This window comes from Eleutherodactylus coqui, chromosome 13 (genome assembly GCF_035609145.1).
Source record: "Eleutherodactylus coqui strain aEleCoq1 chromosome 13, aEleCoq1.hap1, whole genome shotgun sequence".
NCBI classification, from domain to species: Eukaryota; Metazoa; Chordata; class Amphibia; order Anura; family Eleutherodactylidae; genus Eleutherodactylus; species Eleutherodactylus coqui.
Window position 1 is genome coordinate 66,721,975 of NC_089849.1, and position 61,945 is coordinate 66,783,919.

General features: G+C 45.7%; 1 protein-coding gene across 1 annotated transcript; it reads right to left on the reverse strand.

Moving 5' to 3' along the window:
• Positions 1 to 24,602: 24,602 nt before the first annotated feature.
• On the reverse strand, positions 24,603 to 58,191 carry MFSD11 (major facilitator superfamily domain containing 11). The gene is made up of 15 exons (XM_066588062.1): positions 58,017 to 58,191; positions 56,624 to 56,701; positions 51,852 to 52,013; positions 47,698 to 47,753; positions 46,569 to 46,676; positions 46,350 to 46,429; positions 42,077 to 42,173; positions 41,936 to 41,994; positions 41,261 to 41,408; positions 40,132 to 40,172; positions 39,983 to 40,048; positions 32,655 to 32,780; positions 32,387 to 32,561; positions 30,245 to 30,380; positions 24,603 to 28,116 (listed from the first exon to the last, which is right to left on the reverse strand). The coding sequence occupies exons 3-15, from the start codon at positions 51,945 to 51,947 to the stop codon at positions 27,952 to 27,954; spliced, it is 1,353 nt and encodes a 450-aa protein (XP_066444159.1). The 5' UTR covers positions 51,948 to 52,013; positions 56,624 to 56,701; positions 58,017 to 58,191; the 3' UTR covers positions 24,603 to 27,951.
• Positions 58,192 to 61,945: the final 3,754 nt, after the last annotated feature.

The following is a 61,945-nucleotide window of genomic DNA, read 5'->3' on the forward strand; positions in this document are numbered from 1 at the left end:
AATTCAGCTTCAATGTGCAAAGAAAAACCTGGAGAATCCATTAACAGATTGATAGGGAAATCAACAGATACTACCCTGTTTCCCCTAAAATAAGACCTACCCGAAAATAAGCCCTAGCATGATTTTTCAGAATAGCCTTATAATGGAACAAATAGTCCTGCTAATGCAATTGAATTGGGAAATTGACCCAATATATGCATACCGCCTGCTGTCCCTACCTTACCGAAAAAGGAGACAAATTCCCATATTACTTACTTATTTCTGCTCTCCTTTCACAACTGAACATAATATTTCCTTCAAAGTGGAACCTTTTCATATATCCTACAAGAAATGACAGCATATTTCCCACTGAACCCCTGACAACCAAATGAAAGCTTTTTGACAGGTAGTTTCTTTATTCCCCCACTTAATGAGCCAGTGCCACCTCCATGTGCAGTTCTACCACCTCACCCGCTCTCATAGGGTTACCCTTGAGCTGTAGTACCGTGGAGACGTTCACGGTATTAGCTCTAGAGTGTAGACTGGAGCTTTCATCTCTAACCCACAAGAGATTACTTTTTCTCTCCACACTTATAATTGTGAAACATTTCAAACTCTCATAAATCAACATGATTGCAGCCTCTAACCTCAAAGGGAAAATGAGAGCTCAAATGCCTGATACAGCTGGGGAAAAGGATTCACTTATCACAACTGCTGCTTGAAGAAACTCTAGCCCACTCTCGGAGATCAAAACAATTACATACAAAGATCACGTTATTTATTTCACCGAGCGGTGGCATGGATACAAATGAGTGTTTATACTGCATTATTAAAGAGTTTGCCACTTAAAAAATAGAACCCCATTAAATAAAGTTCAGTCGTCTTCTTATGCACTTTGTAAAAAAATTCTCAGCCATTTCTTGATGCATGACAACCAATAAGGATGCTACTACAGGGGTTGTCCAACCAGGTTTCCAAGACTTCTTCGGCCTTAATCAATTACTCAAATTACAGTGAAACCTCTCCAAAAGACCACATTTCTTAGAACTGACCCCCCACCCCTCCATCATCCAGACTTACTGCGGTGGATTTTTAGATTCCCTGATTTTATATATATATATATATATATATATATATATATATATATATTACATACACACATATACATATACACACACACACACACATATATATATATTGTGAGGGATTAGCGTTTAGGATCGGTAGCAACCTGGGCATAAGCAGTCAGAGACAGTGACACATAGGATAAAGTCTTTAGTCCAGGCTTTGCCTGGGTTTATTTCCAAGCAAACAAAGTAAAATACAGGCCTTTACATCAGGCAAACATAACGTAAATCCTGCTCGTCTGAGCACTTACTATACATGTAGCGTCCCTGTCTACGTACTGGTAAACAAATGGCTCCTGCACACAGCCAGCCAGGACTCTCAGACCTGCAAAGGTCTCAGCTCTCTCTTCCTAGGCCCTGTAGGCCCAGGCTTTATATGGCCTGGTACCAGCCCCACCTGGTACGTGGGAGTGACCATCCCACCCTTCACTTTGGTCACTCCAGGAAAAGCCAGCCCGGATTATGCGGCTTGGAGCCACTTACTTGCTACAACGTGTCAGTAACTTAATGTTACTGACACCATACTGCCGGCTTCCTCCACCGAGCCCAGGCTGCTCGGTGGCACGTATCTGGCCAAGTGCTCCCCAAAGCCGCATGGGAGAGCATCCTAGGTGAAATGTAACGGCCCTCCAGCTCTTTGCCGGTCACTGTCTCACATACCCTCCCCCTCTGTTCGAGCCTGTGGGGTCAGACACCTTTAGCCGCCATACAATGCGTCCTTGACAAAGCATCGGCATTGCCCTGTAGCTTTCCTGCTCTATGTTTTATGACACCAGTACGCCCTGGTATATCGGAGAACACATCTGAATAACGTCATATACATTCCCTAGACTCTTGCTGTCGGGATTTGGACAGGGACCCTGATACACGCACCTCTGGGACCTCACCATGGGGGGTGCTCACTGCAGTCAGGGCTTCTCTGTCCTTGCATGGCTTAATTAGATTTACATGGTACAACTGTTCTGGTTTCCGCCTACCTGGCTGGTATACCTTATAATTTACCTCTCAGACTTGCTCAATTATTTCATAGGGCCCTTGCCATTTTGCTAGTAATTTACTTTCTAGGGTGGGCACCAACACTAGTACCCGATCCCCAGGGTTGAAGGTTCTCACCTTGGCGGACCGGTTATATACCCGGCTTTGGGCTTCTTGAGCCTGCTGTAAATGTTCTCTAACAATGGGCATGACCGCCGCAACTCGATCTTGCATGAGGGAGATGTGTTCGATAACACTCCTATAGGGGGTGGACTCGTGCTCCCAGGTCTCCTTAGCTACATCAAGGAGCCCTCGGGGATGTCTACCATAAACTAATTCAAAGGGAGAGAACCCAGTGGAGGATTGTGGGACTTCACGGATTGAGAACATTAAATATGGCAGCAGACAGTCCCAGTCCTTCCCATCCTTATTGACTACCATTTTTAGCATGCTATTTAGGGTCTTATTAAATCTCTCAACCAGACCATCCGTCTGTGGGTGGTACACCGACGTCCGTAAGTGCTTAAAGGAGATGTCCCGCGCCGAAACGGGTTGTTTTTTTTTTTAAACCCCCCCCCCGTTCGGCGCGAGACAACCCCGATGCAGGGGTTAAAAAAACCACCCGCACAGCGCTTACCTGAATCCCGGCGGTCCGGCGTCTTCATACTCACCTGCTGAAGATGGCCGCCGGGATCCTCTGTCTTCATGGACCGCAGGGCTTCTGTGCGGTCCATTGCCGATTCCAGCCTCCTGATTGGCTGGAATCGGCACGTGACGGGGCGGAGCTACACGGAGCTACACGGAGCCCCATAGAGAAGAGGAGAAGACCCGGACTGCGCAAGCGCGGCTAATTTGGCCATCGGAGGGCGAAAATTAGTCGGCACCATGGAGACGAGGACGCCAGCAACGGAGCAGGTAAGTATAAAACTTTTTATAACTTCTGTATGGCTCATAATTAATGCACAATGTACATTACAAAGTGCATTATTATGGCCATACAGAAGTGTATAGACCCACTTGCTGCCTCGGGACATCTCCTTTAATATTCAGCAGCTTACACAATTCCTTCATGACCTTTGACATAAAGGGGGTTCCTTGGTCCGTCAGGATCTCTTTTGGTATGCCCGTGCGGGAGAACATGTGAAGTAGTTCCTTTGCAATACCCTTGGATGACGTATTGCGTAAAGGAACGGCTTCGGGGTAACGGGTGGCATAGTCTACAACCACTAATATATGTTGGTGACCCCGGGCAGACTTTACCAAGGGCCCAACTAGGTCCATAGCGATCCGCTCAAACGGCACCTCTATGATGGGCAAGGGCACTAAGGGGCTCCGGTAATGGGGCATAGGAGCTGTTATTTGACACTCCGGGCACGACTCACAGTAACATTTTACATCACCATGTACCCCCGGCCAGAAAAAACGCTGAAGGATGCGTTCCCTAGTCTTTTCGCTCCCGAGATGACCTCCCAGCACATGCTTGTGCGCCAGGTCTAAGACCATCCTACGATAAGACTGAGGTACCACCAGCTGTTCCACAACCTCCCCACGGACCATGTCAACCTGATACAACAATTCTTGGTTGACTGCAAGGTGTGGAAACACAGTATCAGCCCCTGGGAATTGAGGTTCCCCATTTATCACTTTAACATTTTCCCTGGCTTTTACTAAGGTAAGGTCTCGGAGCTGCTCAGTTCCGAAATTGGCACGTGAGACCTCTAAGTCAGGCATAGCAACTACTTAATCCTGCACCTCCGTCTCACCCGCCAATACTGTTAAGGGAAAGTTATCCCCATTCTCTTGGGTCACCCCTACTGCCGGAACCGTGCCCTCAGGGTCAAACGGTTCTGGACACACATCATACACATTTGCATTATCATGAACCTTATTTGCAGACGACCCTCGGTGTCGCCACAAGTCCCAAAATAGGGGAAAGTCTCTCCCGAGGATCACGGTGTGCATTAGGGATTTTACGACGCCCACCTCATGGGTGGCAAGTCCACACGGAGTCTCAAGTCTTACAAGGGCAATAGGATACTCCTTGGTGTCCCCATGCACACACACAACCCCCATGCGATGGCCGGTGAAGGTTGTGGGATCGACCAGGCTGGAGTGCACCAGCGTAACCAAGCTCCCTGAGTCCAGTAGAGCTGTCACCGCAAAGTCATTCACCTTTAGGTGACATAATGGTCGATCAGTCTCTGACACAGTCTCTGCAGAACATACTGGCCGTGCGAACATCGACCTCCGCCGGGCAGAGTCACAGTCCATGGGTTCCACAATGAGGGGACAGTTGGCAGCAAGATGCCCGGGCTCATGACAGCGCCAACATCGTATGGGGGCCCGGTCTCCTTGGGGTTCTACCCGGGACCCGAATGTCCATTTGGGGCTCCTCCTCTGCCCCAAACGATCCCCCTCTGAGCCGCCTCCCCTGGGGACACTTTTGACACCCCTTACATATGGAACAGTCTTACCAGGTGCTCCGGCCGACTTGCTGTTCCCGGGGTTGGAACGTCGAGGAGGCACGGCTTGCAGTAAGTCCTCCGTGGCTTTATACCTCTCGACGAGGCTCACGAGTTGGCCGACATCCTGGGGACCCCCTTGTCCCACCCAGCGCTGAATTGCGGGGGGCAACGAGCGGATGAACTTGTCCAGAACCACTTTTTGTACGATCTCCGCCTGGGACGCCTCCTCCGGCTGCAGACACTTTCTCACCAGGTGGAGCAGGTCGTACATCTGGGAGCGAGCTGGTAGGTCGTCTGCGAAAGTCCAGGCGTGTACTCGTCGGGCCCGCACATGGGTGTCCACGCCCAAGCGTGCCAGGATCTCACCTTTGAGCTTGATATAGTCCTTGGCATCCTGCTCACCGAGGTCAAAGTAGGCCTTTTGGGGTTCTCCTGTCAGGAAAGGCGCTACTACCTCCGCCCACTAAGGCGCTGGTAATTTCTCCCTCTCGGCCACTCTCTCAAAGACCGCGAGATAGGCCTCAATGTCATCGGTGGCCGTCATCTTTTGTAGGGCCGCCTGTACCGCGGTACGGGTGGTGGGGAGCGAACCAGACGACCTCTGCACACTTTGCGCCAGGAGAGCATTAGTCTCAACCTGAGCTCTCATGGCCTCCTCATGGATCTTTTGCTGGGTCGCCGCCACTTGTTGCTGCTGGGCCAACGCTTGCTGTTGCTGCACGTTCATTTGTACCAGCTGCTTTATCAGTTCCTCCATCTTGGCAGTATCTGATGGCTGTGCCACTGCAGCTTTCACCCAGGACCTGGGGGTTACAGCACTCTTCCGTCAATCTCAGTTGGGCGGTTGCCCTTAGCAACGGTTCTCCAGCTGCTGCAGCAAAATGTCCATTAATTGGTGTATGTCTCTTTAAGACAGCTGCCCGCATCCAAACACCATATGTGAGGGATTAGCGTTTACGATCGGTAGCAACCTGGGCATAAGCAGTCAGAGACAGTGACACATAGGATAAAGTCTTTAGTCCAGGCTTTGCCTGGGTTTATTTCCAAGCAAACAAAGTAAAATACAGGCCTTTACATCAGGCAAACATAACGTAAATCCTGCTCGTCTGAGCACTTACTATACATGTAGCGTCCCTGTCTACGTACTGGTAAACAAATGGCTCCTGCACACAGCCAGCCAGGACTCTCAGACCTGCAAAGGTCTCAGCTCTCTCTTCCTAGGCCCTGTAGGCCCAGGCTTTATATGGCCTGGTACCAGCCCCACCTGGTACGTGGGAGTGACCATCCCACCCTTCACTTTGGTCACTCCAGAAAAGCCGGCCCGGATTATGCGGCTTGGAGCCACTTACTTGCTACAACGTGTCAGTAACTTAATGTTACTGACACCATACTGCCGGCTTCCTCCACCGAGCCCAGGCTGCTCGGTGGCACGTATCTGGCCAAGTGCTCCCCAAAGCCGCATGGGAGAGCATCCTAGGTGAAATGTAACGGCCCTCCAGCACTTTGCCGGTCACTGTCTCACAATATATATATATATATATATATATATATACATATACACACACACACGTACATACATACAGCTCTGGCGATAAAGGAGTTGTGATGATGCTACCGTCATGCTCCGCCCCTGATCGCATCACAGTGACGCTCATGCCAAGTGAATAACTTACATGCCCCACCCCTGATCACATGACAGTGATACTTATCCCGAGTGAATGACTTTACATGCTCTGCCCCTGATCACATGACTGTGATGTCACCAAAGGTCCCACATCCTTGTGCAGATTATAGGCAGACTACAAACCCCCTGCAGTCTAATTTGCTATGGAATACTAATGAACACCTAGCAGGACAGCAGCAATGTGCACACAGGACCTGTGATGATGTCACCATCATGAGATCAAGGGCAGAGCATGTAACTCCCTCACTGGGGATGAACGACCTTTGATGACTTCCCCGTCATGTGATCAGGGCGCAAAGCATGCAAGTCGCTCACAAACCTACTCAATCGCTCAAATACGGACAGACAAGTCATCGTTAGTATTTTGATTATATATTGGCCTCTTCCTTGTGAGAACCCTCACACTCCAGAGGACCATTTTTACCATTTGGATGGTCATGAAGAAGCCTAAGGAAACTCTTGCATTGGACTTACAGTCGAGAAGACCACTGGGCACTCCAGCTCCTCCTTGCTTCTCTGGACTAGGATTTGGAAATGAGGAGAGAAGACTCAGTAATAGGCCTTCTTGGGATCCGGCAGCAGATTGGTACATCACCATGGATGGACCACGTTGTTCTTGCTTAATGAAACTTTGTTCTACTAACAAGCACTTGACGTAATTAGAATGGTGGTATTCCCTTTGCATCAGCAAAGATTTTTGGTACTGGGTTTTGTGGGTGGTTGGTGCAGACCCCTCAATGATACATAGTCTCTAGCTTGGATATGCTGCTCAGTGTATTGCTTAGTTTGATATTTCGTGTAGTAACACATTTGGTCCCTAATATTTAACCTTCGGTAGTATGCAGCTTTTCCTTCTACCTGGACCAATATCTGTTGCGTTGCTCGCTTACTTCCACTACTCTGTGAAACTTTATCAGTTCGATGGTTGCTTAATAACAGGAGGTGCTATCTCCCTACCTATTGCCCTTCACCATCGCGCCATTTCACCCAGTACTTTCAGGAATCAAAATTTTAAAGAAACAGTTACATAAACGTTTTCTTAGCAATAGCAGTCTTTTATTGACATATCAAAATCATGGTCTGCAATCCCATGGTTCAAGACCCCACTAAGGAACATGGCATAATACAATGACAATGTACCAAAACATCCGTAATACTACGGGGCCTAATAAAACTCTTACAGTCGTCTCAAAGACGTTTCACTGTGTCTAGTAGTAATTGGATCTCAAGTAGCCAGAAAGAGTCCACATTTTAGTATCCATGGTACGCTCACAATACTCGGACCATCCTCACTACTACTATGCCAAACACGGATCACCGTAGATCCCTATAGTGACCTAAGTCCATTTCAATAGAAACACCAAAGATCTGATTACCATGGCTGTAGTATGAACACTAAACTGCAGCCCCTTTATGGCTGTGTAAAATAGTTGTCATGCAAACATTTGGGCACACTTGTCAAATTACAAGTTCTATCGTTTTGTTAGAATTTCTGTACGTTCTGAAGTGTCGCACTGTACTTTCAATGCCAAAAACGACGTAGGCTAAGGAATTAAGGCCTATTTGCACGCAATGATTATCGCTCAAAATTCGTTCAAACGATGGCATATGAGTAGAGATGAGCGAGCACCAAAATGCTCGGGTGCTCGTTACTCGGGCCGAAATTTTCGCGATGCTCGAGGGTTCGTTTCGAGTAACGAACCCCATTGAAGTCAATGGGCGACCCGAGCATTTTTGTATGTCGCCGATGCTCGCTAAGGTTTCCATTTGTGAAAATCTGGGCAATTCAAGAAAGTGATGGGAACGACACAGCAACGGATAGGGCAGGCGAGGGGCTACATGTTGGGCTGCATCTCAAGTTCCCAGGTCCCACTATTAAGCCACAATAGCGGCAAGAGTGCCCCCCCCCCCCTCCTAACAATTTTTACTTCTGAAAAGCCCTCATTAGCTAAGCACCACACTATCTCCAACAAAGCACAATCACTGCCTGCATGACACTCAGCTGCCACTTCTCTTGGGTTACATGCTGCCCAACCCCCCCCCCCCCCCCCCCCCCGCACGACCCAGTGTCCACAGCGCACACCAAAGTGTCCCTGCGCAGCCTTCAGCTGCCCTCATGCCACACCACCCTCATGTCTATTTATAAGTGCGTCTGCCATGAGGAGGAACCGCAGGCACACACTGCAGAGGGTTGGCACGGCTAGGCAGCGACCCTCTTTAAAAGGGGCGGGGTGATAGCCCACAATGCTGTACAGAAGCATTGAGAAATATAATCCTGTGCTACCGCCATCAGGAGCTGCACACGTGGGCATAGCAATGGGGAACCTATGTGCCACACACTATTCATTCTGTCAAGGTGTCTGCATGCCCCAGTCAGACCGCGTTTTTTTATAAATAGTCACAGGCAGGTACAACTCCGCAATGGGAATTCCGTGTGCACCCACAGCATGGGTGGCTCTCTGGAACCCACCGGCTGTACATAAATGTATCCCATTGCAGTGCCCTGGACATCAGAGCTAACGTCAGATTAAATGCAGGTGGGCTTCGGCCCACACTGCATGCCACAACCTGACCAGGGTTTTTAATTCATAGACACAGGCAGGTACAACTCCCTATTGTGAAGTCCCTGTGAACCCACAGCATGGGTGGCTCCTTGAAACCCACCGGCGGTACATAAATATATCCCATTGCAGTGCCCAGCACAGCTGATGTAATGTCACGTTAAATGCAGGTGGGCTTCGGCCCACACTGCATGCCCCAGTCAGACTGGGGTTCTTTAAAAGTGGACACATGCAGTTACAACTCCGTGTGGACCGACAGCATGGGTGGGTGCCAGGAAGCCACCGGCGGTACATAAATATATCCCATTGCATTGCCCATCACAGCTGAGGTAATGTCATGTTTAATGCAGGTGGGCTTCGGCCCACACTGCATGCCCCAGTCAGACTGGGGTTCTTTAGAAGTGGACACATGCAGTTACAACTCCGTGTGCACCTACAGCATGGGTGGCTCCCTGGAACCCACCGGCGGTACATAAATATATCCCATTGCAGTGCCCAGCACAGCTGATGTAACGTCAGCTTTAATGCAGGTGGGCAAAAAATTTATTGGATTACACTGTAGGCGAGGGCCCCAAAAAATTGGTGTACCAACAGTACTAATGTACGTCAAAAAAATTGCCCATGCCCAACCAAGAGGGCAGGTGAAACCCATTAATCGCTTTGGTTAATGTGGCTTAATTTGTAACTAGGCCTGGAGGCAGCCCAGTTAAAATAAAAATTGGTTCAGGTGCAAGTTTCAACGCTTTAATGAGCATTGAAACGTATAAAAATTGTTTACAAAAATTATATGACTGAGCCTTGTGGGCCTAAGAAAAATTGCCCGTTCGGCGTGATTACATCAGGTTTCAGGAGGAGGAGCAGGAGGAGGAGGATGAATAGAATACACAGATTGATGAAGCTAAAAGGTCCACGTTTTTGATGGTGATAGAGAACAATGCTTCCATCCGCGGGTGCAGCCTACGTATTGTTTAGGTATTGCTGCTGTCCGCTGGTGGAGAAGAGAAGTCTGGGGAAAACCAGGCTTTGTTCATCTTGATGAGTGTAAGCCTGTCAGCACTGTCGGTTGACAGGCGGGTATGCTTATCTGTGATGATTCCCCCAGCCGCACTAAACACCCTCTCTGACAAGACGCTAGCCGCAGGACAAGCAAGCACCTCCAGGGCATACAGCGCGAGTTCAGGCCACGTGTCCAGCTTCGACACCCAGTAGTTGTAGGGGGCAGAGGCGTCACGGAGGACGGTCGTGCGATCGGCTACGTACTCCCTCACCATCCTTTTACAGTGCTCCTGCCGACTCAGCCTTGACTGGGGAGCGGTGACACAGTCTTCCTGGGGAGCCAGAAAGCTGCCAAAGGCCTTAGAGAGTGTTCCCCTGCCTGTGCTGTACATGCTGCCTGATCTCCGCGCCTCCCCCGCTACCTGGCCCTCAGAACTGCGCCTTCAGCCACTAGCGCTGTCGGATGGGAATTTTACCATCAGTTTGTCCGCCAGGGTCCTGTGGTATAGCATCACTCTCGAACCCCTTTCCTCTTCGGGTATGAGAGTGGAAAGGTTCTCCTTATACCGTGGGTTGAGCAGTGTGTACACCCAGTAATCCATAGTGGCCAGAATGCGTGTAACGCGAGGCTCACGAGAAAGGCATCCTAACATGAAGTCAGCCATGTGTGCCAGGATACCTGTACGCAACACATGGCTGTCCACACTAGGAAGATCACTTTCAGGATCCTCCTCCTCCTCCTCCTCCTCAGGCCATACACGCTGAAAGGATGACAGGCAAGCAGCATGGGTACCCTCAGCAGTGGGCCAAGCTGTCTCTTCCCCCTCCTCCTCATCCTCCTCCTCCTCAACGCGCTGAGATATAGACAGGAGGGTGCTCTGACTATCCAGCGACATACTGTCTTCCCCCACCTCTGTTTCCGAGCGCAAAGCGTCTGCCTTTATGCTTTGCAGGGAACTTCTCAAGAGGCATAGCAGAGGAATGGTGACGCTAATGATTGCAGCATCGCCGCTCACCATCTGGGTAGACTCCTCAAAGTTTCCAAGGACCTGGCAGATGTCTGCCAACCAGGCCCACTCTTCTGTAAAGAATTGAGGAGGCTGATTCCCACTGCACCGCCCATGTTGGAGTTGGTATTCCACTATAGCTCTACGCTGCTCATAGAGCCTGGCCAACATGTGGAGCGTAGAGTTCCACCGTGTGGGCACGTCGCACAGCAGTCGGTGCACTGGCAGATGAAACCGATGTTGCAGGGTGCGCAGGGTGGCAGCGTCCGTGTGGGACTTGCGGAAATGTGCGCAGAGCCGGCGCACCATTCCGAGCAGGTCTGACAAGCGTGGGTAGCTTTTCAGAAAGCGCTGAACCACCAAATTAAAGATGTGGGCCAGGCATGGCACGTGCGTGAGGCTGCCGAGCTGCAGAGCCGCCACCAGGTTACGGCCGTTGTCACACACGACCATGCCCGGTTGGAGGCTCAGCGGCGCAAGCCAGCGGTCGGTCTGCTCTGTCAGACCCTGCAGCAGTTCGTGGGCCTTGTTCCTCTTCTCTCCTAAGCTGAGTAGTTTCAGCTCGGCCTGCTGACGCTTGCCCACCGCTGTGCTGCCGTGCTGCGCGACACCGACTGCTGGCGACGTGCTGCTGCTGACACATCTTGATTGCGAGACAGAGGTTGCGTAGGAGGAGGAAGAGAAGGGTGGTTTAGTGGAGGAAGCATACACCACCGCAGATACCACCACCGAGCTGGGGCCCGCAATTCTGGGGGTGGGTAGGACGTGAGCAGTCCCAGGCTCTGACTCTGTCCCCCGCCTCCACTAAATTCACCCAATGTGCCGTCAGGGAGATATAGTGGCCCTGCCCGCCTGTGCTTGTCCACGTGTCCGTTGTTAAGTGGACCTTGGCAGTAACCGCGTTGGTGAGGGCGCGTACAATGTTGCGGGAGACGTGGTCGTGCAGGGCTGGGACGGCACATCGGGAAAAGTAGTGGCGACTGGGAACTGAGTAGCGCGGGGCCGTCGCCGCCATCATACCTTTGAAAGCCTCCGTTTCCACAACCCTATACGGCAGCATCTCCAGGCTGATAAATTTGGCTATGTGCACGTTTAACACTTGAGCGTGCGGGTGCGTGGCGGCGTACTTGCGTTTGCGCTCAAACACTTGCGCTAGCGACGGCTGGACGGTGCGCTGAGAGACATTGGTGGATGGGGCCGAGGTCAGCGGAGTTGAGGGTGTGGGTGCAGGCCAGGAGACGGTAGTGGCTGTGTCCTGAGAGGGGGGTTGGATCTCAGTGGCAGGTTGGGGCACAGGGGGAGAGGCAGCGGTGCAAACCGGAGGCAGTGAATGGCCTTCGTCCCACCTTGTGGGGTGCTTGGCCATCATATGTCTGCGCATGCTGGTGGTGGTGAGGCTGGCGGTGGTGGCTTCCCTGCTGATCTTGGCGCAACAAAGGTTGCACACCACTGTTCGTCGGTCGTCTGCACTCTCAGTGAAAAACTGCCAGACCTTTGAGCACCTCGGCGGCGCTTTGGGAAACAGTTGGTGGATTATTCGGCCTGGCCCTGCCTCTACCCCTGGCCACCGCACTGCCTCTTCCAACCTGCCCTGCTGCTGCACTTGCCTCCCCCTCTGAAGACCTGTCCTCAGTAGGCGTAGCAAACCAGGTGGGGTCAGTCACCTCATCGTCCAGCTGCTCTTCCTCAGAATCCTCTGTGCGCTCCTCCCTCAGACTTACTCCAATTACTACTACCTGAGTGATAGACAACTGTGTCTCATCGTCATTGTCCTCCTCACCCACCGAAAGCTCTTGAGACAGTTGCCGGAAGTCCCCAGCCTCATCCCCCGGACCCCGGGAACTTTCCAAAGGTTGGGCATCGGTCACGACAAACTCCTCCAGTGGGAGAGGATTCGGAACCATTGCTGGCCATTCTGGGCAGGGGCCCGAGAACAGTTCCTGGGAGTCTGCCTGCTCCTCAGAATGTGTCATTGTAATGGAGTGAGGAGGCTGGGAGGAAGGAGGAGCAGCAGCCAGAGGATTCAGAGTTGCAGCAGTGGACGGCGCAGAATTCTGGGTGGTCGATAGATTGCTGGATGCACTTTCTGCCATCCACGACAGGACCTGCTCACACTGCTCATTTTCTAATAAAGGTCTACCGCGTGGACCCATTAATTGTGAGATGAATGTGGGGACGCCAGAAACGTGCCTCTCTCCTAATCCCGCAGCAGTCGGCTGCGATACACCTGGATCAGGAGCTCGGCCTGTGCCCACACCCTGACTTGGGCCTCCGCGTCCTCGCCCGCGTCCACGTCCTCTAGGCCTACCCCTACCCCTCAGCATGCTGTATTACCAGTAGTGCAGAAACAGAATGCTGTAATTAAATGTGCCGCTTATTGGCCTGTGGTTGGAGGCTGACTTCGCTTACGGAATGCACAGCAGAGGCAGGAAAGTATTTTGCGCAAGCCTGCTGTAACACTTAGCTGGCTGCGTATAAATTAGGACAACTACCCCCAGCAGAGACGCAGTACAGTCAGGACGGTTACAGGCAGCTCAAATAGATTTTTTTTCCCAAATTTTTTTGGAAAAGCCCACTGCCTATATAGACTGGATATGTCTTTCACTGTCCCTGCCTCACCACCACTACTGGCCGTGGATTATGTAAAATTACTGCAGACTGTTTCACTCTGGACAGGATGACAGCGGTGATGTAATAGGCAATGCAGAGGCAGGAAAGAATTTTGCGCAAGCCTGCTGTAACACTTAGCTGGCTGCGTATGAATTAGGACAACTACCCCCAGCAGAGACGCAGTACAGTCAGGACGGTCACAGGCAGCCCAAATAGATTTTTTTTCCCAAATTTTTTTGGAAAAGCCCACTGCGTATATAGACTGGATATGTCTTTCACTGTCCCTGCCTCACCACCACTACTGGCCATGGACTATGTAAAATTACTGCAGGACGCAATGCTCTGCACGGCCGATATACAAAGGAAAAAAAAAAAAAGTGCAACACTGCAAAAAGCAGCCTCAACAGGACTGCACACGGTCAGATGTGGCCCTAAGAAGGACCGTTGGGGTTCTTGAAGCCTAAAATCACTCCTAACACTCTCCCTATAGCAGCTCCGGCATCAGCAGCACTTTCCCTGATCTCTGTCAGAATGCATCTGTGGCGAGCCGCGGGAGGGGCCGATTTATATACTCGGGTGACACCTGATCTCGCCAGCCACTCACAGCAGGGGGGTGGTATAGGGCTTGAACGTCGCAGGGGGAAGTTGTAATGCCTTCCCTGTCTTTCTATTGGCCAGAAAAGCACGCTAACGTCTCAGAGATGAAAGTGAAAGTAACTCGAACATCGCGTGGTGCTCGCCTCTAGTAACGAGCATCTCGAACACCCTAATACTTGAACGAGTATCAAGCTCGGACGAGTACGTTCGCTCATCTCTACATATGAGCGAAAATTGTTCACTCTTCGGCTAAGCAATGATTTTAAAGCGAGCTTAAAATCCATCATTTAGCCAGAGAGACATAACAGTGACCACATGCTGTGTTCAGCAGGGGAGTCGGAGATTACATTGTATTCTGCTGACAGCCCATGCGAGAACAATGGAGCTGTGTGCAGAACTCAGACCACATGCTGTGCTCTGCAAACAGCTCACATAGGCCCTTTTAAACGCAAATGAAGCTGATAAAGTGCTAATGGACATTAGTGTCCATTATCACTTTAGGCAAAACGATCACTAAAACTGTCAATCTTTCAATCGTTTGCAGGATTGCCTTTGCATGTAAATGGCCTATCTGCCAGAGGTTTCAAAAAGTTACAGGCAGGTATTGTGGGTCAAAAGTTTATTTTACTCACATAGATGAGCTGGTAACAAGGGTCGGTCACACTCTTGGCAATTACACAATTTAGGCACAGTGAGACAAGTTATCACCAGGGGAATTTTTATGAGGCCAGTTTACCAACACACATTATAAATTGGAGAAGTAGTAAAAAACTAGCAGATTTATAAAATGTGGCGTACTGTTGATAAATTAGTCATATCTTTAAATAGGGTAGACCTGTGGTATCACTTTGTATGCCACCCAGCTACTAGAGTGAAATTGTAACAAATTTAAAAAGGCGGTAGGGTTTGAGTTTTTAGACAGATTTAGGAACTTTGGCTTTTTAAACAAGCAAACTTTGTCGCACTTTCAGTCCACTAGCTGGGGCTGGGTGATGTATAATGTGACTCCATATCTTTAGACATAATTAAAGGGACCATGGAAGATCTATCAGTGATGGACATCAGACAGACAGGAATGCTTTCACTGCAAGGAGGGGGAAATGGTCAAGAGCTCCTCTGTGCCGTGGCGTAGGGTACAAAAAGAGCGCAGGGGGAAAAAAAAGCCGATCTCCACTAAAGGCTCATTTACACTGGCGGCTTTCCTATCTGTAGGCTGTATTTGTCTCTGATGGTCTGCACACGGACAGCTATATAGACATTATTTTTTCCTTACATGAACAGATGGTCCGATTAAAAGGAAAAAAAAAAAAATCACAGCATGCCCTATGCTATTCTTACTTTTTGGAGGGCATTCACCCACGCACATCCTTGTGCATTGTTTTTCATGGATCTTTGATAAGCAGTGCTAGAAAAAAAACTGGGACTCCTTCCCATTTTTGGCATGCAAGAAGAACAACTGATGCCACATGGAAGTAACGGCACATGTTACATATACGGAAGCAAAACGGACGTGCACGAGGATTATAATTGGTTTGTTTTCAACAGACAAAAATCTAACACACTTGTCTAAATAAACCCCAAGACCCGTCCTTGTGGAGCTCTCCAGATCAACAGGAAAGCAGCAGGGATGACAGCCGTCGAGCAAGTGGATCTGCAGCCTGCACCGCCGAATTGGAATTCTGATGACCAAATCAAATTTCCTGATAATTCAAATAATCTGTTTATATCCTCATTCAGCAGCAGGAAATGGGTGCGAAAACACCACCTGCGCAAAATCCACCTGTACAGGGAAGATGGCAGCCTGGCCCCAGCAGAAGATCACTACAAATTGAGAAATTCTTAACAAGGTATATCTCAGGAGAATAATCATGTGTCATCTACTGTAAACATTGCTTTCAATAAGGCACCAAAAAACATCTTAAAGCTTCACGATTGAAGGGAAGATACCATCTTGTATACCAGCCCATGTAATGTACCCGCAGTGAATGGTAAGTTACCCACTATATAAGATGTACATATACCGTAGAAATAATTTTTCTTCTTTTTCAGAAGGAAGTTCCAAGTTCGGAAAACATTGAGGAATGGGATCTGGACAAACTGTGCTTCATGTAAGATTTAGTATTTGATTGTTTGAGCCTCCAGTGGAATTGTATTTATCTTTTACCATGAACCTATAGATATGATATATACCATGTTAATTCTCCTGACGATGTGCAGTTTATTGATCTACATGAGGATTAGCCCTATTATCATAGAATGGTAGAGTTGGAAGGGACCTCCAGGGTCATCGGGTCCAACCCCCTGCTCAGTGCAGGATTCACTAAATCATCCCAGACAGATGTCCAGCCTTTGTTTGAACACTTCCATTGAAGGAAAACTCATCACCTCCCGTGGTAACCTGTTCCACTCATTGATCACCCTCACTGTCAGAAAGTTTTCTTCTAATGTAGTGGCCCCAAACATCTATTCCTGGCCCCTCCATAATTGTCATACATGTCGTGTTTTGTGTAGATTCACTGTGCAAATTATCTAGTCTCCTGTTGTGTATTGCACAGCTGCAGCAAGTGAGAGGTTAATGTTTGCATGAGACTGGGAGATGCCTGCCAATGTATCAATTCATGTCTTGTCATGTGGTATGTGAGAGATTATAAATATGAGTGAGTAGAGTGTTCCATCACAGAGTCTAGCACAGGGAGTCTTCAGCAGAGAGCCACATGGGAGTACCTTCAACCCTCATGTGGTGAAGTGATGGAGGAAGAGGAGCAGTTCCTGAGGGTCCCTATACCAGGAACTGTGGAGGAGAGAGAGCAAGAGAAGTAAGAGAGAGAGTTTGAGAGTGAGCATGTCCAGAAAAGGCCGAGATCAGTATTCAGAGGTACTGTACTGCAAGAGTGTCTGTGGAGTGACCCTTTCCTCCTCTGGATAGTTTCCCTGCCAGGAGCGGTTCCTGTGAGATAACTTAGACTGCAGGACTGGTGTCATTCTGTGTTTCCTCCCTGACCACAAATCTGCTGTTTTGCCTGCACAGCCATTTTTTGCATTTGTGCCTTGTATCAAGTTTTCTTCAAGGAAAGTTTTGTCAGGCCCTAACCGTTTTCAGGGCCTGAGGTACTTTAACACTGTGTGAAGCTTCTTTATTACCACTGAGGGTCATACCAGTGGGTAAAGGGAATGGTGGCATCACCCGTGATAAAAAAAGTGTTTCTGTTCCATCTATGTTGGCCATCCCCCTCCTAAGGGTCTCCGGAAGAGGCCCAACACTGCTCTGGCCGAGGCTACGTGTGTTTTACCGGGGAGGGAGCCTGATAAGTACCACCGTAACAAGTGACCACTCTACCCTCCCAGCTCCTCAGCGTATGCCCCGTCCGTGTCCTGAGTCACCCTACGGGACACTGCACTAATATCTAATCTGTGTCTCCTCCCTTTCAGTTTCATCTCATTGCTTCTAGTCTTTCCTTGTACAAATGAGAATAGGGCTGATCCCTCTGCACTGTGACAGCCCTTCAGATATTTGTAGACAGCTTTTAAGTCTCCTCTCAGCCTTCTTTTTTACAAGCTAAACATTCCCAGATCTTTTAACCGTTCCTCATAGGACATGATTTGCAGACCGCTCACCATCTTGGTAACTCTTCTCTGAACTTGCTTTAGTTTGTCTAGCTCTTTTTTAAAGTGGGGTGCCCAGAACTGGACACAGTATTCCAGATGAGGTCTGACTAAGGAAGAGTAGAGGGGAATAATTACCTCCCGTGATCTAGACTCTACGCTTCTCTTAATACATACCAGAATTGTGTTTCCCTTTTTGGCTGCTGCATCACATTGTTGAGTCATGTTCAGTCTATGATCTATTAGTATACCCACGTCTTTTTCACATGTGCTGTTGCTTAGCCCAATTCCTCCCATTTTGTATGGACTTTTTGGGAGGAATTGGGGATTAGCTCCATTGAATGAATATTGTCATTCAATGAAGCTAATCCTCAGATAATTCTATCATGCATGGAAATAAATAGCATGTTACTTAGTTCCATGGCAGCTTCTTTTTTTTTCCCCAAGCAAAAATTCATATTGATGAAGTGCCCACCCCCTTGCCATTGTCAACAGACTGTTAGGAGTTGTAGGGACTGGAGGATGCCTGAAGGCGCACACACAAAGTGACCGTACTCAGAACACTCTCGACAGAATCAGTAGAGATGATTGTCTGATCAGCATGAGCAGCTCCAACTGTTTCGTTGTCTGCCATCCAGAGGCAGGAGGCAGCATCGTTACACCGCTATAACTGTCGGTACCATTTCCAGGCACCTGGCTGAAGGACATTTGGTCTCACGGTGCCCATTAAGTGTACTGCCTGTGACCCTCAACCACCATCGCCTTCATTTGTAGTGGCATCGTGAATGACGAAACTGCACTGCTATGGAGTGGAATCGGGTTGTCTCCAGCAACTAATTCAGGTTCAGTTTGGGAACAGATGGCGGCTGTGTTCGTGTCTGGAGACCTGGTGAGCGTCTCAATCCTGTCTTTGCTGTCCCCTGCTGGTGGTGATGGTCTGGGGGGCGTCATCACATACAACAGTTGGTCACACCTAGGAGTGGTACGATGGACAATGACAGCTCAGCAATATGTTCAGGACGACCTGCAGCCACATGTAACAAAAAAACTATTGTGAGACGGCGCTCCACCCACTGTGATATGTTATTAATGTGGCAAATATACAAATGGGACTTACCCGGTATAGGTGGGTGGGCCTGGTATAAGACCCCCCTACCAAACACCTCCACGTCCTGGTAGGCGTTGTATATTTTACTGGAAATAACTTGATGCAGGTTTCCTGAAACTTCTCTTTCCAGTCCGGAAAATAAAATAAAGCACAAGGAGCAAGCAGGGATCTGTCGCACCACTGGGTGGTGATGCGACTGTGCATAAAAGAATATGAGAAAAACGAAAAAAAGATCCAGCGCTCCAGAGAGGGGCCTTGAAAAAGTCGCTGTTATGCGACGAAACGCGTCGGACATATTTGGAGATATTTTCAATAAAAGTTTTTATGGATATTCAAGGAACCTTTGATTGATTGAGTCAGAAAGGTCTCTCTGGAGCGCTGGATCTTTTTTTCGTTTTTCTCATATTCTTTTATGCAGCCACATGTGTTCCTCTCATGGCGGCTTCCAAGAGGCATTTTCCAGCAGAATAATGGTCAGCCGCACACACAAGGGGGTCACAGGAATGTCCGCACAACATTGTCACACTTCTGTGGCTGCCCAGTCGCCAGATTTATTGCCAATAGAACATGTATGGAACCATCTGGGAGGCCAACTTCGACAGCCTACAAGGTTGCACAATTTAGAGACACTGTTATAGCAAAAATGGACAGACATGTTGCAGGATACCATACAGAACCTGTATGCCTCCATGCCCGCTCATATCACATCTTGTATCCTAGCTAGAGACGGTGCAACAGTCTACTAGAGTCTCCGTGCCTGCCCATATCACATCTTGTATCCAAGCTAGAGGCGGTGCAACATGGTACTAGAGCTTCCATGCCCACCTGTATCACATCTTGCATCGAAGCTAGAGGTGGTACAACAGGCTACTAGAGCCTCCCTTAAAGAGTTCAGTTTTCCGCAATAAGACAATGAGCGTATTCACAATATTTGCCAAGTTACAGCCAAGTCTAAGAGATTTTCATAAAAGGGATGTACGTCAGAAAACTGCTGTGCACAGTCTTCGACAATCCCTAATTGAGCATAAATTTTGCAAACTTTTCACCTTCTGAACTGACCTGCCCCTTTTGTAAAAGTGGGTGTGGCTTTGGGAAGGTATGATCATGCCAGACCAACAGATACATTTATAATTTACACCTGGAACCGGTGTAAATTATACCAGAAGCAATAGCAGGTCAAACCTAGTGTATATTTCTTAGAAGGCGCACAGAGAACCCGGGGATGCACGGAATACACAAGGAGCCCTTCGCCTCTTCATGTATTCAATGCACCGCGCACAGGAGGAAATAATACTAAGGCCGGCGCACGAAATACCAGACTTTGTATATTTCCCACTAAGATGATGCTTTTATATAAAGTCATTTTTTTTCCCCGATAGCATCTTGATAGTTTCTGTATGGCTCATGAAAGGTGGTACTGAATAAAGTGCTTCCTCCGTCTGCATCACCTCTAATAACTTTATTTAAATTGTGAAAGAACAGAGAAAAGCAACTTGAAAGGACATTGATCATTAATAATTTATATTCTGCTTCTCATTAACCAGTGTGTTCAGCAAGCCATCTGCAGGTCTGAATAATATTCCGGATCTTAGCTCAGTATAGAATTCCTCTTTCTAGCATTTGGCGTTCTTTATGTAGATTTCTGAAAATCTTCCTTTAGCTAAAAACTGCTCCCAGATGAACGGTGAATGTGGGGTATTTATATAAAGTGCCGCTAACCCTTTATTTTTGGGGGGAAATGCCTGAAAATTCGTTCAGGGTGCCATGATGGTCCTGGCTACTCTGCAGGCTTAACAACGGCTGCAGTTCTCTCTCTGATCACAGACAATTCAAAAGCCTTGGACATAATACTCTGTAACTCGCAAAATAAGATATTCAGAAAGCTGTGATTGCTCTCATAGAAATAGCTTCTATAAGTGGACTTAAAGTGGCGGCCTATATATCTGCAATGTGAAGAAACTCATGCATAGTAAAACATCCTGCTGATGAATGCTGCCGAGATTCATTTGTATCACTAGAGGGTATTGATGGCAAGTACATGACCACAGTCATCTCATCTGCTGTACTCGATGTAGGTCTTAGTAGACGGTTTCCATATAAGAGTTTGTCAAACCCATCCATTTTGGCTGAATGGGTAAAATCTCATGCAGGGTCGGAACAAAGTATTCTGGTTGGTGCCCTAGGCAGAAAAGTCAAATTGCATAAAGTCAATTTACCCATGCCAGTTCCACATCCCCCCCACTGCTGATACATACGTCAAATACATCCCTAGGCATACACAATTCGTTTTAGTCAAGGACAACTGTCCACGACCACTAAATGAGTGCCAGTATAAGTAACAAGACCGCCATATAGTTACCTTAGAGTGGTCAGATTCCAGGGGGCGATCTGCTGGTTGCCTTCATGCAGACTGTACAAGTGAATACAGTACTGATCCAACAGAGGGCAAAATAATACAGACTTCGACTGCTGCTCCCGATATGGTATCTGAGGCCCACCAGTCACACCTATATGATTAAAAGGGGATTTCCAGACAAAATACTAATAACCCCTTCAGTGGCAGGTTTATTACCACCATGTCAGCGCAGCAAGCCCCGGAGATTTTCCTGAGGTAATTCGAAGTAGCAAACATGTACAGTGGCACGATAACAGTGTATCCTGGCCAGCATTTCAGCACTAGAGCTGTCCACGGAAATCTTCCAGGGTTTAACTGCATGGTCAGTGCAGCAAGCCCTGGAGATTTTCCAGGCGTGCCACTAAAGGGGTTAAATGACCTATCATTATAATAGGCTGGGGTCATTGACTATAAGAGGGTCCATTGGGCTTCCATCATGCCCTCTGACATTTTCCTAGATAAAGCATAGCATGCTGTGCTATCCTGTCCTGGACTTTGGGAGTAGTAAACAGAGCCTAAATGGTGGAATGTCAGATCTCCTCACGTGGCAAATTTATATAGCTTTTCGCATGTTGTAGTACTTTAACATTTTTTTTAAATTCTTAAACATATTGATTCTGTCGCCACATTCTGATTCCGATAAAGTTTTGATCTCTCCAACGATTGGGCCGCGTCAGCATTTTTTTGCCAATCAAGATATAGTTTTTTTCCGGTGAATACAAATTTTTGATCACTTAGTATTCAATTAATGTTTAAAGATACATGGAACCCTCCACCTCCATCAATATTAATCAATTTTCCCTATTAAAACAAAAAAAGTATGAATCTCAATGGGAGACATTTCTACCCATGTGTACTGTACCTGCATGGAGTGTCACACCAGCTATAAGGAGTTGAGCTGCACTTGCCACTTTATTGCCTGCATGAGTGCAGATACATAGATGGCACATGTCCAAGTTTAATGCTGAGAAGCAGCCAAAGAAATGTAATACTTCAGCGCTCGCCTAAATTTATTTCTATGGTGGCCATTTTTTTTTTCTTTTTCTAAAATTACAACGCTGGTCCTTAAAAAGAGGATGCCCCAGAAAACAAACCTATCCATCTGATTAGTTGGGAGTTCAACTGCTTGTGACTCACTCCAATTATAAAAATGGGGGCGCCAAATCAGTGGTGATACATGCACTAATCAATTCATGTCAAGGGGACTGACAAAAGTAACAGAGCTTGAGCTTGCACATCTCCTGTAGAATGATGCGGCGGTGCACATGCGTGAGCACCTCTCCTTTCATTTGGTCACCTTTGTGGTAATCATAACATAGTATGTAAAATCGAAAAAACATAGATGTCTATCTAGTTCAGCCCATTGCACACCCACCCACCCCCTAATGTTGATCCATAAAAAGGCAAAAAAGAGAATCCCATGAGGGAGAAGCCAATTTTTCTCATTTTAGGGGAACAAGATGCTTTTACAATTCCAATCTGGCAATCGGAATAACTCCTGGATCACCAACCCTTCTGAAGTAATCTAGTGATAACATTTAATACTGTGACACTCAAGAAAAACGTCCAGGCCCCTCTTGTACTCTTTTAGCAAGTTCATCATCACCACGTCCTCAGGCAGAAAAAGTTCCATAGTCTCACTGCTTTTACAGTAAAGAACCCGCCTTCTATGTTGGCGTAGAAACTTTTTTTCTTCTAGATGTAGAGGATGCCCCCTTGTTACTCTTTACAAAATCACAGATCACTGTAAAAACAATGTTCTTGTCATGTGCCCCTAGACCTCGTTTGATACACCCAATTATCCTATTTGCCTTGGCAGCAACTGCCTGACACTGGTCGCTCCAGCTAAGCTTACAGTTGACTAAAATCCCCAATCCCCAGACAATTATTCCTTATCTCATAAAATCCTCTTAAGGACTATTAGTTTGTTTGTACCCAAATATTTGTAGGTCACTGGGGTTGCAGCACTTTTTTTATGAAGACTATATGCAATTCAGGAAGGATCTAAACAAGGCAATCTAGTTCTACATAAACCCGTGAATATAGTGTCACACAAGGGTTTATGATAAGAGGTACCCGCAGCGCCTCTTATGATTTGACCAATCTTATTGTTACGTCCTAAAGCACTAAAGCGCCACACCTCCGTATGGATGCAAGAGTGTGTCCATTTAAAACCGCAATCACACACAAATAGCATGGCAAGGACCAATTGCACCTCTCCAGGCAAAGATGGAAGGACCCCTGTCCCTTACTAATCAGGAAAAGTGGAGAGCCCCTGCCTGAAAGCAGGGTAATCGTCCTGATAAGGTCGGTCCCACTGTCTTCATCTGGGACCTAGCTATCCCTGATCAGGAACCTGGAGAGATGTACAAACCACAGGACACAACACTGTTCACACACACTGAACACAGAACAGGATAGTTCACCACTCATGTCTAGCAACCTGCACAAACAGAGCATGTCACTGTTCACACCAACACACAAGGTTACACATACCACATAGAACAGAACTGCATGTAAAGCACGTCTGGCCACCTGCACAGACATACAAAACACATCACTGTTCACACAAACACACAAGGTTATGCAAACCACATAGAACAGGACTGCACATAGATCATGTCTGGCCACTTGCATAGACATAACACACGTCACTGTTCACACCTACATACCAGGTTGTGCAAACCAGTGCTAGTCCAAGTGTCCTCACACCAGGGGAATAGAGAGTCAGCCACCGTGCTGATATAGGGAACAGTGTCAGGCATCACCCATCTGACACACACATAGTACATCAGATGTCTGGAGGCCTCACCTGTCAAAGGGAAGGGAAGAGGGGGTCTGCATATGATCCAGACAAGGACTACAGGTGTCCAGATCGTCTTTAGGGAAGGAGAGACACACAACAGACTAGCATGCATAAAACCAGCTTTGAGTGGGATTAACACAGAATAAAGCACTAAAATGACCAGCAATCTCTCACAAGAGTTTGCTGGTATTTATCTGCTGCAGACCAGGGTGATTGGCTGCTGGAGAATACTATACCCAGCCAGCTCAATTAACCCCTACCTGTCAAGGTGTGCACAAGGAAACCAGTAGAACCCCAGGTCCCAGACACACAACCTTAACACTTCTGATTTGACCTGCAGTTGTCCTGCCTGGCACCACCACAGAATATAGGCAACATTTATGGATGATGTGAAGCCATAAGAGCCAGTATAACAGCCGTTCTTGACAAAAGGGAAAACCGTGCCTTTAATGGTGCCAACATAATGCTGGAATTATCAGGGACAGAGGATAGCATCCTACAAAATACAGATACTTATTGCCAGCCATAGTCTTAAGAGTAAATCTGATGTCAATTATCTGTATATTCATCTCACTAAGGGCTCTTAAACTTTTAATTAGCTGCTGCTGATGTTGTGAAGTGGGCATCTCATTGAGCCGAGTAAATGATCTCCATGGAGAGGTTACAGAAGACAATAGTTCATATCCAAGTAAATAAAAATAGGTTTTTAATTTTTCCAATTGTGATAAAGACGTCAAACAATTTCCATTTATTACAGATTGAAACAGAATTCACCTGTAGATGGTTTCAATAGTTATTACCCAAGGTCTTATTTCCCTGTCACATCCCAGAGATGATGGCTTCAGCTTCAAGAAACAAGATGATTTATTTCCTCAGGTGTTGAGCCGTTTTCTATATTTTGCCCATGGCACAGATAGGAGATAAACCGTGTTATGGATTCGCTGTTGCTTTCAAAAGTATCACTTCCAGCGAGGAATATAGACGAGAGAAACAATTGCCGCATGGTTTCAGGAGCCTACAGGGCATCATGAAGCTTATTCATATCAGGAAAATGCCACTTCCACTGCTATGCCTACTTGTGTGCCCATGTCACTGCCCATCAGAGCCGCACAGCTCAACTGTGCACAACCATAGAAACACGGGCTCTAGACCCAATGCATGAAGAGAAGAGAGAAAGAGAAGAACATCAAGCAGTTAATAAAGACCTGAGTGCGTCCAAATGACCGAATGTGTATACAATATCAAAACTGTACTTTGGCTAAAACTGGAATTTAAAGGAATACTCAAAGAAAAAAAAAAAAAGGATACAATGTAATATGCTTAGTGAAGGGCTGGAGTGGTGCATGACTTCTTTCTTTGCCCACACGTCACGAGGACTGCATTAGATATAAAGGGTTAATCGTTGGCGTTTCATAAGGCCAGTCACAATGGGGTTGTCCAGGAATTCAACCAAAAGGCCGCTTTCTGTGCAGCATAGAATAGAAGGAGAATAATGGAATCTGTTGGCCAGATGTTTGCTCAGCTGGGCGTGTTTATGGGATAACCATTGCATAAACACACCCCCAGCTGAGCAAACTCCTCGTAGAGGAAAATGCAGACGATTAAAGCCATTATCTGCACGTGTAATTTAAGTAAAAAATGTCGTCCGTACGTTCTGTCGTGCGGTTGTTTAAGCGATAACCGTAGTGTGTAAAAGGGCCTTTAGGACAGATTGAATGCATCTCCAGACCAGAGAAGAAGGGGGGCATGTCATTGGTTTGGTGTTTACATGGAACAACTGCCGCTTACATTTGCTCTATCAAGTGACTATTCGGACAGTAGTTGTCCAATGCAAAGCCACCCTAGAGCTGAATGGTAAGACAGAACATCGAGGCATTAGGCTCTGCCCCCTTTCAGGCTAGAGAGGCAGTCAGCTGTGGGTTTATCACAGCTACCATGGCATTCGTTTTGTAGAATTCCTGAGCATCCCCTTTAAAAAGGTACCTGAAGACAGAGCAGATTGGTTGCTAATATGCATTACATTCAGATTTTGTTGCAGACTTCACCCCTCTCATTGAAATAGGTGAAATCCACAGAATTGACATGCTGCATATCTTTAAAAAATTTACATTGTAGGTCAATTTATGCACAGAAAACCTTTGCATTCTGTAGATGAAATTTGTCAAAATCATCTACAAGCCAGATTTGTTAAAAGCTCATCTACTTTGAAGTTACTGCATTATTCTGTAGTTTTTCAGAGCAGTCAATGTATATATTAGTGTGGAGTGTTGCTTTCAAGAATAGTTACACCATAATTCATAGAAGTAACTAGGCATTCCTATACAGTATGTCCTCCGATGTCACATGTTAAAACCTTCTGGGAAGGATAACCAATGTGTTACAGATCCAGCCTGAGTGGTCAGTCAGCTTTCCCAAATCCCCAGAAGTAGACAAAGTATTGGAATGCTGGATAGGTTGCCATTAAGGCAGCCATATTGGTTACACCTTTCCTAGTAGCAGACCTAACCAGCCCATGTTTAATGCAGGGGTGTAATCTAAGATAGTTTTACAAGAGCAAATAATCTGCCCATGTTAACGAGCAGCAGCCAACAAGATAGCACATTGATTGAGTCTCTGGGACTTTTACTATCGATGACCTATCCTCATGATAGATCAATGGTTGTTGAGGGTCCTCTACTCAGGATTCCCATTGATGGGCTGATCCCAAGCTAGCGGTCAGTGCCTTTTAATGTGAATGGGAGCTGAGCCTGCAGTACCAAAATGGGCGACTGCAATTTAGACAGTGTTATCTGTATCCAACACTGTCTAAACTGGCAGCTGGGCCAGGAAAATCAGCAAGGATTCCCCACCAATCAACTATTGATGACCTATCCGGAAAATAGGTCAGCAATTCTAAAAGTTCCGGAGACTCCCTTTGAAGGGTTTCACACAAGTAGGCGATTGGACCCGATGACCCTGGAGCTGCCAGTTGGACCCGATGACCCTGGAGCTGCCAGTTGGACCTGATGACCCTGGAGGTCCCTTCCAACTCTACCATTCTATGATTGCTATAAATGTTCACCCTCATACAGATTGCATTTGTCAGCAGCATATTTCCTCTATTTACACAGAGAGATGGGCTAGCAATGAGCAAGTATGACGCATAAAGATCCATCAGCCTTGCTTGTTCGTCAGCATATCTACATGGGCCAAGGATTGGGCAAACAAACATTTGTACGTGCCTGATCATCAGCTGGTGTAAAAGGGTCTTAAAAGCTCATTGGCAAAGTTCAAAATTTATCACAGGGCGCCCCAACCTACCATGTGGCGATATTGATACTGTGTCTCCATATGTGGTAGGGGGCCACTCCTCAGACTCCAGCACCCGGGTGAGACCGCTACTCTTACAGCTACATCCCATAGCATTTTTGCATCTAGGCAGAAGAAGGCATGTGGAGTGAAACACTCTTTATAGAAGATGGAAGTGTCATTGTAGCAACACAGATTTGGCACCAACACAAATATAAAATAAAAAACCACAATCTTTTCTGTGCACCGTAGTCGATATTTGTCACTAGTGAATTATAGACCCTGTTGAATAATCCCCATAGTAAAAACCGATGTGCATTTCTTAAAAACAAGGACAAAAATCCTTAAAATGCCACAACTTAAAGAACTGGGAGTGTGTGAAGAAGTGAATCCCATTCAGCGGCCAGAGAATTGCAATCAGCGTATCTAGTGAACCTTCCAGATTTGGTAATTGTCATGCAACAGTAATGAGCAAAGAGGACAGCAGGCCAACGAATTTAGCAGCTACTGTACTGGCAACGTCTACCAAGCACCGCTAGGAGGATTATTTTTTGCCCCAAATGTCAATTGGGGTGAAAGTGCATTGTGGTCAAGTTGTCCCAAATTCCACGATGAACTGGCTCCGGGGAACGGCCTGCGGCCAGCGCAGATCTGACTGTTGCTTTAATTTATTTTTTACCTCCGGTACCAGATAAGAGATGTTGGTCCTGGCACCTTGTGAACCAGCAGCTGTGGATGAGATTGGCATGATCAAATGCTGCCATAGCGAGTCTCTTGAGAATCTAAACTGACCACTCCCCATTCCACGAAGAAGAAGGAGATGGTGCCAAAGAATCCAAATATCACCATGATTAACAGCTGCCATTGCAGGAGGAGGTAGTTACTGTAGAAGAAGGCGACAGCTGCGCTGATGGACTGAAAAGAAGGGGAGGAGAGCGGATTACACATACGTTTTGTTAAAAGGCATCTGTTTGACTTGAATTACTCAAAATGTCTATAAATACAAGCACTTTATAGCAAAAAAATCATTAGCAGATACACGATAATCAGAATAGCGAGGCCGAGAGGAGCCGGCATATCATGAATATTAGACTTCTCGCTGGCCGTGTGCTGCAAGAACTAAAGAGGTCGGTTCTTCCAAACTACAAGACAGCAACATAATAGCAAGTCTGTCATTACTTTAGGCTGCCCTCGGAGGGGAGCAAAGCAGGCAAGACAGGTTCTGTTAAATGGTCATTGACTTTCCAAACAACGTATGCTTATGTGATAACTACCGTGTTTCCCCGATAGTAAGACACCCCCGAATGTAAGACGTATCGGGGGTGTCAGGGGGGTTGGCCAATGTAAGCCGTACCCCGAAAGTAAGACATACCGTAGATAAAAAAAATCATTACTCACCTCCCCCGGCGTTCTGTCGCGCTCCGGCAGGATGTCGCTCGCTCTTCGTCCCCGGAGCAGCATTGCTTTCTGAATGCGGGGCTTGAAATCCCCGCCTCCAGAAAGCTAATACACACGCCGTCAGCCAGTTACAGCCATTCAATGACAGCATTGAATGGCTGTGATTGGCTGAAGGCGCACGTGGCTTCAGCCAATCACACTATTCAATGACATCATTGAATGGCTGTGATTGGCTGAAGGCGCACGTGGCTTCAGCCAATCACACCCATTCAATGATGTCATTGAATAGTGTGATTGGCTGAAGCCACGTGCGCCTTAAGCCAATCACAGCCATTCAATGCTGTCATTGAATGGCTGTAACTGGCTGACGGCGTGTGTATTAGCTTTCTGGAGGCGGGGATTTCAAGCCCCGCATTCAGAAAGCAATGCTGCGCCGGGGACGAGGAGCGAGCGACATCCTGCCGGAGCGCGACAGAACGCCGGGGGAGGTGAGTAATGATTTTTTTTTATTATAAGACATACCCCGAAAGTAAGACATAGTGGGGCTTTTGGGGATAAAAAGAAAGTAAGACACTGTATTACTTTCGGGGAAACACGGTAGTAAAAGTGTAAATCACTTTACCTAAAAATGAGATTTCTGTGCTGCAAAAATCTCTCTAAAGAGGTGTTGGCCACTAGGGGTGGTCCCTTCTAATTTGCTGCCCATTGCCTGTTATCATGTGAAATTCATCTCTAGTAATAGAGATACAGCTGATAATATGACGTCTTGTTTCACACTGCCAATAGAAGTCTATGGAGGGAATAGCAGAAAGACACACAGAACTGCTGCTGTAGCTAACAGTAAGTGATTTACTGTCATACCAGCTACTAAACATCACATCTACACAACTTAGTGTTGCTGCAAAAGGTCCTCCATGATGTTTGTCACTTCTCTGTGTATCATATATCTGATTAGAATTTAATGTTTTCTCCATGTGTGGTACATGGGAGACATTATAGTAGCTAGTCTACACCCACCAGCTCAGGGACAACTGAGAAATAGACATGCAGCCTATAGAGGGGAAAACTGGTTGAAAAAAAAAAGGGATACAAGTCATCTAATGGCCAGATGTAGCGTTATTCCTCATGTACACCACCAGAAGCAAATTCTAAAAAGCCACACTTCAAGGGTACAGCCACATGGGGCGTCATTTCTACACCTGATGAGGATTTGGGTGTGAATTTGTGGCAGATTTCACCCTCTCATTTGAATGGGTGAAATCTTTGATGTAAATCCACAGCATAAATTGACATAGTGCAGATTTAAAATCCACATATCAGGTCCATTTACACTACAGATTTCCTGAGGATCACCCATACGTTAGACTCTTGCTGATCTGGGAACGCTCAGGTCACAAGTAAACTTCATAAAGTAATTGCATTGTTCTATGCATTTGATGGTAAGCTATACTGTATTCCCAGTGTGCATAGCTAAGAGTGGGGAAAATGGGTGACAGGTCCCCTTTAAAAAAAAAAAAAAATTAAAAAATTGGTTTGCTATTTGATTTTTTTGGACTCTATATGTAAAATGTCCTGCAGCTCAAGAAATGGTAATGTAGCACAAAAACTAATAGTTGTGCCAACTCATTTTTTAGTATACTGCTACCTGTACAAATCTGAAGATCGCAAAGGCAGGTGCGCTGTCATCTGCATACAAGGTCCCCAAGATGCTGAGGAGCTGGGTGTTGAAACAACTATCGCCTAAGCCCAGAAGAAAGCTGCAGAAGACGGCCAGGGCTTTGCTGGAAGAAAACAAGAGATACAACATTGACAAGTGCTTAGCAATGATTACATATAACCTTGTTCAACCTCTAATAAAACGCAGAGGAACCTCTTTATGATATCATGCTTAATAGTTTGCATAGTCTGGAAGTTTTATAGGTTCATTAGAGGTACGGCTGTAATTACGTTGTTTTTCAGCCCATGCTATTTAGGATTCTGTCGGAAACCCTATGTTGTCACCGTCTTCCGAGAGCCGTCAATGAAGAATGCCTTTAGTCACTCCTTAATAATTCCCAGTAAAGTCAAATAGTGACCCCTGCTGGCTGCTCGATGGTGCTGCACTGGGCCCTATGGCATACATTTATAGATGAAGAATACATACTCTTCAACATGTACTACAGTTATTTTTTTAGCACTTTTAACTAAAGAACAAACCAGAAGCTATAGCGACCAGTAACCGCTGTACACACACCCTATTACATAGCAAATATTATGTGGGGGGCTCCAGCTAAAGGGCCATTATACAGCTAATATTTTAGAATTTAAAGAGGTTGTCTCAGGGTGAGAACACTGGTCCATTGGCCCAGACAGGCTCACCTCTATGAGCCAGGATGGAGTACCACTATGCATGCAGCAGCTCCCGTTTTGGTGGCCCCAGCCGTTACATGGTCAGATCCTCATTTGAATGGTTGCCATGTAATACTACATTCTCCCTGAAAGGAAGCAGGGAAATATGGATGGCCAGAATTAGCTTTCACCGGTTGTAACAGCTTATTGACTAGAGGCTTCGGACCAGTGGCATGGGCTTCCATTTCAAAAGGTGGTGTTTTAATGATACAATTTCTTTAAAAAAAAGTGAGGCTACGATTAACACTAAAGAAAAAAAGTTAATTATTTTGCCCAATATCTGTCCATAAATCTAAAAATATAATAGCAAAACGATTTTTCAATCACAAAGTGTTGCCTCATGAAGAAGGTCACTTCTCAGTCAATCAGCTGAGGGTTTGGCCATTGGAAGACTGGGCAATCACCTATGAATCGACAAGGGAGGTTTCTACCAAACACTGCCCCTACAGGAAAAATGTAGTATTACATGTCAGCCATTTACATGAATAACTGACATTGTAATACTTGGTTAGGTTGGATTCTTATTGGCAGATCTCCCTCCAACCTTTATCCATATGTTGTCCATATGGTTGCCTTGAAAAGTCTTACACTTTAAATAGAGAAGCATTCTAAGTGGCGGAGTGTAAATCCCTGGCTGATTCAAAAAAAATAAAGAATATATTTAGACAGATGAATACATGTTATGAGCTCATGTACAGGGTTGTTCCTGCATGCATTAGCTTAACCCTTTCCAATCCAATTTGTATCCTGGTTTTCCTAGGAGGCTTACTCTTTTTCTGCTGTTATACAACGGCGCTATCTGCTGGCTAAAGCCAGTACTGCATGAGGTGACACGTTGGATAGGCTCTAACAGCAGAGAGCCTGGCAATATACAGTAAGAGAACCCTGACGGACGTCTTACAACATCGGACCTGTACAGCCTTAAATCATAATGTCTTTAGACGTCAGACAGTGAATTGGAAATGGTTAATGCATTTTTAAAAACCCTATACAGCTTCTCGTAGGACCATCTATGGATCATCACTGCAGCAGAAAGTTAACTTTATTGTCCTAACTCAAATGACAGGCTACATACAACGCCATGACTACTAATATGATAATTAGGCCTCAACCACAAATTTAAATGTACCTCTCAAAATGGCCATGTTTGGTTACAACACTAAGAAGTAATCGCTACTAAAAACTGTGTCTGACTCTACAAAGAATCCTGTACATTTATTGAAGGTCCTTAACAATGAATGGAGAGTTTGTGCAGAGCGCTCTCTTCTGCCCGATCTCACATACGGCATGGAGAGAGGTTGCTACGTAGCGGGTAACAATCGTTGAGGCGACTGGCCGCCGTCTGGCAGGTAGTGTGTGTGTCTTATTAATTAGACTACATATGCCGTTAATTTAGTACCTTGGGTCTACAAAAGCACGACTGTATGATCCGTCACGGGAGGCTACAGGGGTATCATTTGGAACACTGAGGAATATCAAGTAAAAAGCCAAAAAATGAACTACGAGGCCCAGGAGGAACACTGGATTTCTCCCAAAACGGCTGTTCTTGCTGAGCAATCCAAAAACTGCTCCGCCTGGAAATAAATGGACAAAATGTGGATTAATATGGAAAATGTGGAAAGAGGAACGTTTCTATTAAGCAACCAAAATGTACTTGAAGAACCAACCTAAAACCTCTCCAAGTCCAACAAATATTCCCGATAGCCCGATGAGGCTCTTGGCATCGGCTCCAAATGAGTTGATAGCTCCAATACATGTGCCAAACACACCAGAGTAAAAGGTGAGCTCGAAACCTTACGGGGCGAGAGACGACATTCATTAGAAACGCAGCATGACATGGACTCAAAGTACAATGAAAGAAATATATACATATCATACACATACTATTTATTGCATTTCATGTACTTTTTTTTGCAAATAAGAAATTTGTAATTTGATTAAAAATTCTCCTCCGTTTGACTTCTACGCCTGCATTATTACAGTACTATGCACGGTGCTCGATCCCGTTCTGTCCTCGCTCTACTCCCACATCCCGTAACAGCTAGTCTAAATTAAACCTAAGAAACACACACAAATCTAATATAAATATGAATTTTGGTCGACTTTCAGGACAGATGAGAGCGGCAAGAGAGCGGTTTGTGGAATGAAGACCGAACAGCATCGAGCAGCTTGTATAATGCAGTACTACATGCCAGCTGTGGAAGGCGAATGGAGGAAAAAACTCAATTTCTTTTCCTTCCAAATTAATAAAATTACGTGTAACAATAAAAAAAAAAAAAACTATAAAATACATAAACCACATCAACCTATTACCTATACCTTACATCTATATTATATTACAACTAGGCTAGAAATAAATGGGATTAAAAAACAATTAAGACAACTTTCCTGATCTAGTTAAGAGAATTTAGAGAGAGGCTTTACAGCAGCTCCATGGGCCATTCACACAATGGACTGTAGGGGACCCATTGACTTGTATGGGAGACTGTTCTAGGCATGTTCTGTGATCTGTGCAGGTCATTTTGCAGGGAGGGGAGCAGATAGCCACAGCTTATACCTATTGTGAATGGTGGATTCAGTGTTATCTACATATATGTGATGCCTCTCAGTGTAATCCGGACTGTGACGTCAGCAAGAGGACTGCTGGAAAGCTTTCTCTACAGATGAGAAAGTATCAGACTATTAGGATTTCAGCAAGAGGGGTGGTGACGTGAGCCTGCAATGAGGAAAGAGTGGCATGGGACCTCTGTTTTCGTGATCAGTGGAAGCCTCGCCGGTGATAAAAAGCCAATTTTTGAACAAGCCCGTTAACGATTCATTTGTAAGCCCCACCAACTTGCATGACTATGGCGCTCTTAGCCACACGGCGACCACTACATGAGGTCCTACCCTCTGTATGGTATTTATTCTTCAGCACTTTAGGCGCTGCTCACATCTTTGTCAGAGCCTCAAATCACACATCGCATCATATTCCACAAAAAAAAAATTGGTGTTGCCATCAGCCATGTTTTTCCCGTCAAAACGGCAGACCCTACGCTGGAACCAGGCAGACCATTATAAATCAATGGGTCAATCGGGTGCCAATGCTATCCATTGTAGGATGGATCTAGCAGAGTGACGTAGTGTGAACAAAGCCTAAGGATCCGCTCACCATGCATTCGTAGGGTCCGCCCCCAATGCGCTGCATAGACATACGGTGGAATACGTTATACCAGTCGCCATGTATTTTTTACTGTACGCTTCTGGATGGAACAGTGTAGCAGACATGAAGGCCCAATGAGCAAAAAAAAAAAGTTAAAAACTTAAGTACGTAATTTCACAAAAAAACATAAAATGAAAAGGTGAACGCTGTCAAAAGCGATCTAGAAGACAAACACACCAGCAACCGAAAATACAACTACTTGGGAAGAAAACACAATTTCAGCCTGGCATTATTAGACGCCTGAAAGGCGAGGAACATTTCATGTCTTCCTTGTAATCTGCCTTCTCATTATAAACTGTGAGTAATGGATTGTGAAGACGAGCATTTACGGCGTGGAAGCCTGCCCTCCCATCCTACCGGCTGCGCTGCTTTTTCTATTAGCCTACTGGCCTCTGTCTGTTGCATTAAATATCTTGTTAGCAGCTTGTCCTGAAAAAGGTTACTGCCGAAACCCAACACAACCTCGCAGGTATCTATTAAGAGGCGGCAATGTGAGAGAATCAGGAGAGCCGACTCATCCGCCATTTACCCGATGCTCTTTTTGCCGGGAGCTAATCTCTAGCCGGCTTGCTGCTTGCAATCCTCGGAGTATGTCATGATGTTAGTGCGGCTGCTTTGAAGGCGGTGGCTACCCTGTAGGGGGCGATAATCAATAACCTGCCTCCTGCTGCGACGCTCTCCTCCGCAATCATTTGCAAGAAAGAAAAAGCATTAAAAAGTAATTGTACGGCGAGTCCGCCGCTTTTTGTTTTTTTTCCTCCTTTCTCTCTCTGATGTTATACAAAGATAAAAGTCCCAGTGGAAGCGCAGATATACAAAAGATGCATTCACATCCGATTATCGCCTTCCCCGCGTCAGCTGGGATTTATATTCAGACGGAATAAAAGGAAGCGACATGAATCAACGCGCAGCAGAGCGCACAATGGGGGAGATTTATCAAAACCAGTACAAGCAGTCCGTAGCATCCAGGCAGGCGGGTGCCTTTATTGTCCAAATCGGAGCGGTTGCCATGGGCAACTACTCCACGTGTCTTTGCACTGATTGTGATAAATCTAGCCCCACCGCTGAGTTCCAGTCTGTAAATGTGATTTTTTTTTTCCCGCCCCCCACGCCATCACTAGGTGACGACGTGGAATCCGCGACCTGACGGCAATGTTCATTGCGGACGGGCTGTGGGTTGGAAGGCTTCTATTGACTTCAATGGAAGCCATCCATGCGGAGCCCGCATGAAAATGGAGCATTCCGCGATTTTTCCTCCGCGAGCTGAAATCACAATTGATTTTCGGTTGTGTGTAAGAAGCAGCAAATCTCCATAGGAAGTAATGGGCAGTATTTGCTGCAGATTCATGGTGTAGATGCTGACCGCAGATTCCACAGCAAATATCTGCCCGTGTACAGGAGGCCCAAGGCCTCTTTCACATGGGCGACAGTGATAGGGCAGCAGTGTTCTGAGCGACATTGCTGCGTTATTTTGCAGCAATATTGCGATTGTGTGGCGCCACCTTTGTGTGAGTTTGTAGCGCTCTTTTGCTTGGATTTTCAGTGGGCCTTAAAATATAAGCCTTACTCTGAAAATAAGCCCTAGCTGCATAAAAAAACATTACTGATAGACGCTGTCCGCTCCGCCACACTTCTCCGGCAGTTCCATGGCACTTGTTTGTAGTCTTCAGCCAGCGCTTCCTGGTCAGAGGGTTCATAAAATCCCGCCTCCAGGAAGTGCTGGCTGTGATTGGTTCTGAAGCTCCACAGCTCAGGCAATCAATGGAACGCTCGATGAAATCATCACAGCCATCGCATTGAATAGCAGTGATTGGTTCTTGAGCAAGCGGCTCAGCCAATCAGAGCCAGCGCTTCCTGGAGGTGGGATTTTTGAACCCCTTGACCTAGAATCGCTGGCTGAAGACTACAAATAAGGCTCCATAGGGAAACATGGACTACAAAACATTGCAAATCGCAGCTGTAGAGAGCATGCCGCACTTTTTTTTCCCCTCGCAATGTAGCAGCCTACAAGACATCGCTAATGTGAAGGAACCCACTAGAAAGCATGGGCTTCACATACATGCGACTAGTAGCGCTGTTGCATCGCGAGAAAAATTGCACGATTTTGTCGCCCGTGTGAAAGCGGCCTAATGCATCTAAAATAAGAAAGAAGGCAACTTTGCTGCAGACATTTCTATCTGCCTTGAACTTCTAACTAACATGCGTTCACTAAGACTAATGTCCCATTCAGACAGGACGAGTGTCGTCCAAACGAGTGCACGGACGCCGATGTCACCGCTGAGATCATTAGCGCTCGTGCAGAGAGTTCACACAGGCAGAGATCACCGCTGGATTACGGGCTCAGCACTTCACCTTCCATGTAAAGTGCTGAGTGCGCAGCGTTTACACTTAGCGAGAATCCCGCGATCCAGCAATGATTTTTATGCCGAAATCAGAGATAACGAACAGCAAGTGATTTTTTTGCATTTACACGGGACGATTATTATCCAGTTTCGTTCGTTTAAACACGTTTTGAGCGCTAGTCGTCCCGTGTAAATGCCCCTTAAGGGGGGTTTCACAACTGCACCTGGGGTTCCACCTTCTTGCCCTGTTTGAGAAGCAGGTAAGGAGAATCCCCACAATTGAATGGCTCTGTCTCAGGATGGATCTGTACAGCGCCAAACAGACCCCAATGACGGTTTCCGCTTAGCCGCACGGCTTTTGAACAGAAGAAAAAGCGCTGCATGCAGGGTTATCTTCTTCCGGTATTTTGAGCCGGGTCTGCGACGAACCCTCCAGCATGAGGGTCCAAAGAAGACGTAAGACCGGCCCAAAAAGACTAAAAGGGTTTGTTTGTAGTGTTATCATGAAGGCTTTGTAACTTGCGGCGACAGAAGGCGCTCAACAAGCTGCTCCTGGAACTACAGGAAGGCGAGCGTTCCCGGGGCTTCTTGTAAATTGCGTATTACAGGTCGCGATCTAAATCATGCCGGGCTCACACGGTTGTATGCGGAATCCGCTTGTGGAGAACCGCAGCGGATCCCAGCTGTGAGCCGGACGCGGCGTTGCATACAGTCACGTAATGTACCGCGTATAACTGCCTACTCACGCAGGCGGTCATGTGCGGTACACCTTTTCTTGTTTATATTTCCCGCGCCGTCGCTCTGCGGTGACGCGGGTACCCCCAGCCCGTACACAACGTAGCTGCTATGGGCTACAAGTATATTCGTGACCATGGAGCACAACGGGCTCTATGTTTGTGGATATCCGTGGTAAATTAGAACCTGCTGCGTTCTGTTTTCTGCGAGTGGATTACATAATTCTGATCCTCTAATGTGAGCGGAATTGTGTAATCCAATGCGATTGATTGATCTGCGTATTACCGCGGATCAGACGCATGCGGAATGTCATCTTCAGACTTGTGCGACGGCCATTGACTAGAGCGTCCCTTTAAAAGAACACAAGCACAGAAAAGAGCAAACGCCTGGTGTAGATCTACAGAGCGGCAGGAAAAATGACATTTCCATATGCCGACCCTCTAACCCCTACATAATCACGTAAGAGGAGATTTTCAGCCTTCTGAAATGATATTGCTGCTGCGGAGCAGGAATGCAGCGCCGGTAAGCGGGGCTCAGCGGTAGACTCACTAGTATGTCAAAACATCAAATCAAACTGGATGAGCAAACCGCTTTGTGCTTCGGCGCTATTGTTTTTGGTAATAGAAAAAAAACCCTCGCACACTGTGTAAGAAAACGTTATCTTTTGTGTAAACCAAAATAGCGCTTTCCATCCACCCACATACAGCAATCATTACGAATTAGCTACTGTATATCCCACAGATTGCAGGGCGCGTTAACCAGGACACATTGGCTGCCACGTATGAAGAAAGAAAGCAAATGCACAAAAGACCAGAAAGAACATCCTAAACACATTTGTACGCAGCCTTCTGACAGGTTTTAACTCTTTCAATACCAGCCATTTCTCAAAAGTTTCCCTCGTGTTTTTTTTTACCCCCACTTTTCAAGAGCTATAAAAAATTTTTTTCCTTTTACCATATGAGTTTTTTTTGCGCAATGAGCTGTATTGTCTAAAAGTATCATTTTAGGTACCATATAATGCATTGAAAAAGTTTTAAAAGTTTTTACGATGAAGAAAAAATAAAATAAAATTGCACCTTCTTTGAACTGCATCTCCCGCTCCACTGCTCAGTCCTCCCTGCCCAGTCTCCTGTACACAGCCTGTAAATGGTCATCGCAAGCTGCAGCAGCCAGTCACAGGGCTCAGCGATCCAGCGCTGATCTCGGTTATTGGCTGCCGCAGCTTGTGAGAGGCGTGAAAGAGAAAAAGCTCACAGTGCTGCCCTACTGTACTTATATACTGATACAAAATTTAACCCTTTCCAATGCAATTTGTATCCTGGTTTTCCTAGGGGGCTTACTCTTTTTCTGCCGTTATAGAACTGCGCTATCTGCTGGCTAAAGCCAGTACTGCGTGGGGTGACACGTTGGATAGGCTCCAACAGCAGAGAGGCTGGCAATATACAGTAAGAGACCCCCGATGGACGTCTTCCAACATTGGAGCTGTACAGCCTTAAATCATAATGTCTTCAGAGGTCAGACAGTGGACTGGAAAGGGTTAAAGCACCACATGCTGAGGGCATGCAACAGCCAAATCGCTATATGCATGAGCATTGCACAAGTGCACAATACCGCTGCAGCCTGTAAATATGATGGAAAGACCCAGAGTGCCGGTGTGGGAGATGCAGGTAACTGGGAGAAGAGAGTATCTGCTAGTTTGCTACGTTGTTGCATGGGGGACATGGTTTTGAAGGAAAAAAAAAATCTTGAACAACCCTTTTAATGATTTGCAGGGAGGTTGGGTTGGTAAAAGGATTCCCTATTTAAAAGGACTTGTCCAGTTGTAAACTAGCGATTGCCTATCATTAACACAGGCCATCAGTAGTAGATCGGTATGGGCCCGCCATTGTTCACCTGTTCTTCGGGCCGGCGCACTGAGCAGATTTCTACAAGAAGTAGACAGCTCCATTCTCATTGCAGTGCCCAATTTTGGCATTACAGGCAAAGTTCACATTCATTTCAATGCAAAGTTTGCCTGCAATAGTCAAGTCAGACCATTGAGGTGAGAACAAAAGTTGTCAGCTCAGTGCAATGGCCCAGCGAACAGCTAATCAGTGGGGGTCCTGGGCCACAAATCCCTGCTGATGTACTGTTGACTGTCAATGCTGCAGATAGGCCATTGGGGGTTTCTAACTGGACAACCCCTTTAGGCATTTCCATAAACACCCGATTATTGTGTTCATAGTGGTTTCAGGTACAGCCATTATGAGTTATGTAAATCTGAAATTTGGGGGTGATGTAAGCCCCTCACCACTTCCTCTGAAAAAGACAGTCTTGCACGGCTTGTAAGCCTCCCCTCCTGAAGGGGCCACATGTGCTTTCTTGAGAACGAAGCGAGCAGCATATATCGCCGCCACTCTGTGTACAATATTCTAACTATCCCTAGGTACTTTAAATGTGGAAATGCGAGAACACTTGAAAGAGTTTGTCTGGGATTAGGAAAAAGGGACCGCTTTTATCAGAAACAACCCCATTGCTGTGGGCTCACGTGAATGACGACGAGCTACAAACCACACGCAGCCCACAAACTAATGTGGTGCAGGTGTGGCTGGGAGAAAAAAAAGCAGACACTTTCTCCTAATTCAGGAAACCTCCAGATCAGAAAACCATGTTATACAATAGAGGTCCTTGTGGAATAACTGGAGGGACCTGTCAGGAACATGCGTGGCGGCGTTACCTGTATACGCCATCGATACGCTCAGCAACAACATTTCTTTGGTTATCGACAGCCTCAAAGACTTTGCTGTAAGAAGAGAATAAGAAATGATGAATATAAGAAAGTGCTTGGTGTCCAAGAAACTGGTCAAAGGCTCCGCAGAGACTTACTGAAGGCGTCCACGGCTTTAGTCATATTGCTCTGGGAAGACCTGCATTGGGGGAAAAAAAACAAAACTGGTCTCAGGATAGGTATAAAAATATGTATGTACATCATGTATAGAACACAAGAGAAAGGATGAGGAAACAAGCGGTCCGCTTAAACCCCAATGGCATTTGAATTTTTCAACTTTAGTTCAAAGAATTCACAAAATTTACTGTAATTGTTAAATAGTGTACTGGCTTCATGTCCACAGGTGGGTCGGGTTCAGTGGGCGGGAGCCCCGCCGCAGGATCCCAGCCTGCTCGCGGTATGAGGACATTACCTACCAGTCCGGATGCGTGTGGGTCATCTGTCGTCTCGTTCATGCCGTCCAGCATGCCCATCAAACCCCTTCCTCCCCCGCACATGCGCAGTGGAAAATTTTTACATTTTTTAAAAAAAAACCCTGCTTTTCCGCAGCACACCCGGAATGACAGTTCCAGGTGTGCCACAGATCGAACAGCTTACATTGACTTCAATGGAAGCCATCCTTGCAGGATCTGTGGCAAAACAGAGCACGCTGCAACCTATTTCCAGAAAATGCAGGCGCCCATGATGGTCTATGGGCGGCTTGAACTGCGGATCATCCGCGCTGGTGCCCCACGCGGATCCAGGAATTCAAACCCGCCCCGTGGACATGAGCCCTTGTAGTATGGGTTGTTGTGGATGTGGCAATACCAATTATGTGTAGTTTTTTGCATTCTTTTTATTTTCTCACTATGTAAAGCATTCTGTAAAAGGGAAAAGAAAAACTTTTTTTTTTTGATCTGTAAAAACTATTAGATGCTGCAGTCAGCAATGTCCATGGCATCTGCGGGGTTAAACGGCATAGAGGAGCGATTAGATGAGCAAGTGCTGCTCCTTTCACTCTTCTTCTGGATTAAAAAATAAAACCCAATATGTAACAATTAGAGAGCAAATCTACTCCCTGATTAACAATGAGTGATAGCAAAATAAAGTCCAGGTTATCCCTAGATAGAACCGAACCTACAGCTGTTTTAAGTCAAACAATATATTCTACTTTTCTGGCAGAACAAGTCCTGTTTGGGGTAAGCAGTTGAGAAAGAGAGGGGTGTGGTAAAATGATGGTAGACTCACGCGCTCCCTTCCAAAACATCTGAATTTCCATCATCCTCTTCATTCAGCGGTGATACATTTGGCTTTGGCGTCCTGAGGAGGAAAAGTAGAACGGTCCCAACCAAGCTGATCACAGTCAGAGCAATGAATACTGTCCTGCGGTCTCTTTCTGGTTCGGAAAAAACACATATATGATAAATAATGACAACAAAACAAAAAGTTATATATGCCATACATGTAGGACACCTGGTGGTATAAACTGTATACAAGTATACAAGGCTCTTAGGGACCCGAATAGGGATTGTGTACAAGTATATAGAAATCTGGTTCCTCAATGATGGCTACTATCTGAAGAGTTTTCAGAAGCAACAATCTGTACACACTGGCATCAGGAATTCTTCCTTTACAAGAGAGTTCCATCTTGAACTTGACTAACGGATACCATAGACATCCAGTGGGTCTGTCACGATTTCTACACACCCATCCTAAAATATGTGAACATACCCTAAAAGAATCATCAACAGCCTGTGGCTTATAATTGGTTGTGAACTACTACTCCCAGCCTACAGCTATCCGAGCGTGCTGGGAATTATAGTTTGTCAACGGCTGCAGATCCACAGGTTGGACACCATTGCTCTAAAAGATCCCATCCCAAATGCAAAGTGACCAGACCCGTATCACATATCCAAAACGTACCTGATATGGTGGTCTCTCCTTTCCAAGCAATGTAGATATAGAGGTTTCCAAAAAGCATACTACAAAAAAGAAAGGGGTGGGGTTAAGCAGTATAGGGCATCTGTATACAAAGGCTATATGGTAAATGCAACACTGGCATACCTGAACTGTAAGAGTGCCCAAAAGATGCCACTGTTCCTCCCAATAGACTTGTCATCAGAATTCACAGTCAGACATACCCCTTGAGCAGTCCAAAGAACTGAAGAATAACACAAGTTTAGTTAATTCACAAAGTGAACTGATTCAAATTAACCCTTTCCAATCCAATTTGTATCCTGGTTTTCCTAGGAGGCTTATTCTTTTTCTGCAGTTATACAACGGCGCTATCTGCTGGCTAAACCCAGTACTGCATAAGGTGACACGTTGGATAGGCTCCGACAGCAGAGAGGCTGGCAATATACAGTAAGAGAACCCAGACGGATGTCTTCCAACATCAGAGCTGTACAGCCTTAAATCATAATGTCTTCAGAGGTCAGACAGTGGATTGGAAAGGGTTAATCGTCTTGCGAAATAATTTGCAGATGGAATCCAGGTTGACTGGTGCAAACAAATGACTTATGGGGGAAGGTTTTCCTAGTCTGTACATTTCGTATACACCCATACAGGCGCCTGAACAGACTCTTGAAAAAGCTGATCCGCAGGAATATTTAACCCCACAGCGATACTTGTTATAGCTGATGTGCACAGGGATTGTCTTTGAGAGTCGATACCCACCCGCAGCAGCCTTGATCGAAGGTAACTGTGATCATCGCCATTTTCTTAAATACTGTAGTCAGTTCTGATAGCAACATTTAAATACCCCAATATGCATCTAAAAAACCCAAAACGTCCACCCCCACAAGCATGAAGATCCCCAGGACTGCTGCGTACTTTTGCCTATTAAGCATTCCTGCAGAAATACTGCAATACTTCACTATTGCAGTATATTATATCTTAAATAAGGAATCAAATGGTCGCAAGTAAGAATAAGTGGAATAAAATTATTATAAAGAAAAAAAGTAATGAAAATTAAAAGTAAAAAAAAAAAAATAAAAAAAAAAAAATCTAACTTTCCCCATATTTATAAGGAAAAGTCAAAACAGAAGAGACAGATTTGTTATTACTGCCTCCGTAAAAGTTTGATCTATGAAAATAGTGCATTATTTATCCCACAAGGTGAACATCACAGAAAAAAAATATGCATGATGCCAGAATTTTGCTTTTACAGTAACATCAACTCCAGAAAAAAAATAGAATAAAAGGCGATCAAAAAGCTTTTATGCACAAAACGGTACCAATAGAAACCATAGGATGGCCTACAAAAAAATCCCTTAAAACAGCTATGTTGACAAAAAAAAAAGTTATGATTATTTGAAAGTGCAAAGGAGAAAACAAAAATTAGTAAAAAAAAAAATGGCCTTGTACTCAAGGAGTTAAAATCCTGGATAAGAATAACCCCCTTTAAAAGTGATGGGGGAAGGTTTTAAAATATGAAACAATTATAGTACATCAATTTAGAGAACGGGGGGGGGGGGGGGGGGGGGGGGGTCCTGTGCCTCATCTACAAAAGAGAAGATAAAAGATAATGCACATGTACAAGTACTACTCATTATCCTCCAGGGGAGCAACAAACACCTGGGAGAGCTGTAGAGCTAACAGACTACATGTAGACATCCTCCACTTGTAGGAAGCCTGTGATGCATCATTCCTGGCTCCGAGAGCCCCCACCACTCGCTAGAACAAAGCTGCTAAAGCACATATCGGCTTCTGTCAGCTCCTCTAGGTGGAGGCTATAATACTAACGACCATCTACAGATTACAGATGGAAGAAGCTCCGATGTGTCTTATGGAAACTTTAGCAGCTTCGTTCTACGGATGGATCTCAGCCTTAGAAAAGAGACCGACTAATGAAGACGTCTGGCAAGTCCTTGTGACACATCTGAAGTTCTCAGTAACTGGAAGCACACACTAAAACACAAGATCTAGGAAATAATTAGTTTCCAGGAAGTTCTTGGTGGAATGTTCAGTCACAGAGTATATCACCACAAAATATCACTACTGGATTTATCGAACCCAACTGAGAACATAGAGAACTGATGTATCCTTCACGTGGCTGTACTTAACACATGTCTACTACTGGAACTACAAGAAAAAGCCTATTGTGTTCAGAGACTACAATTTCATCTTATTTATGAGTAAAGGTGTCCATTGGCCAACAGTTTTTCAATGGAGGTCTTCGAATATAGGCTGGACAGATATCTGGGATGATTTAGTGAATCCTACACCGAGCAGGGGGTTGGACCCGATGACCATGGAGGCCCCTTCCAGCTCTACCATTCCATGATTCTATTCTTTCCGACTTGTTCATAGGCATGCATCCTGGGACATATTTTCAATGGAGAGAGAGGAGAAAGCAGGTACCAGACAGATCTGGTGGTGGCTTATCTCCACTGTGAACAAAAGAACCATGCATTGGAATTCAACCGGCCAATCCTCCTTTACTAGGATATCTATTGGGGAAGAGTTAGGAGGCCCCTACACAGATGCAGCTGCAATAAAAATGATACAATCCCCATTACAAATTAGATTAGCTGAAAGTTTGTAAATTTGACGGTTTGCAAAAAACAATTTCAAGATTTCAAAAAATTTCAAAAACAAAATCAAGAAGAATTTAAATAACTTAACACAACTAATATAACAAGTGGTTTCTCCAAATTTCGACAGAAAATGCTACTTTTAATGACTACTGCAGTCTCAGAATTATTCAACCGCTTGAATAGAATCCCTCATAAGAGCACACATTTATAAATCAGATGTTGTCTAAAGCACACTTGATGCAACTAATTAAGGGCTTCATTACTTATATCAGGTGTGTTTGAGAAAAAAGACATCAAATACCTGGTCTGGCTAGGGCTTTGTTGACTGTGGCATTTGATTCCATGTTAGACATATAGATAAAGGCTCATTTACACGTAACTATTAGCGCTCAAAATTCATTCAAACAACGAATTGGAAAAATAATCAGTGTCAATGTGAAAAATAACTGCTCGCTATTCATTCGCGGTTCTTTATCACTGACTTTTTAATCGCGGTCTTCTCGTTACGTGTAAACGCTCCACGCTCAGCGTTTCACATAGAAGGTTAAGCGCTGAGCAAGTAGCCAGCGATGTCTTTCAGTCAAAACGCTCTGCACGAGCGCCGACGACCTTAGTGGCGAGGTCAGCGCTTGTGTAGTAGTTTAAAGGACTGTTGGCCCCGGTGCAAGGGCCATAACTCAATAAGCAGTCCGAAAAGTTAAGAGATGATTGCCTTGCACAAACAAAGAAAAGGATACAAAAAGTCAGCAAACGCAGAGTTGAAAACATAGTTTGCAAGTTCAAAGTAAATGGAACATTGGCCACACTACCTGGACGGGGCAGAAAGCGGAAGCCATCAACGACTATCACCAAATTCCTGAGAAGGCAAGTGGTCAAAAACCTGAGAGTAACTGCAACAGACTTGCAGCAAAATGTGGGGGCAGCAGCACTGAAGTTTTTGTTTGAACAGTGGGGGTGCATAGTAAACACTGAAGGTCTTCATGCCCAAACTCCAAGGCATACATCTCTACCGACTCAAAAGAAAGTTGGCTCCAGTGTGCTCAAAATCATATAAATGAGCCACAGAAGTTTGGGGATTCTGTTCTGTGGAGCGATGAAACAAAGCTGAAGCTTTTCGGGCCTTGTGTGGCGCAGAGTGTTAAGGCAGCAGTATGCAGTCCTAAGATCTCGCTCATGACCTGAAGGTTGTGAATTCAATCTCTGCCTGGTTCAGGTAGCCGGCTCAAGGTTGACTAAGCCTTCCATCCTTCTGAGCTCGGCAAAATGAGTACCCAGCTTGGTGGGGGGGGGGGGGGGGGGATAAATAAATTACCTGAATGCTCTCCAGAATAAGTTGGGGCTATACAAATAACAAGTCCCTTTCCCTTCTGTGAGGAAGCTTGGACACTATTTAACCTAACAACAGGACAATGGTCCCAAACATACCTCAAAGTCCATCAATGCTTGGTTCCAGAAGCCCTAGAAAAGTCTGAAGTGGCATTATAGTCATCTGAACGCTTGTGAAGGAGGTGGTTGCAGAACGCAAACCCAAGAATACTAGAAAACTGGAGACATGGGCTAAGATTCCTAGGGACTTATGCAGAAGCTGGTGTCTGGCTATGACTTACGTTGGCAGCAGGTCATAACAACAAAAACGTGCTCAAGCATGTACTAAAGACCCTTGTCAGGAAGGGGTTGAATAATTCTGAGTCTGAAGTAGTCATTAAAAGTTCAGAAAAGATTCAAAAGTAACAACCAATATGGCCGCCCTTCCTGTTGTCACAAAGCGATTATAGTGATGTGCAACATAATTCTCTCACCAGCAGCAGCAATCCCGATTAAAACAGATAACGTGTAAAACGACCAAGTGAACGGCTGGATGAACATGGCGATATAAGCACTAAAGAGAGAAAAGAAGAAAAATAATTCTACATATGCCACTCACTACAGTATGTCAATATAGTTACAATACAGAGTCAACACTCTCCCCAGACAGGTGCTTCATTATACAGCGCCCTCCCCAGAGCATGATCACTCACCTGTAAAATATTCCACTGAAGAACATGGACAACTGCGTACCAATCAGTGCGACCACAGACGGCGCTATAAGATTGGAGGCCGAGAACACGCCATATATAATGGCCATGCTGGAAACAAAGGAGAACAGCTTTGTCATATATGAATACTGAGTGGTATAGCTATGCACGTATACAAACACCGGCGGTACATAATATACACAAGATAACTTAGCGATTATGAAGCAGACATTTTACTGGACTACCACTGAGGGGCGCTATAGTCCGCCTCAACCAAGACCAAATAACAGCACCAACAGATAACATTCAACTACATAGTAAGTAGAGATAAGATATACAGAAGGTTCAAAGTCCCTTTAATTATTAATTAAATTGAAAATCCCTTGCTGGTTACACGCATTGAGCATTTGTTACAGAATTTCGATATCAGAAATTCTTCAACAAAGTACAGTACAATGTAAGCGGATGGGGATTTAACAAACCTCATTCATTGTATGAAATCCGCTGCGGGATACCGCAGCCCGGGAGCAGGAGCCGGTAGAGGGATCTCTGCTGTCAGCCTATGGAGAGCTTTCAGTGCGTTCCCCACGGCCAGATTATTGCCGCGGGGACCGCAATTCAAACCGCCTGTGGACAAGCAGTCTTAAATGGAAAGTGTTGGCCTTTTAAAAAATAATGAGGGAAAAATAGTAAAGGGCGATGAGGAGAAAACAAATCTGGTAAATAGTTTTTTCGCCACTATATTCACTCAGGTAAATAAAGTGTTAGATGAAATGTAGAGTGATAAAGTAAACTCTCCATTAAATGTCACCAGTCTAAGGCCTCATGTCCACAGGGAAATTATATTTAGCAAATCTGCGCGTGAAAAAAAAAAATCCTGCAAATCCGAATCCCATAGGAAAGCATTGACCATCCGCAGTTAATTAATAGCTGCGGATGGTATTTTAAATGACTTGTGGATTTCACGTGTGCGGGAGCATATAGAGCTAGTTTATGATGCTGTGGAGGCATGCCAGGTTCCCTTTAACTTTTCCACCAAATTTGGTTAGTTACTCAACATTTCATGCAGATTCGAAGTGTGAAATGAACATTACACCATGAATCACACTCAAGTATCCATGAAGTTTAGTACCTTGTATAACCGCTGCCATGAAAGTCTGTATTATTTAGGCTGGAGATCACAGTTTGCTGTAGGGAAGAACACAGCACACATAATTGATCCACACATCATTCCATACTTGTCAACATACGTAATATAGATTTTAACTATATCATACATAAAGACACATAACCTTGATTTTATTATGACTATGCATATCTCAAGTGGTGGAATATACACTTGTGGAGACTGAAAGGGTTACACCCAGAGACAGAGCTGCAGACAATGTCCAAAACCTGGATCAAAAGGTCTTTCCATATGAAGGATAATGAATAATTAATGCTAATTATGGAGTCCTTTGCTATGCAGAATGATACATTGTTTTAGTTTAAGTCGTAAAGTGCGTTATGTAAAAAGGTCATGGTTTGTTCACATGACGTCAGCGACCATGTATGCCAAATTGTAGGAGTTGGAACTGTATACACCCAAATGTCTAACTTTGAGAGAGGTCGGATAATTGAATCTTCTTAAGCACTGGCCGTAGTGCAATGTCATTACAGAGAGTGATTACTCGGTGGACATAGGAAGGCTCCAGTACTGGCAAAGGTCCATGCAGAAGGACAGTGCTACATGTTGACCGCCAGATTGTGCCGATAATAATCGCTGATAGATGGGGTCCATGCAGTGGCTGGAGTCAGAGTCACCCCACAAACAATTGTAAATTGATTGACTGAAGCTGTGTTGCATTCTTGAACCCCCATGCAGTGTGTTCTAACCTGGGCTACCACTAGACTCAACTAGACCAGTTGTGTTTAGTGATAAGTCCAGATTCTGTCTGGGGCATAATGATAATAGTCAACATAGCATCAGTCTGCAATTTGAAGAAAAGGGCCCACCCTGCTGTCATTTTAGAGCACTGCACCCCTTTGGAGGACAATCTGTTATGAGAGCAGGACTGAGTTGGTGGATGTTGAGAGCACAGTGACTCCCCTCCGGTATGTAGATAGAGCGGTACATCCAGGTCTTGTGGTGCTCTCCCAATATGTAATATCTACGAAAAGTGCTCAAATAAAGTAAAAGCAGTGAACCGGTGACCGTGTCAAGAGCAACCAGGGCCCATTGATGTGTATGAGGATTAAAAGCTAGCACATCTGGTCCAATCCCATAGAAGAGCTACTGTAGCACAATGGCTGAAAAAGTTACCGCTGGCTATGACAGGAACGTGTCAGAACACACAGGGCATTAGAGCTTGCTGTGCATGGAGCCGTGGAGCCGCAGATGGGTCAGACTGCAGATCCTGGCCATTGCTCACCATCGAAACAGCTTAGTAAAGGAACATGAGCATCAGAACTGGGCCATGGAGCAATAAAAGAAGGAGGCCTGGGCTGATAGGTCACGCTCTCTTTAACATCATGTGGAAAGTTTAGCTAAAGTGTCCCTGCACCTTATAGTCTGAATGGTCCCCTCCCTTCCCGATATGTTTCATGTCCAGCCATGCTGACTACCCCAGCTGCAAGTATTGCCTAAAGTTTTCTCTCCATCTTTCCTCAGTCTGCTGAATTGTGTCTCCATTCCCCAGCTCACCGGCAATCTACAAGTGAGATGAGGCTAAGCTTATTGACAGAGCATTAAGTAAGGAGAGGAAGCCATGTTGTTTAATGTGCAGTTATTGGGGCTGAAGCATCACTGAGGAGGGGATTGAGCACCGAGAGATGAATGGAGAGTAGATGGATGTAAGTAAATGCAGAGTAGGTGGACAGAGTACATCCCTACTACAATATGTCAGGGGTTGGGTGTCCAGTCTTACAGTGAACTCCCAGTGCACAGAGATGGCACGAGTGAACGCACAACTGTACAGGAAGATATCTAGCAGTATGTGGTCCTCCGGCACCACTGAGGTTCAAAAGCAAGGATTTATTAGAACATCGTGATAAAACCACAGTTTGCAGAAAGAAGAACCGGCCATAGTTGTCATAGTTTCAGTATCCCACGGTCGCCCTTGCGGTGTTCCCACCATCAGTTCTAGATATCTACGACTGCAAAAGCAGTGGTTTTAACCACTTAAGGACCAGGCTGTTTTGTACCTTAACGGCCAGACACTTTTTAGGGATTTTACCCATGTGGCGGTTTTACTGCTCCATTTTTTTCCCTTTAGCTACCAAAATTATTTTTGCTGCATTTTTTTTCCGTGACATATAGGACTATTTTTTTTATATCTTTTTCACTGACTTTTTTTCTGTTTTTTAGTTTAATTGGGGCTAAAATGCTAAAAAAAAATGATTTTTTTAACATTTATAGTTTTTTTTTAAAATTATTTTTATAGTTACACTAAAATAAAGTATAAGAACAGGTTCCTCTATTTGTTTTGGACGTTTTGATATATAGTATGTATGGTTTTGGTTTACAGGGCGCATACGGTGACGGTTTTTGTTGGCGTCTGCTTTGTTCTGTTTCTTATGTATGTATTGCTGTTTTATTCTGTTGTTTTGTTTTACTGATGTATGTAATTGTGTATTTTACTATCTATGTCCTTCATGACGTCATGTAAGACCTCTGGGGGACACTTTTTTTTTTTAACTTTATTTGACACTTTCCCACTGTAGCTGGGGCGTCCATAGGATCTCCAGATACAGGGGAAAGCAACCTCTGTGGTGACATTAGTCACCTGCAGAGCTGCCAGGGTCTAGTCTGACCCTCCATCTCTGCAGTAGCAGGGAATCCCGGGAGGTCACATGACCCCCTGAGGCTCCCATAGTGAAAGAACATCTTACTTTCACTTTGCCCATACAGTGCTCATTGAGGAAGCACAGTATATAGGGGAAGCAGAAGGCAGGAAGGGTTAAAAACCCCTCCTGCCTTCTGCTCTGGGTTATCAGCTGTCACTAACAGCTGATAACCCATTCCTGCCTCTGACTGATTGCAGAGGCAGGAGACTTAGAGCACCGCCGTAATTTTACTATCGGCGGTGCTCTAAGCCCAGGACCAGTCGCCATAAATTTACTGTGGCTGGTCCTAAACGGGTTAAATGACACGTTTCATACCATGCATTGCTGAAGAGCTTGCCCCGTGACCAATGCATACTACTATGTATCCCTGGAACAACCAGTTCTGCCGGTTATCTGGCTGTTCTTCCGTCTGTCTAAAGCACTTACAAAAGTTTAGGAAAAAAAGGCAGCTTGTGGCAGCTCTCCCCAATACTAATAATAAGGGGTGTGGGTATGCTATCTTACATTATAACAAGGCTTTGCTGCTGTAGGTGAAGCATCAGAAACAGCAAAGTTCAAGATAAACTTTTTTTCTCTATCCTGTAATCTGCCCTTTGCACCTACACCAGAATCCATGTGTGATGCACTGCCCCCTCAGGCCGGCACTAGGCATAGCACATATTTTCCAGCAGTGTTCTTGCAGACAGGGGCAACACAGTGACACTGGGTCACACAAGAGTCGCTGCAATATTGCAGAGGCTGGGGGTGGTTGGGACTGGATTTTTTTAAATAAATTACTCGAAAGCTCTGCAGAATAAGTTGGCGCTATACAAAAAAAGATTATTTTTAACCCTTTCCAATCCAAATTTGTATCCTGGTTTTCCTAGGGGGCTTACTCTTTTTCTGCAATCATACAACGGCGCTATATGCTGGCTAAAGCCAGTACTGCATGAGTCGACACGTTGGATAGGCTCCGACAGCAGAGAGGCTGGCAATATACAGTAAGAGAACCCCGACGGACGTCTACCAACATCTGAGCTGTACAGCCTTAAATCATAATGTCTTCACAGGTCAGACAGTGGATTGAAAAGGGTTAATATAACATAGCAACTAGTGAATGAATTCTCATTCGTCACCTGATTGGTGGCCGTGTTCACAGGGAACAACGATCGCTTACATTCGCTCTATCAAGCGACATGCCTGTATTTCCTTTATACAATGGATTATAATCTTTACTTAATGGGGCAGGAACGCCTCTTTCAGTGATTTTGTGCCTGTAGACTGTCTGCAGTAACATCTAGTTTCCCAAACTCCCAGTAAGTAGCGGTATATACAGCACTCGTATTCAAAGAGACACACGCAGTATATGGAGTCTTTGTAACGACTACAAGGCTTTGAGTTTGTATCTCTTCAGTTGTAAGACAGGTGAAAGTCTACAAAACTGGGACTAGAAATCTCCTATATAAGTGAGGGGAGACTTACCGCTACGTTGCCACACGTCTGAAAGGCAGTGAACATAAACATAAAAGCAAAGCCCAAGATGAAGATGTTTAACAGTTTCTTCTGTTCCGGAGTCATTTTTTTCCCTAAGATTTAGCAAACTGGGGAAGTGAATAAAACTGGATGAAATCTTGTAGCCGGCAGCTGAGGGAGAGAAGCAAAGAATATAAGTAGAATGTAAAACAGTATATAGCATAAAGCACATATAGAGTATATACGGATTTGTCCCAATCTCAATTCCTTAAGCCTGGTTCAGACACAAAGATTATCGCTCAGCGACTTTTGAGCGATAATCGTTGTGTGCCTTAAGCGCAAGGTGATCAGTCAAACGTTGAGCGATCACTTTGTGCTCCGAGCGGGCAATGCAGAAGACTGTTCTCTACTCAGAGCGCCCGGCTGTTATAGAGCAGAGCGCTCCGAGCGGGGGATGCAGAACAGATGGACAGCTGTGTTCTTCATACCCCGAGAGCGGGGTACAGCTGAAACAAGCCAAATGTAAGAAGATCTGCGCCTTTGCCTATGGTAAGGGCGATTTAGGTATACAGAGTTTAAAGTGGGTTTATCAGGAAGAAATTACAACACACCCCAAATTCCCTCAACCCTCAGGTAATCTGGATACTTTTGTCACCCCTTCTAAACCCGTGCTGACATGGAGTTATTCAGCTATTTTCCTTGAGGTCCTCCAGTATAGCATCTCTTAGAAACCCTTTTAGCCACAATAGACGTAAAGGCCCTTTAAATGGGCTGACTGCATGAGCGCCGACATCACTGCTAAGGTCGTCAGCACTTGTGCAGAGCATTTAAACAGAAAGACTTGCCACGGGCGTATTGCTTAGCGCTTCTCCTCCTTCTCATTATGTGTAAATGGGCATTACGGTTTCCAGCTTCACCTTTTGACCACCTTTTTGAATATTGGCACCACATTGGTTATGCACTAAACAACTGGAACGGACCCAGTCACTATAGAGTCCTTAAATATAAGAAACAATGGTCTATCTATCACACTACATAATTCCCTTAGAACCCTTTCAATCTTTTTAAGATGGCTCTGCACTTCTTCCTGCGTTAAACTGGTGATATTTAGTGGAGAGTTTACTTTATCACTCTGCATCTCACCTGACATTTTGTTTTCCTTTTTGAATACACAGGAGAAAAAGACAATTTATTGAATTTGCCTTCTCCTCATCACCCTCCCCAATTTTTCCTACATTATTTATTAAAGGGCCAGAGCTTTCAGTATTAATCTTTTTACTATTTATATAATTGAAGAACAGTTTAGGGTTAAACTCTCTTTGGCAATAAGTCTCTCTGTCTTCACCTTTGCTACTTTTATCTGCTTTTTACATAATTTAAATTTTCTTTTACAGGTTTTAAGTGCCTTTTCCCGCTGCTTTTTAGTGCTTTTTTAGTAGTTAAAAACGCTTTCCTTTTGCTGTTTATTGCCTCCTTTACATCTTTATTGAGCCACATTGGATTTCTCCTATTCCTAAGGGCTCATGTCCACGGGGAAAATAGGATTTAGGATCCGCAGCGGATTTCCTGCATGCGGATCCGCACCCCATAGGGATGCATTGACCACCCGCGGGTACATAAATACCCGCGGATCATCAATAAAAGTGATTTTTTAAAAAATGGAGCATGAAAAAATCTGGACCATGCTCCATTTTCATGCGGGTCTCCCGCGGGGACGGCTCCCGCGGGCTTCTATTGAAGCCTATGGAAGCCGTCCGGATCCGCGGGAGACCTAAAATAGGAATTTAAAGCATTTACTCACCCGCAGCGGACCGCGAAGCTCTTCTCTTCCTCACGGCCGCATCTCCCTTGCTTCGGCTCGGCGGATGTGCCCGGCGCATGCGCGCGGCACGTCGACGACGTGCCGGCGACGTGCCGCCGGCGTCAGGAATTCATCCGCCGGCCGAAAATGAAGATCCGGCCGTGAGGAAGAGCAGAGCTTCGTCGCCCGCGCCGGATAGGTAAATTCTTTTAAATTGCTATTTTCGGCGCTCATGTCCGCGGGGCAGGAGGGACCCGCTGCAGATTCTCCATGGAGAATCTGCAGCGGATCTGATTTTCCCCGTGGACATGAGGCCTAACCCTTAGGCCTCATGTCCACGGGGAAAATCAGATCCGCTGCAGATTCTACATGTAGAATCTGCAGCGGGTCCCTCCTGCCCCGCGGACATGAGGGCTGAAAATGCAAATAAATGAGAATAAACTTACCTCCGATCCGCTCCGTTTCTTCTCTTCGCGGCGGCGTCATCTTCTCTCGTCGCGGCCGGATCTTCATTCTTCGGCTCGGCGGATGTGCACGATGACGTCGGTGACGTGCCCCGCGCATGCGCCGGGCCGAAGCAAAATGATCCGGCCGCGGCTGAGAGAAGATGGCGCCGCGGAGAAGAGAAGAACCGAAGCGGGTGAGTAAAATATGATTTTTGTGTCCCGCGGATCCGGACGGCTTCCATAGGCTTCAATAGAAGCCCGCGGGAGCCGTCCCCGCGGGAGACCCGCATGAAAATGGAGCATGGTCCAGATTTTTTCATGCTCCATTTTTTTTTAAATCACTTTTATTGACGATCCGCGGGTATTTATCTACCCGCGGGTGGTCAATGCATCCCTATGGGGTGCGGATCCGCGCGCGGGAGAAGAGTTAAAATCCGCTGCGGATTTTAATTCTTCTTTTTCCCGTGGACATGAGCCCTTATTCCTATAAAGGTATGTACTGCTTACAGCAAGTATTTAGCATGTTTTTAAACATTTCCCATCTATGGTCTGCACTCTTATATTTTGAGGACATTGACCAGTCAGTAAGGGTAAATGCATTTCAAAGCTGATTGAACTTGCATGAATCCCACTTACACACATTCTCAGTCAAACTTTACTATGTGCAGGATCAAGTATATAGTCATCAAGAAAGGCTATGCGTCCGCAGTGCCGAATAATGATGCCAGTTATCATTACATTTTCCACATAGTGTTTGCCATCAACAAAAGTTTGTCCAGTATTGTACGTGCTACATTGATATAAGAGCAAATAATATAGGTCGGCCATGGAAAGTAGGCCAGCGCCACATTCTTATGAAAGCAGTCTAACAGAAAATCTGTCTTCGCTGCCCATAGCAACCAATCACAGCGCAGTTTTCACTGCTGAGGTAAAATGAAAACTGTGCTGCGATTGGTTGCTATGGGCAACACAGACAGACTGTGTTTGCGGCCTAGTTTTCTGTCAGCCACCCTGTATTATTAGCTTTTTGATCAATGTACCATAATGTTCTTAAATAAAGACAGGTACAAAAACAAACATGGCTGCCCCCCTCTTAAAGCATCCTGCGACTTACTTACAGCGATGCAAGTAGAAGCTGGGGTACCAAACCAACCACACCAAATTTCTATGGATATTTACAAGTCATGAGAAGACGTTTGTGAGGGCTCTCTTACATGATCGTATTGTGACAGTAGGTTACCGTGTGCAGGTTTTGCGCACAGAATATACTGTACCAATCTCTCACAAGGTGGTCATGCCTCTCACACCAATTGCGGAAAAACGAGCGCAAGAAAAGTCGCAGCATGCTCTATCTTAGCAGGTATTACATGCGCATACATGCTAAGATAGTGCATGGCAATTGGCGGCGCGCAGCAAGTACGCAAGCAATGTCATTGCGTACTTGCGGTGTACTACACGTGTGTATCTCGCAGACATTACGCAGTGAATTACAGCTGTCTGAGCCCGGCCTAAAACGGGATGGAGAAATTAGCAACTTTCAATCAGTGGTTCACGGAAAGAGGGTCTATTAGAACATTACAGACACTAAAAGTCCTAAAAGTTAGAGCGCAGGGACGGGTTGGGTTTCACATGCGGGAGCTCGCAGCGGAATCAGCCCTGTCCCCGGCCGGCGAAGGCGCGTACCTGTATTCTTCTGTATTGCAAATGGCCGTGGCGGCTCGCCGTAGGTCATGCGCAGTGCAGATTTTTTTTCTCAAATCTTTGTTTTTCTTGCACCGTCGCTAGGCAATGACATGGGTTCCTGCGACCTATTCGCAATGCCAGTTGCAGATGGATAGCGGGTTGGACGGCTTCCATTGACTTCAATGAAAGCCGTCTGTACAGAATCCACCCGAAAATAGAACATGCCGCGATTTTATTTCCGCTCACGGAAATCGCAATCGCTCTCCGCACGTGTGAGTAGACATGCGAATGTTCTATTCTTTGAATTGGATGTGGAATACCGCAGGTGGCGATTGGGGATTCCGCCATTTAAACTCAGTCGTATCAGACCGGCCTAACGCTGCGTTTACATGGGAGGATTCACTGCTGACTTCTCATTCTATTTGAAACCCTGAGCGGGGAGAGTTTTCACGCAGCGAGAAGTCAGAGATCCAGCAAGGATTTTGATGCTGATTAAAAGTCAGCGATAACAATAAGTAAACTATTTTTTTGCATTTAGACTTAACGATCATTGCGCATTTTAGTTTGTTTGAACTAATTGTGCATGATAATGGTCCTCTGTAAAGTGTTCTTAAAAAATCCTTAACCCTTTGCAATCCAATTTTAGATTCAGGGTTTCCTTGGGGGCTTTCTCTTTCTGCCATTTTACAATGCAGTATGAGACATGCTGGAGAGGCCCCCTACAACAGAGCAGCCAGTAACATACAGTAAGAATACCCTGCCGGACGTCTTCCGACATCAGAGCTGTGCAGGCTTCAATCACAATGTCTTCAGACGTCAGACAGTGGATTGGAAAGGGTTAAAAGACATACCTGAGGTGTCAGAACTGTGGGAGATCCAACGAAGAGGAGAACTGCAGAAGAGAGCTAGCTTGCAGGACGAGCCGTGCTCTGCTTGTCGAAAGAAGAAAAATATCGTCAGAAATATGCATTTCCGTTAACCAAACAGTTGTATAATAAAGAAACGTATACTGAATGAATGCGCCCCTCGTACTACCACCTCCTACCGGTCTGCTGCAGTTAACGCCAGGATATTTGGTAACCAACTTACGGAAGTCTTCATCCAATGGCATATCACTAGTAGACTGCGGCAATGTGTAAAGATAAGGGGTGGGACCAATCGGGGGTACATCTGCCGTGCCAACAAAGACACCCCCCCCCCCCCCATCAAATATTTGTAAAGTGCACTACAAACTTGAAGAGTTCTTCCAGCACAAGAAGACCAACAGTAGGTAATATAACTGACCCCTCCAGTCCCAAGACAAAATGTTATCCCTGAACCAGAGGGCCCCTTTAACATCATATGATACCCAGTAACAAATACCATTGTGCTCATGGAAGAGAAATAGAATTGTGTTGATGGGAGAAATATGGATTAAGCCAAAGTGGGGTTTTAGATCAGTGCTGCCGTCCAGATTAGTTTGCGCTGCCTTCCAAACACTTGCTACCACTCTAAGGCCAGTCCCGGATAAGACCTGTACTACAGACGTGTTACAGATGACACTGCACCGTATGTCACCAGTATTTGGATAGGCCATCAGTTAAAAAAAAAAAGTCAAGGACGACCTATTTAATTTAGGCTCCCTGATTTTTTCCTATGGAGCAAAAGCTGCAGGCCTGGTCCCTTCTTCCATTGTCCCTCATCAGCCGCCATGATGCTAGAAGTTCATAATGGTGACGCAGCAGGGCAGCGGTCATCTGACCATTGCTATTAACACAGATCATATCATTGCATATTTCCATGCAGGATATACACGTGCGGTGGGCAGCGCAAAAAAAAACCCGCTCCTATGAGAAAGCCCTTAAGAAATAATATGCCTGTGAGCAAGTCGGGCAGAATTTGTGTCCTGGGAAACGTAAAAAGTCAAGAACTAACTTGGAGACAATCAGATCATTAGGGAGCGCTGATGGAGGAACATGTGGACGGAAATATGTAGTAATGCTATAAACAGGAAGAAGACTATATACATGATCTAATGCACATGCAAGTATACAACACTGTGCCGAGTACATCTAGAGGGATTTAGGACATCACTGTGTACCTATACAGCAGTGATCATGCACCTATACACCTACAGAGGCTGTGGAACTACAGTTCCCAGCATGCCCAGCCAATCCTGAAGCTGTGAAGGCATGCTGGGAGTTGTAGTTTCATAGCAGCCACAGGTTGCAGTCAGATGTTTCCTCTAACCCGAGCGTCTCTTACCTCGCCGGCAGCACTGCGAGAAGTTTGCCGGGCAGCAGACGAGGAATGAAAGCCGATCACCTGACCTGTGCAGCCGGCGGCTGTGCTCACACTGCTCACTCACGGGTCAGCTGACTGAGGAGGAGACACGCTGGGCATGCCGGGAAATGGAGTCCAATTGTGACTAAGCAGCTCCCTGTACGAAGAAAGATTGAATATATGATCATGCACACGACGTGGCTAACCACATCCGAGCCCTGTGCGGTTATGAGAGGGTTAACCCCCGCAGTGTATGTACCTGTACAAGCTGCAGACACTAGTACAGGAAATGCGGCTGAGACTACAATTCCCAGAATTCCTTTCTGTTTGCCACATCGGATGTGCTTTAACTCATTCATTTCCAAATCCTCTTTGTAGTTAGATAAACTATGTATAAAGATGGATAGTGGGGGGAATTCACGAAGTAGCACTTCACTAATACAGAGAGGGCCAAGGAGAAATAGGCCGGCATCACACTCTTAGGAAAGCTTTCTGAAAGAAATCCTGTGTGCTGCCCATAGTAACCAATCACAGCGCAGCTTTCATTTTACCTCAGCGGCAGGGTTGCCAACCGTCCAGAAATTCCTAGACAGTCCATAAAAAATAAGGCACTTTTTTTTTAAGTGTCAATGAGGAAAAATAAATGTCTGGGATTTTTTGTGTGTGTGCTGACGGCAAAATATTATTACTGTAAGCCGCCTGACACGGGCGCGAAAATTGCGCACGATTATGAACCCCATTGTTTTGAATGGGGCCATACACATGAGCGATGTTTTCCTGCATCGCACTGCGATAAACAAATCGCGGCATGCCCTATCTTTGTGCGTGCTTCCGCATCGCCCATTGTTTTCAATGGGGCCAGCGGCAGCATCGTACCGCGTGCTAGGTATACGGCGTGAAATGCTTCTCTTTTGAAAAGAATGGGAGAAACTCCGTGATCCTCCGCCGCGGTGGAGAAGCGCTACTTCCGCATAGTGATGTGAGGCGGTTCTGACATAATAAACGCCTCGCATCTACGGGGAAATTGCATGTTCGTGAGTGCGATATCGGGCCAGATATGGCAATCACCCCTGTGAAGCTAGCCTAAACGTGGTTTCACGTCTGCGCCCGGGATTCCGTTTTCCTGCTGTGTTCAGGCAACAAGAAAGGGGAATGCCCTCGGCCGAATGGCTCGGTCTCAGGACGGAACCGAACAGCGGCGGGCGGACACCATTAGCATAGCGTGCTGTATGTGAGAAAATTGCGTGCGCAATGACCATACTCTGTTGTGAGAGCGGCCTAAGTGCTCGTAATGAGTACACAGCAGTGTTTGACCCATAAACATGGATCATTTATCATCTTTATCATTCACTATGGTTTTCCAGCGTATCTGTGAAAAATCTTGGCTGTCCACGATTTCTGGATAAATTGTTCAGAAAATAGAAAAATCAGATTAGCAACCCTGCGGAGCAATATAAGAAAGGAAAGCTGCGCTGTGATTGGTTGCTAGGGGCAACAGACCGATTTTATTTTAGACAGCTTTCATAAGAGAGGGGTGCTGGCCCACACTGTGTAATATTAATACAGTGGTGCCTTGGGTTAAGAGTTTAATTAGTTCCGTGACGGAGCTCTTAACCCTTTCCAATCCAATTTGTATCCTGGTTTTCCTAGGGGGCTTACTCTTTTTCTGCTGTTATACAACAGCGCTATATGCTGGCTAAAGCCAGTACTGCATGAGGTGATACGTTGGATAGGCTCCGACAGCAGAAAGTCTGGCAATATACAGTAAGAGAACCCAGACGGACGTCTTCCAACATTGGAGTTGTACAGCCTTAAATCATAATGTCTTCAGACGGTCACACAGTGGATTGGAAAGGGTTAACCCAAAACAAACCCAAAAGGCAAATCAGTTTTCCCCCATTGAAATGAAAGGAAAAGCCATTAATCCGTTCTGGATTGTGAAGCTCTACCACTGATTTCAATGGGGATGGTGTTGTCCCATTGAAAGCAATAGGACGCCGACACCCCTGCAGTGATTTTGGGGGAAGGGCTTTACATATAAGCCCTTCCCTGGAAATCTTCCCTAGCTGTAGTATATTTAAAGCCCTTCCCCGAAAATCACAGCAGGGGTTGCCGGCAGGCCATTGCTTTCAATGGGGCCACCAGCTATGGCATTACATCATACTTTAGGAGCAAACAAGGATCGCAAGTTCTTGTCCACTATGGGGACTAAAAAAATAGAATAAATAAGTTTTAAAAGGTTTTACTATTTATTAAAGAAAATAAAAGGTAATAAAAGTTAGAAAAAACAACTTTTGCCTTATTTATAAAAAAAAGAATCTAAATAATAAAACAAAAATACAATGTATCGCTGCGACCGTAAGAGTCCGATCTATCCAAGTAACGTATTATTTACCTCGCAAGGTGAATGTCGGCAGAAAAAAAAAGATCGCCAGATTTGCTCTTTCTTTGGTCACCTCGTCTCCAAGAAAAAATGTAATAAAAAGTGATCAAAAAGTCGTATGTATTTCAAAATGCTACCAACAGAAACTACAGGACGCCCTGCAAAATTGAGCCCTCACACTACTATGTCGATGGAAAAATTAAAAAGTTATGGCTGTCAGAAGATGGCGGCAGAAAATCATTTAAAAAAATTAAATATCTGTGAAAAAAAGTAAATGTACAGCAAAAAAATCTGTATGTTTGGTATTGTAGCAATCGTTCTGACTAGAGATGAGCGAACGTACTCGTCCGAGCTTGATGCTCGTTCGAGTATTAGGGTGTTCGAGATGCTCGTTACTCGAGACGAGTACCACGCGATGTTCGAGTTACTTTCACTTTCATCTCTGAGACGTTAGCGCGCTTTTCTGGCCAATAGAAAGACAGGGAAGGCATTACAACTTCCTCCTGTGATGTTCCAGCCCTATGCCACCTCCCTGCAGTGAGTGGCTGGGGAGATCAGGTGACACACGAGTATTAAAATCTGCCCCTCCCGCGGCTTGCCACAGATGCATTCTGACAGAGATCAGGGAAAGTGCTGCTGGTGCTGGAGCTGCTATAGGGAGAGCGTTAGGAGTGATTTTAGGCTTCAAGAACCCCAACGGTCCTTCTTAGGGCCACATCTGACCGTGTGGAGTACTGTTGAGGCTGCTTTTAGCAGTGTTGCACTTTTGTTTTTTTTTGTATATCGGGCGTGCAGAGCATTGCGTCCTCAGTCTGCAGTCATTGTACATAGTATAGGGCCAGTACTGGTGAGGCAGGGAAAGAGATATACTGTCTATATAGGCATTGGGCTTTTTCAAACAAATTTGGGAAAAATACTATCTTTGGGCTGCCTGTGACCGTCTTGAGTGTACTGCGTCTCTGCTGGGGGTAGTAGTCCTAATTAATACGCAGCTATGTGTTACAGCAGGCTTGCGCAAAATTCTTTCCTGGCTCTGCGTTGCCCGTTACATCACTGCCGTCATCCCGTCCAGAGGGAAACAGTATACATATATATGCTGCCTACAGTATCTGTCTGCTGTCTCAGCTCAGCCTTTAAAAAAATAGAAGCAAAATACTTAAGGCCTACTAGTGGCCTTTGGACACTTGACTGCTTCTGCGCTGTGAATTCCACTAACTCAGTCATACGCACCTACGTCTCACTACAGGCTTGCGCAAAATTCTTTCCTGGCTCTGCTGTGCGTTCCTTTAGCGAAGTCAGCCTCCAACCACAGGCCAATAAGCGGCACATTTAATTACAGCGTTCTGTTTATGCACTACTGGTAATACACCATGCTGAGGGGTAGGGGTAGGCCTAGAGGACGTGGACGCGGGCGAGGACGCAGAGGCCCAAGTCAGGGTGTGGGCACAGGCCGAGCTCCTGATCCAGCTGTATCGCAGCCGACTGCTGCGGGATTAGGAGAGAGGCACGTTTCTGGCGTCCCCAGATT

Bases quoted from the DNA above. Each gene is read 5' to 3' on its own strand.
- MFSD11 (XM_066588062.1), bottom strand. From the start codon at position 51,947: ATGACTCCGGAACAGAAGAAACTGTTAAACATCTTCATCTTGGGCTTT. The intron at 41,409-41,935 runs GTACGTTTTGGA...TTTCCGAACCAG, and splicing joins AGGAGAGACCACCATATCAG to AAAGAGACCGCAGGACAGTA. The intron at 40,173-41,260 runs GTGAGTCTACCA...CCCCCAATGCAG, and splicing joins GATGTTTTGGAAGGGAGCGC to GTCTTCCCAGAGCAATATGA.